At 38.3% G+C, this 60,948-nt stretch overlaps 1 pseudogene; it reads right to left on the reverse strand.

The window, feature by feature from the left end:
- Nucleotides 1-40,043: 40,043 nt before the first annotated feature.
- LOC111151915 lies at nucleotides 40,044-41,438 on the reverse strand (annotated as a pseudogene).
- Between the last annotated feature and the right edge of the window lie 19,510 nt (nucleotides 41,439-60,948).

A 60,948-nucleotide genomic window follows, 5' to 3' on the forward strand; every position in this document is an offset into this window, starting at 1 on the left:
GCGCCCCAAGACTATCTTTATTCTAACAGTATACCATCTTGAGTACTGTAGCTTTATAGTATTTATTATTACTTTTTAAAGACTGTTTTTACTATTCTAGACAAGTTTGGATTTTTATACCTCTTTGAGAATCACTTGTCATTTACAAAAACCTGCTGGAAGTACGGCTGGAACTATACTGAATTTATAAATCAGTTTAGTGAGAATTGACATATTAACAACACTGAGAATTCCAATCCATGAATATGGTTTATCTCTTTATTTGTTTTATTTTTTAAAGATGTTATTTATTTATTTACTTATTTATTTATTTGTCAGATAGAGCGAGAGACCACACAAGCAGAGGGAGTGGCAGGCAGAGGGAGAAGTAGGCTCCCTGCTGAGCAAGGAGCCCAATGTTGGACTTGATCCCAGGGCCCTGGGATCATGACCTGAGCCGAAGGCAGATGCTTACCTGACTGAGTCACCCAGGCATCCCAGTTTATCTCCTTAGTTAGAGAGTATCTAATTTCTGTGAGAAATGTTTCACAGTTCTCAGTACAGAGGTTTTACATATTTTGTTGAACTTATTCTTAAATATTTCATGTTTTCTTGGTCCTATTGTAGATTGAATTATTTCTAAATTTAACTTTCTAATTGTTTACTTTTAGCTTATAAAAGCCCAAAGGGAGTTTGTTGTTTTTTTATTTTTATTTTTATTTTTATTTATTTATTTGACAGACAGAGATCACAAGTAGGCAGAGAGGCAGGCAGAGAGAGAGAGGAGGAAGCAGGCTCCCCGCTTGAGCAGAGAGCCCGCACAGTGGAGTTTTATACATTCACCTCATATCCTGCGACCTTGGTAAATTTATCGACTTGTGTAGTTGATGAGTGGATTCCATTGAGTTTCCTGAGCAAACATTTATAATCTGCAAATAAAAATAGTTTTGCTTCTTTCATTCTTGTCCTTTTGCCTTTTATTTCTTTTCCCTTGCCTTATTGGAATGGCCAGTGCTCTTCTTCTAAATATTATAGTGTTTTTATTTGTTGCTAGAACTTTAGCAGCCACCTTGTAATATGAAGGAAGGTAACTTGGAAAGAACATGCTTAAGAGTATAATTCTGCAAGGAACCTACACCCAAATGATTTTATCAAGCTGCTGAATTAGTTAAACTATTGCAGATTTACTTCTAGAGTTCTAATGAAGGGAGGTAGAAATCATTTTTGGAGGTAGATTTAGCATAAAGCTTAAAAATCAAGGTGTTTCTCTTTCATAGGACTTTCTAAGACCTGGAGAGTGGCCTAGCAGTATTAAATTTATAATGTTACATTCTTTTGCATGAAGAGAGCCACCAAAATGGTAGAAGCTTCGATTTCCTAAAGCTCGAATCTACCTAAGATCTTCCCCTGTTGAAGTCATTTTGACTTGTGAATTCTGTTATTTGGAGCTAAAAGCATCTTAAAAAACGAGGAGGTAATGTGGCATTTGTATCCGTTAGCATCTTCTGACATAAAATAAATTCTGTCTTTTCTTTATTTTTCCCTCTTTTGTCAGAGCATAGTCTCACGATTGGGACCCACTAGCCAGATATCATCATCATCATATTTACTTTTGAATCAGAGAGTGGGGCCTCTCTCCTTAAGAAAGTGAGTGGCCCTGTGTACTAATTAGGATTTTGGAGGATAACATAAAATTGGATCTGAGTATCTGAAAAGAAAAGGGATTTGTTGAGTGGAAATTGACTTACAACTCAGTTGCTCACAGGTTGGATCACAGAGCTTTGAACTGAACTCAGAAACAAAGAGAGGCAAGGAGTAGTCAAGATTGGGCACAGGAGGGTGTCATAGGCACCATTGCCACTGGATACCTAACACCAGCACAGCCGTGGGTTCCGGTGTTAATATTGCAGAACAAAGAATCCTGGCCAGAAATACTACATTGGCCTTTCAGAGAACCATGTTTAAATATTTACTCCACTCATCCTCCTGAGCTTCCCCAGGTTATAGATCCAAGGCTCATTAAAAACTCCTCAAAAATGAGTTACAAAAGATGCTTTCTTTCTTTCTCCACGGCAACATTCTATGCAGGCTGGTAGAGTACATTGAAGAGGAGCATATAAGGGAAGACGCCTCTGATGAAATACAACTTTTTTTCCCTACTTGGTTATCTGAAATGCCTTCAGAATTTTAGGAAGGAAACATATTCTGAGAAAAGTTTCTGTAAGAGCATTAAAAGTGATTTTTTTTGTTTGTTTCAGGAGGAATGTAAAATAGATTACTAAAATATATGAATACAATAAGAAAATAAAGTCTAACGTTAACAGATGAGAAGATGAAGCCAGGAAGGGTAAAATCGAACCTGGACTGGGTTTAGGACATTAAACTGTGTAGGCAGATCTTAGTTGCTTTACGGGCAGTGAGACACAAGTTTTGTTTTATGCGTTCGAAAAGAAACATGAAAAGGGAGAAATCATCAGTGGTATGACTGACTGTCTCTATACCAAAATTTGCTGTAAAAAAGTAAACTACACTAGAAGTGAGGCAAGGTGAAGGTTGCCACAGTAGGTGTACATAGAGAGGACACAGAGTGGATGTAGTGAATTTCATCTCAAAGGGTCCCTTACAGTAAACACCCAACTCTTAAAAATCGTGTCCTACTGCTTTGCTCCGCTTGGGCCATTGGTGACATGTGAAAGTAAAACTTAACAGAACATCCACAGGAGGGCCTAGCCGTTTGATTCAGGAATTCAGTTCTTCTTCTTTTCCGCGCACCCCCCCCCCGAAAATAGAGATTCTGTGGGTATAGTTAGACTGTATTTCAGGTACTTTTTCATGAATGTTGAGTCTCCCCTAATGGAGATTGAAAAAATTTTCAGCATAACTGAAAATTAAGTTAAGGTTACATAATCTGTAATATATATTGCTAACTAAATCAATAAGTGATGTTTTAAATATCAATAGAGATGGAGGATTGCATTAAAACCCCATTATGAAAATTGAGGAATCGGACTAAGTTACACGATGGAATAGATTGCTACACTACAATGGCATAGAGGAGGTCTGAGGGATACATTTATACAGGACCAAGATTCCTGTAGGATGTTAAATTGAGACTTTGCTCTTACCTACAATGAATCATTGAAATCCAGTTTTTTTCTGTTATAGAGCAGAACTGTATTGAGTTTAGCCTGGAGAAATTTCAAAGTAATTGTAACCAAATACTCACCTCAGCCATAAAACAACATAATACAACAACAATTCACCACCCCCCCCATACACACAACAACCAACTACCCTGCCCCCATGAAACCTCAGGTTATTCTATAATATATAACATTGGGTGATATAACTTTGCTCATAGATGAACTTTCCAAGATAAACTGGTTGTAAATATATAGCCAATTAGGACAGTAAATTGGCTATACTGTTAGCTTGGGGAGCTGCCATCCTCAAATTGTAGCAAGTTATTACAGTAGAAGGGAGAGAAAAGAAATCTTTATTTTGCAAAACGCCTACCACCCAGCATGACCCGAAAGTTTGGACATGAACTTCATGGCTTTGAGAGTTGGTGGAACTTGTCTTAAAATCATTTCCTCTCCGTAAATTTAAAACATGAAACAAGATCAGGAAAAGTCCAAAGCAAGTTTTAAATCAGCTGTATTGAAGTATAATATACATATGAGAAAAAACACCCATTTAAAGTGTACAGCCTAATTTTTTAAAGTAAATCCACCAGGTTGTGCCGTCATTACTAAAATCTAGCTTTAGAACATTTTCATCCCAATATAGGTATTGATATAAGTATATGGGCATAGATGTTTAGATATTCTGGAAGTCTCAAAATAATTTTTTTTGGTCATTCTTAACAAATTTCTTCTTCAGGTCAAAGGTGGAGTAATCACCTTTAAATCTTTTGCTGTATCCTCTCTCATTTACTTTACATTCCCACACTGGCATTTTCTTAGCTTCTTCAATGTGAAGAGGAACCTGATAACACAGCAAGTCCTTCCCACCTCAGGGCTTTTGCCCATGCTGTTTGTACTGATTTAACAGTCTTTCTTCTCTGCAGGGACCCTCATTCCTCACTTCCTTTGATTCAACTTTTTGAATCTCAGGTTAAATATCAATTCCTTGAGGAATGAAGTTTCTTGATTCACTAAGTCTATGTCAGGACTCTTCTATGGTTTCATATCTTCTTATAATTTTCCTTTATAGCACTAATCACAGAGTGAAATGTTACATTTCTGTGGTTATTTGATTAATTTCTCTCTTCCCTACTACACTGCAGGCTTCTAATGGCAAGGTTAATGGGTTAGTGCTGATTATAATACCTATCACAGGGCATACAATAGAAAACTGTGTAATTAATGAGTAAGTGAATTTATTCCATATTTAATATATGTATATAAGATAATAGAACTGCTTTTCAGAGGTATTTCCCTTCATACTCTCACCAGCACCCTATTCAACATTAAGTACCATTTTCATAAGGTTGAAACTAAAATGACAGAATAAAAAGCATTTTGATGTCCTTTTATTGATAATGAACTTGAATAGTTTTTGCATATTCATTAACCACTGATAAATTTTTGTCATCAGTGCATTGTCTTCTTATGTCCATTGTCTGTTGTTTTTAAGTAGGCTCCATGTCCACAGTGGGGCTCAAACTTAGCACCCTGAGATTGAGTCACATGCTCTACTGACTGAGCCAGCCAGGTGCTCCCCTTTGTCTAAGTTTTGGAGTCTCATTTTCAGTAGAACTTCGAGCTTTTTGCTGCTGCTGAGCACTTGCTGGTCTTGCCTATGTTTCCAAGGAGTGACTCTGCTAGAGGGCAGGACTCTTGCCTCTGACCTGCCTCCCAAACCAGGGGCAATCTTCAATCTTTTGCCATAGTCCGCTTAGCCAGTCTTATTTAGGTCTGATGCTCTCCTGAGTTAATGAGGAATCAACTGAGGGTCAGCACATTCTTCCTGTCAAGCTTCTTTTTTGTGCTGCTAGCTATCTCCATCTGCCAGCATGTTTCCAGTTTCCAGCACATTCCAATTCCATCAGTCTTGCTTTCTGCATATTTGTGTGGCTTTGGAGTTTGCTGCTCTCTTGGTTTCGGTTGGAGTCTCTTGCTTCTACCTCTCCTTCACTAAGCACCGGTCTCTCCTGAGTTCTGTAGTTCTTTTACCAGGCTTCTTGCTTTTTGTTCCTTGGTTGACTGCTGCCAAGAACCCACTCAGACAATAGCATTGGAGGTCACCTGGTGGCATTCAGCCTTGGGTCTAGAGCAGAGGAAGCAGCAATGTATCATCATGGTAGGGCACTGCAATGGGCAGATTATGAAATCAAGAAACCTTGAAGAGGTATAGTCAAGGGTAATAAGATATTACGTAGTATTGGTCTTGCTAAGTAATTAATGAATATGGATAGAGTCAATTCAATTAAAATAGCCTAGTATAGGCTAAGGGACAGAAATCTCTAGCATAAATATGAAAAGGGGTTTTGGGATTCGTTGCTGGGTCAGGCCCTCTCTATAAACCCTCATTTAGTCCTCATATTTGGCATTTGGACTTGGTGATTGTGATTGAAAAATTAATGATCTGAAGCTTCCCTATCGTGAGTCTAGTCAGCATTGACTTCCCCTTTGGACTATGCTCCTTAACTAGTCTTCCTTATGATGAGCATAAGGAAACCCTCCTTCAGTGCACACTTCTCTTATTGATGAACTCTCAAATCTGCTTAGGTCTCACTTAACAGTGGTCACTTCTACAGCCTGAAAACCTCAGAAATATTTCTTCCAGATTTATACCTGGTTGGTATCAGACTTTTAAATCATACCAGGAAATTCTAGAGGAATATTATAGGACATTGATCTGCAGCTCCTGGAGAGAAGTTGGACAAGTGTGTCATTCTTTTTTTTTTTTTTTTTTTAAATGTAGGCTCTACACCCACTGTGGAGCCCAGCATGGAGCTTGAACTCACAACCCTGAGAGTGAGACCTGACCTGAGATCAAGACACTTAACTGACTGAGCTACACAGGTGTCACAGGTATGTTATTCTTAATACTTAGATTCTATAAACATTAGTCGAACATCTACTACTGTGGTAAGAGCCAAAAAAATAAAAATTAGGACCAAATGTGAGTTTTGCCTTTATAGAAATTTCAGCTCATACTTATTTATAGAATAAACTATAATTGAATATATACTGTTAGCTATTCAAAGGCTTATTTAATTCAACACATATTATTTAGTGCCAATAAGATGATGGAGATACTCTTTTGAATAAGTAAGACAAAAAATTTTTCCATGAGTTTTACAGGTAAATGAGAGGTTGCTTTGCATTTGAGGAAATAAGGGAGACATTCAGTGAAGAGATAGTATTCAAGAGGGTCCTTAAAGCACAGGTCCTTAAAGCACAGGATAAATAAACATTTATCCATGTTTATTCACCCACCCACCCATCCACACATCCATCCATCCATCCATCTATCCGCCCATCCATCCAGCACAGAACCTGGTATGAAGTGCACATCAAAGAAGCTCAGATTCCAAAATGGGAAAAGAATCAGGACTGTGGTGGAATAGACTGAGAATATTTTGGAAGATAGAGCTTGAATTTTGTTTAGGTGGGTACTGCTGGTTTCTTCAGGGACTACAATTTCCTGCCTTTGCTACATCAGCCTATGTCTTCTTTGGGGACTGGATGCACCTCAACTCTTGAAAGTGAAAGACTCAAGAAAATAATTGCTGGAAGGATGTGGAGAAAAGGAAGCCCTCATGCACTACTGGTGGCAATTTAAATTGGTATAGCCAGTATGGAGGTGCCACAAAAAATTAAAAATAGAATTAATAGAACTAATGATCCAGCAATTTCTCTTCTGGGTGTATATGCAAAGGAAATAAAATTACTATCTCAAAGAGATACCTGCACTCCCATGTTCGTTGCAACATTATTGACAATAGCCAAGATATAGAAACAACCTAAGTGTCCATCAACAGACAAATGTATTTATCTGTGTCCATCAGCAGATGAACATATATATACACAATGGAATATTATTCAGCCCCTCAAAAAAGGAAATCCTATCATTTGTAACAACATTGGTGAAACTGGAGGACAGTATACTGAGTGAAATAAGCCAGAGACAGAAAGACAAATACCGAATGGTATCCTTTATATGTAGAATCTGAAGAAAAAAGTTGAGCTCATAGTAGCAGAGAAGACAGTGATGGTTACATGTGGCAAGAGGGTGGGGAAAAAGGAGGAATGTTGGTAAGAGGGTACACACTTTCAGTTATAAGATGAATACATTCTGGGGGCACCTGGGTGGCTCAGTTGGTTAAGCGTCTGTCTTCAGCTCAGTTCATGATCCCAGGGTCCTGGAATTGAGCACTACATCGACCTCCCTGCTCAGTGGGGAGCCTACTTCTCCCTCTCCCTCTGCCAGCTGCTCCTCCTACTTGTGTGCTTTCTCTGTCAAATAAATAAATAAAATCTTTAGAAAAAAGATGAATACATTCTGGAGACTATAATCATCTGGAGATGATTATAGTTAATCATATCTATGATATATTTGAAATTTGCAAAGAGTGTAGATCTCAAGTGTTCTCACCACAGACACAAAAGGGTAACTATATGAGGTGATGGATGTGTCAATTAGCCTGATTGTGGTAATCATTTTACCACATGTAAATATACAATGTAATGTTTGCAATATATGTTGCAAAATATACAGTGTAAACATCACATTGTACAAACTAAATGTATACAACTTTGTCAATCATACTTCAATAAAGCTGGGAGACAAAAAGACTAAGACTCAAAGTCAATGAAGGACACTGCCAATGCCTTTGAGAAATAACCAGCTTCTCAGAGGTGGATAAAAAATAGGCAGTCTCCAATTTCAGCCTTTCAAAAGCAGCCAAGTAGTTACTTTCTACCCTTTCATTTGTGACATTAAACATCTGAGGTACTCTACTCGGTTAGGGACAGTATAGTCGCTGACACCCTTAAGGGCTTCCAATGAGCCTGCTTAAAATATGAGACTTAAGACCATTTAATCCTGCTGTCTTCTCATCCCTGAATCCTGTGCCACACTCAAAATGCAGGTCTCTCTGGTCAGTTTTGCTCTTATACAAAGTAATTGTCATCTTTCAAGCCATTCATCAATTCCATTGCTAACCTCTCTTCACTACATTTCTCTGAGGCCTCTTCATCCTTTTTCATTTAGGTCATTGCCACTCCATGGTCTTGCCTCCCTCCCTAATTGGCCTATGCTTCGCAGTGCACGATGTCAGCCACTTGCTCACCAGTATTTTCAGCATCCTAATCTGATTTTACTGCCCCCTCACCTTGAGCTTCAGTCTTGAATCAATTCATGTACCTGTTTTCTCTCTTACTGTACATAGGTTGCTAACATGCTGCTGGAAAAAACTACAAAACTGAATGGATTTATGCCACTAATATGACTGGTTTCAATCTCAGGTGAGGAGTTCCACCTCTCTGAAGGCAGAGCACCTACGTAAATTATTTGGAATTCTTCCGCATGAAAGATTTGCCTTTTTTTCATTTATTTGTTTAATTATCTATGTATATCAGTATGACCTCATGGATATTCACTTTATATCTTGGGTTGTAATACAATACTAGTTTACTTTTTTTTTTTTTTTTTTTTTTTTTTTTTTTTGCTCCAATTGTTCCAGCTTTGGCAGTTGGGAACTTTTTCAGTCAGCTCCCATGTCCCTTTAACATAACCCCATCATTGTCTCTCTGTGTGTGTGTGTGTATGTGTGTGTGTGTTTGAGTGTTCCCTTATATGCTGGCACAGCAAGATGTTCCAGGCTCATCTTGCAAATTTCATTCTCTAGTCATAAATGCAACCATTTTCCCAAGGGTCCCTGGTTCTTTTTTTTTTTTTGGAGAATGACATTAGAAATCAAGATTGGGTGTGAGGGTGCGGCACCTAGGTGGCTCAGTCAGTTAGGTATTTGACTCTTGGTTTCAGCTCACGTCATGATATCAGGATTGTGGATTGAGCCCCACAGTGGGCTCCACACTCAGCACAGGGTCTGCTCCAGATCCTCTCTCCCTTGTCCTCATTCTCTTTCTCTCTAAAATAAATTTTAAAATCTTAAAAAAAAAAAAAAAAAAAAAAGAAAGAAGTCAAGGTTTGGGCACTCTGCTACTGGGCTGTCATTGCTTTCAGTCCCTTAGAGCTGTCAGAACAAGGGTATATGGGTGCTACAATAACTGGCATATATATACGTACTTACAAGTATTTCTATGTGTATCTATATGAAGTGAAACATGAGTTTGTACTGATGTCTCAAACTTGAGTCAAGTAGCACAGTCCTCATTCTACACTGTCTTTATAATCTTCCATTCAAACAGTGAGAAATCTGGTTCCTTCCTTCTATTATCCACTTACTGATTTATTCAGGTATAGTTTCTGAACTGGTAGGCTGTACACCTATGGGGGAAAAAAATTTCATCAGCTAGAATATAGTGCTTATGTACAGTTAATTTTGTCTTACACTGACCACTTACTTCCAGCATTACTTAGGTCAGCACATTTTATCCTTTTCCTTTCAGTGAGGTTGTTTTATGTATTTGTAATACAGTGAGATGATCTTCTCCCAGTCTGCCTTCCTTCTTGGGATTCCAAGATCTTCTAAGTCATGTTTTTAAAAATGTGCACATATTAAAGATTACTCTTTGTGCTATAAAGTTCTGTGGGTTTTGGCAAATACATAGTATCATATATTGACCATTATTGTACCACACAGAATTATTTCAACACCCCGCAAAATCTGTGCCTCATCTGTTCAGCCCCTCTCCCCTTGAATCCCTGATTGATTTCCAATCCATGGAGATCTCTTCTCTCTCTCACCATCTCTTAATTTCTTTAGATTTTTAAAATTTCTTTCATTGATGTTTTCTAGTTTTCCACATATATATTCTGTATATATTATACTAGATTTATACCAGAGTATATATGTTTTTGGTGTTATTGGAAATAGTATTAAGAAACATTTTTAGATTATAAATATTCATTACTGGTCCATAAAAAAAAATTTCCTTTTTCACATTGACTTTGTATCCTCTGAACTTGCTGTACTAACTTACTAGTTCCAGAAGTTCTTTGTGGAATCTCTGGGGATTTGTCTATAGATAATCATGTCATCTATCACTAAAAATAGTTTTATTTCTTCTTTTCAAATCTGTATATCTTTTTATTTCTTTTTCTTGTCTAGTGCATTAGCTAGAATTTCTAGTATAATGTTGAATAGGAATGGTAAGAGAAAACATCTTTGTCTTGTTTCCAGTTTTGGGAGGAAGGCATCCAGTCACTCACCATAAACTTGATGTTAACTGTAGATATTTTGTGAGTGTTATTTTTTAAGTTTTTGTTTTAATTACACTTAGTTAACATATATAAATGTTATTTATCAAGTTGAGGAAGTTCTCCTATATTCCTAGTTTGCTGAGAGTTTTTATCACTATTGGGTGTTCCTGTTTTCTCTCTAAAGTAGAAAGTTGATGCTATTTCTGCATCAGCTGATATGCCCATATGACCTTTCTTCTTTATGCCACTGATATGGTGGATTAAACTAATTGATTTTTGAATGTTGACCAGCCTTGGACATTTGGAATAAATTCCACTTGGCTGTGGTACATCTTTCTATACATTGTTGGATTAATCAAATATGAATTTAAAAAAAATCTCCTGCCTTAAAGAATCTTGTAGTTAATTAGAGGGGACTAAAGAGATAGACACATACATAACTAGGTGGAACATAGCAAGTGTTCTAAAAAAGAGGAAAATCTTACAGGTTTTTAATGGAGGGAAAGATCATAAGTGGTTTAGAGGAATTAGGAGACATTACTATGTAAACTGTGGCTAATGTAGTATCAGAATTTGAGACCTGGAGGAAATTTTTTGATCGTCTAATTCAAATTTTCTTCCTTTCTTATGGATCAGGTAGTACACAATCTGTCTCTCCCTAAGTAAGGAGCAGGGATCTGACCTGAGTTATCCCATCCTTATGTCACCAAGCTTTCTTCTGCCTCACACACTCACCCACTAAAATAAGTAACATAAATCTTGACTTTTAAGTAACTTATTTAGAAAATGAGCATGGCTGTTCCTTTGAATTTCCTCACTCCTTCAATAAAAAGAAAACTGGAGTCACTAGGTGGGTATGGAATTGCCTAATTCTGCAGTTGTGTTCCATCGTGTTCTTGTGCCTCAGACCCATAAAGCCAAACAAAGAAAACATAATCCCCATGTGCTACAATCTGTAGCTACCCTGCTCCTCCCCGAGGGAGGTGATTCCTGGCTGATGCAGCCAATACTGTATAGTCTCTGCACAGACTTGCCTTTCACATGTGAGTTAGCTCTTTTTTTCTAGATTTGGGCCATTTTTTTTTTTCCCACAGAAAATTTACAGAGAAATTTAAGTTGAAGTTCACCTGTGTTTATTCTTTGTAATTTAAAGTGGTAAATTTCACTTTACCCATTTTAAATATGGAATTTGTAATAGCTTATTCCAAGAAAGGTACATTTTTTTAAGGCTATTCAAAATGAAAACAGTTGCTTTATATAATTGCTGATAATTGGGTTCTTTCTGCCATGCAATAGTGGATGGATATTTCTACTCATCTCATAGAATTAATTTTCCTGACATAATAATTGTAATACTGAAGATAACAATGATGGTGTCTGATATTTATACTTAATCTTCCAATGTGACCAGTACTTTCTATAGTTGTTTTTTTTTTTTTTTTTTTTTTAAAGAGTGAGAGAGTGCACACAGGGAGAAGGGGCAGAGGAGGAGAGAAAGAAAGAATCTTGAGCACGTTCCACGTTCAGAGCAGAGCCCTACATGGGGCTCAATCTCATGACCCTGACATCATCCTGAGCAGATACTTAACTGACTGAGCCGCCCGGGCACCCCTCTATACATGATTTTTTTTTTTTAAATTCTCCAATCAATCCATGAATTAGGACTTGCTAATATCATCCCCATTTTAGAAAGTAGGTAATTTTTGAGTTAGACAAGGTGAGTAACTTGCCCAAGGTGGTAGAATTAGGGAGTAGCTGAGCCAGTATTTTAGTTGTGGTTGGTCTGACACCAGTCCTTCAGTTTTCACTGTGGTGCTCTACTTACTGACACTTACCAGCTGTCCCTTGTTAGCCGAAGTCCTTGGCTAGCACTCATGCCACCCCCCCCCCACCCTCTTACTCACCCCACTGGCCTCTCTGGCTTCCAATTTCCTGACATTCAAATCCATCCACAAACAGCATCCTCCTCTACAAGCAACCACTTCCCCACATGAACCCTTCAATCCAGCTAAAGGAGTCACTTTGTTTTTTTTCCCCCTCCATGAAGTTTCACCTTTGCTCAAGCAGCTCCCTTCACCTGCAGTGCCCACTCCTACCTCCCACCACCTGTCTATATTCTAGCTGGGTCAGCTCAAAAGAAAAATTTCCAGGGATGGAGAGAAGATAGGCAGTGGGTGGCTGAGCCCAAGGTGAAATAAAATAATGTTTTCTTTTATTGATTCACCAATGTTTGTCTTTCTATTTCTGGAGAGCCTCAATTGCATGCAAAAATGTTAATAGGAGTTGAAGGTCTCTTATTCATACAGTTCCAATCTATTCTGCAAATAAAAAACAGTGAAAATGATTCATATGTGAATAATTCCCCCAAACCTTTGCTTATTGAAATGGATCAGAGATAATTACCAGGTTGGAGAATTTGCATCCACACAATTTTCTAGTCTCACAAACATAATTTTCTTTAGAATGAATAGAAAATATTTGCTCTTTTAAAAGCTGTTGTGAATGGTGGAAGTGTATTCTTTCTGTATCTGCAGAAATGTGGCTGAGCTGTCCACTGCTGCCACCCTTTCAAGCTGGGGCTTTCTCTGCGCTGCCCAGCCTCTCCAGCACTGTGGAGCTCAGGTCATTTTCAGCTCTCATCTGCATTCATCTTAATGTGGAAATCTGCATATTCTGTTGGTCATTACATCCACAAAGAAGAAGTCAGTGTAACCTTACAGCTGGGGTGTTTGTCATTTCTTCCTGCAAGATGACTTCACATTCACATGTAAGTCAGTGGGACAAGGATCACCTGTCACATCCTTGGGGCTTATTAACTTTTAGTACTGAGTGGAGAGTAGGAGGAAATTTTAATTGGACTTGCTCTGAAAAGGGGATGGGGACTAACGCTTTTTGTCTGTGATCCTTCAGAACCATCTGGAATACACATGAGATTCGTTTTCTGCCATTGTCTCTCCAAAGCATCAGGCTGTTGTTCCAGGTGTATGCAGTGCCCGTATGGCTCAGGTTTATATGTGATTTTCATTATGCCCAACAGCTTGGTCCTTTATTCTCTGAGGGATGTGTTTTCAATACCACAGGAGATTTCTTTATGCCCAACCAAATGAATCTTTATAAACAGCTCAACTGGAGTAAGGCCTCAGGTGGGCTTAAGGGACCCACAAGAACAAGGTTTATGTATAGGCACAGGGGATATTCAAGTGTGGCATTATATTAAAGGCATTTTTAATTTCTCTATTCTGAGTTTTTAAAAAACAAGCACCCTTCCTCCTGAGACTGAAGAACAGGTTCCAGGTTTCCTTGAAACTTCGTTGGAAAAAGAAAAAGCAAGGCACGTACAAGATACTGAGTAAAGTGAAATGAGAATATTGTTGAAAAGAGAGGAAGTAAAGAACAAAAATTTAATGTTTTTAAAGGAGGAGACGAGAAAAAAAGGGTGATATTTATAGATGCATTTCCAGAAATGGGTGAGGTTTTTTGTGTTGCTCTGAGTTAACAGTTTATCTTTAAAATGGAAAAGGAAGTAGGACACCTGGGTGGCTCAGTTGGTTAAGCCTCTGACTCTTTGATTTTGTCTCAAGTCATGATTTCAGGGTTGTGGGATCGAGCCCCATGTTGGGCTCTGCCCTCAGTGCAGAGTCTGTTTCTTCCTTTCTCTCAAATAAGTAAATAAATAAAATCCTTAAAAGGAAAAAAAAAAGTGGGAAAGGAAGTCAATAAACAAAATGAATAAATATTGCTGCATATGATAATAATATGGGTGAATTTTAAGAATATAATTTTAGGTGAAAAGTCCCCAGAAATTACATCCTGCATGATACCTTTAAATAACCCTTTTTATTGTGAAATATAACACACCGAAAGTGTATAGAGATACCCTTTTTAGAAATTTTAAAACAACCAAACCAAGAGTATATACTATTAATAAATACATGTATGCGTAATATAACAACATCCAAAGGAAAGCAAGGCAACAATGAACTCAAGTTTTGAGGTGAGGAATAGGGGGATAGGATGGTCAGGGATCTGATGATCAGTTATTGTCATTTTAATTTTTGTTGGGTGCTGATTTCACAATTGTTTATTATTAAAATCAACAAGCCAAATGAACAACAAATAAATAAATAAGAACCTTCTATGTATAAATGATGGAAGCCTGTTATGAATTTAGGGTTATGATTAAAGCAGTTCTTTGCACCTGATGTCCAGTTTTAAAAATACAGTAAAGGAAAGGGTTAAAGAAATATTTGTCCTTTGAGTAGCAGACTCTAAGCATGGCTGTTCCTATATGGTATGTTTCTTTCACCCAATATTGAACATTAATTATTCTTCCTGTCTTTAAATACAGATAAATATGTATAATAAGTGAATCTCTCTAGAGAACTCTCAATTCTACCAGCAAGCATTAGCCTTTTGGGAGATACTCTCCCCTTGCTGCAGAAAAATAGTGAGAAAGAAATTTGTTCACACATGTTCCAGACAAAAGCGCCCTCTGCTTTCAGAGAGTGGTGTGACAGTCCTGTTTTGAGTGTCACCAGCCTAGGCTGGAGCACAAGTTATGTGTCTCCCCTGCCAGAAACAAAAGAACTAAAAAACCTAAGTATCAAAATGGAGAACTTGGATTTCCAAGCAAAACAGCCATTCCTCCCTGACTCCCATAAACTTTCTAAATGTAGAACTTTTAATCCTGACTTATTACATTGATTCTTTGTGTTAATTGTTGCAAGTTGGGTTTCCTGGGAAACAGACTGAGTTGGAGATTACTGAGATATGCTCTTAGGAAAGACATCTGTAAGCATATGAGGGAAGCAGGATGGGGCAGAGGGAGAAGTTGAACTGTGATGCAGTTATAACAAAAGCCTTGGCCGATCCCCTGGTGTACTAAGAAGCTAGCATAGTTCTGCAGAGAGGTCCTCAAGTGAGGCAAGGGGGCTGAGCCTTTGAATCGCCTTTTCTCCAGGGGAAGTCCAGGTCCAAACCTTCCTTTCAGGAGGATGTTCTGTATGGCATGTGCCATTTTCTCTCAGACACCTTCCCTCCCCCAAGTCAGGATACAGTGCAGTATCAGCCAATTTTTGGCTTGTACAAATGTACCGAGCCAGCCCATCTGTGAACTCAGCATGGCCTTTTTCCACCTCTGGACGCTGGGTCTAAGATAATACTTGCTATAGTTGTGAACGGAGGGAGAGGCATAATTGCAGTATTAATGGATGTCGTAGGAATCTGGCTCATCTGCTCCTGCATTTACTGGTGCTCTCTGGTCTTGCTTATGATTGATTTTGAAGTACCACTTATATCTTACTATGGCCACTTCTCTCCTGCAGATGCCATGGCCTTATTCCAGAACTCTAGGTATCTAATGTTGTAATTCTTCTATGGGAACTTGCCATGAAATCCATACTTTTCTCATCACAGATTCTTCTAGGGTCTGTTGGATTATATGGCCTGACTGATAGAGCTTCTTGTACTACAGCCTAAACCTGCCACAGAGTCCTCTACATGTCTGGATGCCATTACAGGCTGTCAACTTTCCACATCACTCGGTAAATAGGTTGGAATAGTATTTTAAGTGTGAAGTGTGTTGTCTTCAGAAATTCATGTGTGATAATCCTGGCATACCTCAGACCACTGAAATCCTAAGAAACAAACAAACAAAAAACAACTTTACTGAATGTCTCTGACATACTAGCTGCTTTTGCTTAACTGGTCCAATTTTCATGATACCATTGGTGGAGTGGGTCAATGTTATGTCACACTGAATGTCAACATCCAAATGATCTAGGCCTCTTTGGATAATACTATGACAGAGAGCAGGAGAGTTAATATAGCCTTGGGGAAAGACTGTAACGGTATACTATCTTGCATGGTATGTCTTGCAACGGTATTTCTATCTTGCATGGATGCAATTGTTTCCTGTCCTCCTTGAGAGAGATGGAAAAGAAAGCATTTGCCAGACCAATAGTTACATATCATATATCTGGAATCATGTTAATCCTCTCTAGAAAGTATTTCATATCTGGGGCTGTAAGTACAATTGGGGCTACTACTGGATTGAACTGAACATATCTACATATCTTCAGGATCCATCATATTATAGGGGCCACACAAGTGAATTAAATGAAAATGGGCTATACACTGCCACCCCTACAGCCTTTAGATTTTTAAGGAGGCTGTAAATCTCTACTCTGTTTTCAAAACAGTGTATATTCAGTTACTTTGGTTGGTTGATTCTCACTGAAGTGTAATTCACATACAATAAAATCTTAAGTGTATAGTCCAGTGAATTTTGGCAGTTATGTAGAACTGTGTAACCTACCACAGTCAAGATATAAAACATCTCTACATCTAAAGAGGTTTTTTGTACACCATTTTCAGGTTAATTCTGCCTGTCCTCTCAACCCTGACCCTAGGCAATCATTGATTCACTTTCTGCCTATATATTATATTTGGCTTTTCTAGAGTTTTATGTAAATGGTATCATACAGTATGATTTTTTTTCCATTTTGTTTTTGGATTCTTTCTCTCACGGAAATGTTTTAAGATTCATTCGTATGTTCCTGGTATCAGTTGTTTGGCCCTTTTATAATTGAGTTGTATTCCAGTAAATGAATGTATCATAATTTGTTTGTCCATCCTCCTGTTAATGGACACTGGAATTATCTCCCAGTTATGACCATTATGAGTAAAGCTGCTATTAACCTTCATATCTAGTTTGTGTGTGAGTGTGTGTGTACATATGTTTTCATTTATAATGAGTAAATTTTTAAAATTTGAATTTTTGAGTCATAGAGAAGATGTTTAACTAAAAAGTTACCTTGCAAACTGTTCTCTAAAGAGACTGTACTAATTTTTCACTCCCACTGGCAATATATGAGTGTATCAGTTGCTCTACATCCTGATCAACATTCGGCACTGGGATGGTTTTTTTAGCCACTCTAAGAGGTGTGAAATGGTATTTCATTGTGGTTTTAATTTGCATTTCCATGATTAATGATTTTGAACACCTTTTCATGTAATTTGGCTATACCTAATCTTCTCTTACTAAGTGTCTGTTTAATTCTATGGTCCGTCAAAAAGATTTTGTTTAATAGTTGGTTTGTAGCCATTTTTAAAAGTACATTGCTGCTATGAGTTCTTTCTTAAGGATATGCTATATCTTCTCCAGTCTATGGGTTGATTTTCATTTTTTTAAATTGAAGTATATTTCACATGCAATGTTATATTAGTTTCAGGTGTACAACATAGTGACTTGATGATTCTATGCGTTATTCAGTGCTCACCACAGTAAGTATAATCATCATCTGTCACAATAAGATGGTATTACAGTGTTATTGACTATATTCCCTATGATGTACTTTTCATCTCCATGACGTATTTATTGTATAACTGGAAGTTTATATCTCTTAATCCCCTTTACCTATATCACCTTTATCATTCCGCTACACACCTCCCCTCTGGCAACCACTAGCTTTCTGTATTTAAGAGTCTGTTCTTTTGTTTGTTTGTTTAGGCTGTTTATTTCATTTCTTTTTTTTTAGATTTTTATTTATTTATTTGAGTGAGAGAAAGCAAGGGGGGCGGGGGGCGTGGGGGAGAGGGAGAAGGGAGGAGCAGGCTCCGCACTGAGCAGGGATCCAGACAGGGCTATATGGCTCAATCCCAGGACCTGGGATAAGCACCTGAGCCGAAGGCAGATGCATAACTGACTGAGCCACCCAGGTGCCCTTGGCTATTCATTTCTTTTTTTTTTTTTTAAAAGATTTTATTTATTTATTTGACAGACAGAGATCACAAGTAGGCAGAGAGGCAGGTAGAGAGAGAGAGGTGGAGGCAGGCTCCCTGCGGAGCAGAGAGCCCGATGCGGGGCTCGATCCCAGGACCCTGGGATCATGACCTGAGCTGAAGGCAGAGGCTTAACCCACTGAGCCACCCAGGCGCCGCTGGCTATTCATTTCTTAAGGTGACTTTGATGAGCAGAAATTCTTCTTTTATGTTAATGCTTTCCGTGATTTAAGAAACCTTTTCCTACCTCGAAGTCATGAAGATACATACCTACTTTTCTTCTAAAAGCTTTATGAATCTAGCTTTTACATTTCGGCTATGATCCATTGCAAATTAATTTTTGTGTATGATTGCATAGAGGTTGGGTCCATTTTTTCCATGTGTTTATGCAGTTACAGAATCATTTGTTAGGGAAAAAACCTTTTCTTTTCCCATTGAATTGACCATTTGTATGTTGGTCTATTTCTAGACTCTATTCTGTTTCACTGATATATTCATCTATGCTTACGCCAGTACAACATTGTCCTAATTATGTAGCTGTAAAATTATTAAGTCAGGCAGTGTAAGTGTTTTACTTTGTCCTTCTTTTTCAGTATTGCTTTGGATATTCTAATTCATTGGCACTTTCTTGTAAATTTTAGAATCAGCTCATAAATTTCTATGAAAATCCTTATTGGAATTTTGACTGGGATTGCATTGCATTTGGAAAGATGGAATAGTTACAGCATTGACTCTTTCAATCCACGATGGCATATATCTTTCCATTTGTTTATGTCTTCTTTAGTTTCTTTCAGCAGTGTTTTGTAGTTTTCAATGTAGGTGTATTACATACCCTTTGTTGGATTTATTCTTAATTATATGATGTTTTCCATGGAATTATATACTATATATTTTCAAATGTTATTTTGAAGTGTTTTGGATTACAGTCAATTTTTGCATACTGTATATACTTAATATACTCATTAGTGTATATATACTTAATATTATATATTGTATGTAGTGTATATAATATATATCCATTAATATGTATACTTATTAGTAATGTTTATATATTATACATGTATTATATGTAAGTGTACTTATTAGTATATATACTTAATGAATTCATTAGTATTAGTATTTTTATTACTAGTATCATTTATATTTTATTTTATTAGTAATTTTATTAGTATTTTTGGAGATTCAGTTGGGTTTTCTATGTATACTTACATGTTGTTGGAATATAGCAATGGTTATACTTCCTCCTTTTTAATATTTTTTAAGATTTCTTTTTCTTGCTTTATTGCATTAGCTGGAACTTACATAATAATGTTGAAGGGAAGAAGTGACAGTAGATATCCTTGTACTGCTTCCTATATTAATGAAAAAGAGCTCAGTGTTTCACCATCATGTGTAATGTTAAGCTATGGTTTTTCATGGATGCCTTTTATCAAAAAGAAGTTTCCTTATCTTCCTAGTTTGCTAAGAGGTTTTTTTTTTTTTTTTTTTTTTTTTTTAAGATTTAAAGAGAGAGAGAGATCAAGGGGAGGAGCCAAGGGAGAAGGAGAAGCAGACTCTGCTGAGCACAGAGCCTGGCGCAGGGCTCAATCCCACAACCCTGAGATCATGATCTGGGTCAAAATCAAGAGTCAGGGGGCACCTGGGCGGCTCAGTGGGTTAAGCCTCTGCCTTCGGCTCGGGTCATGGTCTCAGGGTCCTGGAATCGAGACCCACATCAGGCTCTCTGCTCGGTGGGGAGCCTGCTTCCTCCCTCTCACTCTGCCTGCCTCTCTGCTACTTGTGATCTCTCTCTGTCAAATAAATAAATAAAATATAAAAAAAAAATCAAGAGTCAGGCTGAGCCAGTGACTGAGGTACCCAGGTGCCTCTGCTAAAAGTTTTTATCATGAATAAATTTTTTTTCATCTATTAAGATGTCAAATACTTTTTTCCATCTATTAAGATAATAATATGATCCTCCCCCCCCTTGTTCTATTAATAAGGTGAATTACGTAGACTAATTTAACAATGTTAAGCCAACCTTGAATTTTTGGGTTAAAATCCCATTGAATGGGGGTGCCTGGGTGGTTCAGTGCTTTAAAGCTTCTGCCTTCGGCTCAGGTCATGATCCCAGAGTCCTGGGATCGAGCCCTGAATCAGGCTCTCTGCTTAGCAGGGAGCCTGCTTCCTCCTCTCCCTTTCTGGGCCTGCCTCTCTGCCTACTTGTGATCTCTGTCTGTCAAATAAATAAAATCTTTTTAAAAAATCCCATTTGATCATGTTGTATTACACTATATATGTATATACCATGTATATATATCTATATATACTGCCAAATTGGTTTGCTAATGTTTTGTTAAGATTATTTTGTTCCTGTATTCCTAAAGAATGTTAGTCTGTAGCCTTCATTTCTTGTTAGTATCTTTCCAGCTCTAATTTCTTAAATTGATTTGGGAAGTGTTCCCTCCTCTTACATTTTCTGAAATAGTTTGTGTGAAATTGGAATGAGTTCTTCCTTAAGTATTTAATAGAATTCACTGGTCGTGCTATCTGGGCCTACAGCTGTTTTTATTACAAGATTTTGGTTACAAATATACTTTCTTTAATAGATAGAAGGCTATTTGATTTCTAATTTGTCTTCTGTCCACTTTGGAAAACTGTATTTTTTAAGGAATTTTTTCATTTCCTTTATGTTGTCAAATTTTTTGGCATAATGTTATTCATAATATCCACTTACTGTCTTTTTAATATTTGTAGCATCTATAGTGAAGTCCCCCCTTTCATCTTGCTATTAGTAATTTGTGTCTTCTATTTTTTTAAATAAATCTTGCTAGAGGATTATAAATTCAGTTAGACTTTTAAACTTTTAAAAAATTTTGTTGATTTTTTTGTCTATTTGTGATTGTATTGATTTTTTTATTACCCTCTTTCTTCCATTATTTTGGATGTAATTTATTCTACTTAAAAAATAAGTTTTTAAAGTGGAATCTTAGCTAATTAATTTTTTACTTTTTTGTTCTAATATAACTATTTAAACCAATACATTTTTTCTCGAAGCACTACTTCTGCTGTATTTCACAAATTTTGTTATCCTAATATATTATAATCTTTTCATGATCTTTTGGTACAGAATATTTTCCAGTATTTCTTATAGTTTTTTCTTATTTGACTCATGGGTTATTTAGAAGTGTATTGCTTAATTTACAACTGTTAGGGATTTTCTAGGTGTCTTATTTTTTTTATTGATTTCTGATCTAAAACCATCATGGTTAGAGAACATACTTTGTTATATGTTTATCATTTTAAATACAGGCAAATGGTCCTTATGCATGTGAAAGGAATGTGTATTATGAAATTTTGATTGTGGTTTAGTCTTAATGTTAATTAGATGAAATTGGTTGATAGTGTTACTCAAATATTCTATATCCTTAGTGATTTTGGAGGGGTATAATTTTTCTAGCAGTTACTGCGAGAAAACTGGTAAAATCTCCGACTATAATTGTGAATTTGTCTAATTTCTTTCCCTAATTTTACCATTGGTATTTTGTTTCCTTTTACCCCCCATTGCTGCCTTATTTTCGATGAAATTATTTTTTAGAAACTTCATTTATCTCCTCTATTTTTAGCTCTATCTCTGCATTTGATTTTAGTGTCTTCTCTAGAGATTATGGTATGTATTTTGTCATAGAATATCTTTAAGTAATATCCTATTACCTCATGAAAACTACAATAATCTTAAAACAATGCAAGTACTTTTATTCCTTCTCCTGACCTCTGTTCTCTTATTCTTACATATTTTACTTCTGCATTTGCTATAAAGTTATATTACTAATGTTACTGTTTTTATTTTTCATAATTGATAATCTTTTAAATAAAAATTTAATATGTGATTATATATTAGCGCTTTTTTTCTTTCCTCATATCCAGTATTTGATAGTATTTTTCTTCAGCCTGAGAAACTTCTTTTAATGTTTCCCATACAGATCTTCTGGTGAAAAAAATCTTTTAGGTGGCCACTAATGAGAATGTCTTTATTTCATCTTCATCTTTGAAGAATGATTTTGCTGGGTATGAGATTCTAGGTTGGCCTTTTCTTTTTCTTACAGCATTTTCAAATATTTTTCCATTCTCTTTTGGTCTTTTCCACTAGCTTTCTTATTTTTTCTGATGAGAAGTGATACCAGATTTCCTTTGTATATAATGTGCTTTTTGTTCTGTCTCCTTTTTTAGATCTTCTCTTTATCTTTGTTTTTCAGGAATTTGACTATGTTGTGCATAAGTGAGTGTGTGTGTGTGTGTGTGTGTGTTTTGTTCTCCACTCGTGGTTCACTGAAACTTTTGGATCCATGGAATGATGTATTTTTATCATTTTGGGGAAAAATTGCATTATCTCTTTGAATGTCTTCTGTTCTACTTTCTTACTCCTTTACTTCTGGCACTCTGCTTATATGTATATCAGAGTCCTAGGTATTTGTCCCAGTAATTTAAGATGTTCTATTTCATTTTTCATTCTTTATTCTCTTGACATTTCAATTCAGGTAATTGTCATTGACTTATCTTCAAATTTACTTATTTTTTCTTCTGCCATATCCATTGTGCTGTTAAGTCTATTGCTTGAATTCTTAATTTTGATACCATATTTTTCTTTAATAGTAATTTTTTAAACTTTTGTTCATAGTTTCCATCTCTTCTAAAATTCTTTATTTGTTTTCACATTTTGTTTTTTCTATATCTCTTCTTAATATCATATTTATTTTTTTTAAGATTATTTATTTCAGAGAGAGAGAGCAGGCAGGGGGAGATGGAGAAGAAGAGGGATAGAATCTGTAGGAGACTCCCCACTGAGCACAGAGCCCAATGCTGGGGTTGATCTCATAATCCCGAGATCATGAACTGATCTGAAATCAAGAGTCAGATGCTTAACTGACTGAGCCACCCAAGGCCTCTATTATAAGTACTTTAAAATCACTAGCTTTTAATTGTGGGATATTTTATAGTAGGAGGTATCTCTTAATCTGTTTTGTTTGGCCGTGAATCAGATTTTCTTGTTTCTTCCTGTATCTTATGTTTTTTGGATTATATGGCCAGACATTATGTGTAAGAGAATAGCAGAGATTGAAGTAGATACTATGGTGATCCTTCTTTGGGTAGGTCATCAGTGTAAGATTGTTAGGCAATCTAATCTAGACTTTGAACTGAATCTGGACTTAGTTAAATTCAATTCACCTCTGTTTTGAATTTTTTTTTTCTTTTTTTGGGGGCAACATCAGGAGTTTTCATTCAGCCATGCTTAATATTTGAGTTCTGCCCAGATTCTAGAGTCTTTGGGTTCCATAGCCTAGTTGTCAGGTGTCAGTGCTGCTGAAGAGCACTTCAGGGAATGTTTCACTTGGTTCCGCCTCACTGTCACCATTCTTTGATTTATATTCCTTATGCACTTGGTGAAAACCTGTGGGAAAATGTTAGCCTAGGGTAGGTGCAGACTCGCTCTTGGCTGGGGACTTCTTGGGATTCCAGTCCACATGTTCTGCTATCAGAGGCTTGTTAAAGGTTTGTTTGGATTCCCCTTGCCATTATTGAGGGTATATTCCTCCTCTTCCTACTGCTCTGTCAGAAATAGAAGTAGCTCATCTCTTTCTGTTTTTTAGTTTACTTTGGTTTGTGTCCTAAGCTCTTTCATCAGTTAAATAAAGCCATAATTTAGTTTTTTAGCTTGTTGGCAATGATGTTGGAGCAGTGGTCTCATTACTGTGTGTAACTGGAAGTGAAAGTCTTTTGCTTTTCTGTTTATTATCTCAGATAGGTAAGGGCGGATTCAGAGGATTCCACCTGGTTTCCTTCAGTGTAACTGCTCTTATACAAGGAATTAATGGGTTCATTGTGCCATGCACTAAGGATATTCATTCATGGTCCAGAGAAATGACCATTTGATGAGACCATGAATTAACTGGATTCAGTGGATCTGCCATGAATCAAATCTAGGTCAGAACACCAGGTATTATTTAATTCCCATATGCTTCCATTCTAACAGTTGGACTCTAATGGCACTTCAAGTCCCTGGGTATCAGTTTCAACTTGGGCCATTTATCCCAGAGTCCTAAAACAAAGCATAACAAAAACAACAAATCAAACTGTGCATTCCCTCTCCCAAGTTTACTGTTACCTCATGTGGGCTTATGAGCCTTTGGGGAAGGATTAGAAGAATTCTTATCATATATATTTGCCAGACTTTGCATGGCTCTTTCTCACAGCACTTCTCTCTCTAGGTTACATTATTCTCTAACTCTTTAAAGTGACATTAAATGGAAAATTGCAGGACGCCAAGAGACAGAACATGCTAACGATCTTTTCAATCCATTTATACCATCAAATAGAATACTGAGCAGTACTGAGATGTTTCATTGCTGCTTCCAGTCCTTTGCCTAAAGGTAGGATTCTTCAATTTTTGAAGACTTCTGAGCCATGAATTGACATTACCCTCACCATGTTGGGAATGGGCTATGAGCAGAGAGGTTCTTGAAACTTGCAACTGAATCCTTGCTGTATTGAAGTGCTGTCTCCCAAAAGAGATATGACCCCTTTTGTTGAATTTCTCTGGGATGCCAAATTCCAGCAAATGCTTTACATAACCTGGGACCTAGTCATCACTCATTTTTTCTTGATAATTTCTACTAAACAGAACACTAGAGGGAGAGTCTCTTCCTGTTTTCCAGAAGAAACACAAAGACTGGGTTTGCATAATTTCTAAACAAAGAGGGACTTATAATAGGAAATTTATAAATATTATATGTTCTCTTTCTTTGTTGCAATATGTAGTTTGTCTTCTGGGAAAGAGCCCACAAATCTTAAAGCCATGGACCCTAATCCAGTCCCGATCTATTAATTCCATCTCCTTCCCAGAAGGGAATGGTAGTTATATATTGCTTATTAACAAACATTCAGTGAGTATCTATAGTCACCCATACATTGTTCCAAGTAGTGGAGATACTTTTGTTAAAAGAGGCAAAAGCTTTTATGGGGGTTACAGACTAGTGAGGGGAAACAGTCAATAAATAAGTTAATGTGTGAGATGGTGTTAGGTGCTATGGAGAAAAATAAAACAAGAACAGTGGATAGAGCTTCTGGATTGGAACTGGTGGTAGTTGTGATTTTAACTAAGGTAGTTAGGAAAGAGCTCACGAAAAAGGTGACATTAAAGATTCTCTGTGGGAGGGTGGCAGGGAGTCTGAAGGCCCAACGAAGGGACTTTTTCCGAACATTTCCCATTACACTTAATTTAGCAGCAAAGTGGGACCCAAATGCAGGTATTAGGATCCCTTGTCTCCTGTATTCTCCACTATGTGACACTGTTCTGAGGACCTATATGGGATTCACTGAAGCACTATATCAAGTAATGTGGTAGCTGTGAACTGTTGGCAAACAGGAGTTGCAAACAAATTAGCTAAACAAGTCCTCATTGATTACTTAGTGTTCAGAGAAGTTCACAGGTTCCCTAGGGATCTCAGAGGATCTCAGAGAAATACACACCGGATTTCCTGCCTTCAATAAGCTGACAACATGGGGTGGGGATGGGGCAAAGCACAAACAAATCAAGCAGATGTTTTGATGATACAATTTGAACAGTGCAGTTGCAGAACTACAACCAGGGATGCTCTGAGGGCAGTGTCTTTTGCCAAAATCCAAATGACGTTTTTCACAGGCTTGCTGTGAAGAGAGGCAATTCTGTTCACTCACCTTCTTTTCAGCCTTGTTCACACACATGGATTATCATACTGTCAACAGGATAATCTAATAAGAAGGATGATAATATATTGTCTTTTGTTAGCTGGCCGTAACCCAAGGACTGTGGTTGTTGAATTCAGAAGGGCAGGCAGATGGAAGTTTCACGCTGTCCTGTAATTGCAAAGTATCCTTACCTTTGAGAGTCCTTTTCAGAACAGCATCTCTTACCTGTGGCTAAGTTGGGATGGTACATCTTAAAATAATATGGAATAGACCTACTGGTGAAATTTAATTGTTACCAATTAGATCTAGCAGAAGGAGAATTCATATCAAGCACCATGACTTACCTAATTGGACTGCAGAAATGAGGCTTTCATTATGTTCAGGAGAGCAAGTACTTATTTTAGATGCTAGTTTTTATACTGCATGAAAAATAGTGGCTAGAAACCAGGCATTATATTGCCTCCCCATGTTGTGTACCCGGGTGCCAGAAGTAACAAATAGGTAATTCAAAAGGTGTTAAAACGTAGTACCAGTAAAAGAAGAGAAATTCAGAAAGTCTAAGATAGATCTACTTTGTAGCAAACCAGGCTGCTTATTTGATCAAACAATTCCATTGAGGACATATCAGCCAAACCAGTGACTGTCCTTATATTTTCATAAAAACTTAAATATCATTAAAACAATCTGGTATTTGGCTTTGGTATCCTGAAAAAGACTCAATCTCAAGTTCTGTTTTTTTGTTTTGTTTTGTTTTTAGTTTGTTTGACTTTACTTTCAACTCAGTTTTAAAGAAGAAATATATTTACAACAGTTCAAGTTCTTTGGCACATTTAAACATTTCCCCCTCCATCCTGTTATCTGTTTAATGGGAATTATCAAAAGAAAAAGAATGGTGACTGTATTTGAGGTTACAAAAAGCATTTGCTTGGAAAGTGATAAGAACTTAGCATTTGGGATCCACCTGGCTGGCTCAGTCAGGTGGGCATGGAGCCTACCTGAAATGAAAGAAAAAAAACTTAATATTTGGGGTTTTAAGCTTATTCCATCCCTGGTTTATTTTTTCAGTTAACCTAAAATGGGTCCCATGGGTCCTACTTCTTAACACACACACACACACACACACACACACACACACACACGCATAATTTTCCCCATGTTACACATTTCCTAATTGAGAGACATTTGTGGTCTACTAGGTTTCCCTATTAAAATGTTATTAAGTATCTGATTTTGGAGTTTGAATTAATGAACTACTTACAGTTAAAAGTCTTAAATACCTAGACTTGTCAATTAAAATTAGATACAGCATTACTGGAATTTATTGGAAACTTTATTTAAATTGTTTCAAGATAATCTCCAACAGGTCTAACTGCATCCAGATCCCCTGGGGGAAAGGATTTGTCTGTGTTCCATGGAATCAGGCACCATCCAAAGATTAGGTTTATTCTAATTTTCTATAGGCTTAGAATTTGTAGGTAAGCAGAAAGGTCATTCCATCACTCCTCAGGTTGTCTTTATGAACCACCACCATGAATTATAATAAAAGATTCTTTGGCTTCTCCCCTTGAGTCATTCTCTCTCAAGGGCGTAGCAGGAGATGGCCTGCCTACCAAGCCAGGGCCATGTTAGAAACAGAATTAGGCTGGATTGTAATTAACAGCTTGTAAACAACAAGTTCATATGTGGCATGTCACTGGTTGATAATGTGGTATGAGTTGGAAAAAATTATTCTTACGGTGGTGTTGGTGTGGGATCTGCAAGTTGCAGAACTCCTGCCAAGGGTGATTGGTGATTGCCTTTCAACTTTTTTCTCTGCCCCTGCATCACCCCTCCCCAACCAGAGACCTACAATGGGGAAGTGTGGTGAGCGCAGGACAGGGCATATGGCATCACAGCAAAGAAAGAAACTTTTTTAAGGCTCTGGAGAATAAGTGATGGGTTTCAAGTAATCTAAGGAAACAAGCATCCAGCTGAAGGCTTGGAAGGAATGGGGCTGTAGCTGCCAGGAGCAAATGCGGGTAGGCCTAGAGCACGCTGGCTGCGAAAGACATCCAGGAGAGGGATAGACTAGCAACATGGGGAGTTTTAGTTTCTGATGGCAGTAACTCAGGTTCATGCTGTTATTTGTATTTTCTCTTACGAAAGAAACCTTTCCCTTGTTGTTCCTAATAAACTTGTGATCATGATGATAGCAGTTGAACAGGGCAGTCTCTTCCTATCCTTTATTTTAGATCTTTCAGGAATGGCGGGGTAAAGGTGGGGATAGAAATGGGTTTGTAAAGGCTAGCAAAGTAATTATTACACAAGGCTGATTGATTTGGGGGCTTGTGGTCTACATGTCATTGGTTGGTTTAAAAGGTTGCTGGTACAGTAAGCCACTGGAGAAATGTTATCACCAGCAGCATGAATGAAAAGGTGACATTTGGCAGAGAGAGAGAGAGAGAGCTGAAGATGGTTTTCATCTCTACTTCTCCTGTAGAATGTTATTTTATCAGTGCTGTGACATGATTTAGTTCAGGGAATGGGCCTTTGGAGACTATTTTTACTATTACTATTTTTATAAGATGCAGTAGGGGAAATTGTCCAGATGGAAGAATAACCGGGAACAAGCTTCACCATAGTGTGCGTCTCTTCCCTATACTCACAACCATTCCTGGAAGCACCTTAGTTAAGGTTATGGGTGCACATACTGTGGGGGGAAGAGGAATAAAAAGCACAAGGAGTTGTGGAAAACATGAAACCTAGTACAGAGAAGGAAGTGTATGTAAGGTGGTATTTGCTAACAGTTACTTTGCATTTACCTGGCAGGTGCTATTCTGAGTGTTTTACATGTATTAGCACATTTAATCTTTAATTATTTAAAATACTGACTTAGGTATTATCTCCACACCTGATGTGGGGCTTGAACTCACAACCCTAACATCAAGAGTTGCACCCTCTTCCACTGAGCCAGCCAGGTGCCCCAACACATTCAGTCTTTATAATAGTACTGTAATGTAGGTACTACTATAATTTCTCTTTTCCGTATGAAAGAACAGACACAGGGAAGTTATACAATTTGCTCATAGTCATATAGCTAGGAACGGGCAGAGTCAGGATTAGATGCAGGGAGGTTCCAAAAGCCAGGCTCTCAGTCATTTCACTGCATTGCCTCAAAGCACAGGACACAGATGTGGGCTGACAGGGCTAAGGTAGTGGGGATGTTTCAGGGAAGGACAATGGGGACTGCATCAAATGGAAGCCCAGTTGGGGTGCGACGTATGCTACCTCTCAGGAGTGTCAAATTCAGGATTTCTGCCAGGGTGACAAATTGCATCAAGGGGTCTTCCAGGTTCTTTTTGAGTCCACGATTCTGTGACCCTTTAATTGGCCTGGAAGAATGAAATACAAAGTGAAAAGGGGCTGATGAACGGGTGGGCATTATGCACTGAGGTGTTGGACAGACCTTTTGACCAGGAATGGAGAAATCACAAAACTTAGGTTCACAGAAGGCATGTTCTCTATCCGATGCATCTGTCTTTTCTCTGCTGTGCCTGGGAAGTGGGTATGACTCTGCTGGATCTAATTGCAGAGAGCTCACTGCTCTGTTTCTGTTTCCCCGCATAGCTCTCATGGTTCCCAAGTTCCTCTTTAACTAACAGTGGTTAGTGTCTCTGAAACCTCTCCTTCTTAGGACCAGTTAGAGCAAGCTTAATCTTTTCTTTTTTTTTTTTAATTAACATATAATGTATTATTTGCTTCAAGGGTACAGGTGTGTGAATCGTCAGTTTCACACAATTCACAGCACTCACCGTAGCACATACTCTCCCCAATGTCCATAACCCAGCCACCCTATCCCTCCTCCCCCACCCCCCAGCAACCCTTAGTTTGTTTCCTGAGATTAAGAATCTCTTATGGTTTGTCTTCCTCTCTGATCCCATCTTGTTTCATTTTTTTCTCAAGTTTAATCTCTTGTCTACAGTAGGCTTTTAATCTTTGTTTCCCACTTTTTTTCTCCTGGTGAATTCTTCCCAGTTCCTTCAGTTTTCTTCTGAATGTGAAATGACAGGAGGTCATTCATCTCATGCTAATTTCTTCTGAGTAGTCTTTAGTTTGGCAGGAGCCCTGGGGAAGGTGGTACTTGAATTTAACACCTAGGTGTGGTCTGACTGCCTTAGGAAACACTGGACAGTCACTGCCTTCCTTGTGGGCTTCCTTGACAAAGACTGCTATCTCCTCAGTCTCTTTAGAGTTGACTTGGCGTGAGCTTATGGTCCATGGAAACCTATGATCATTTTTAATCATGTATTTCTCATCCTATATTTAAACTTATTTTTAACTAAGGACATTATATTACATATTTCTGTGACATATTTCATCATTTAGGTTTATTCTATTGTTTAGTCTTTTTGGATATTGGTTCTGTCACATGCAAGTAACTACATCCAAGGTCTGTTTTCTTCAAGGTTTGGTTAACATTGTAAGGACCTATTTAGCCAGAGCACTTCCATCAGTTAAACGATAACTTTGTTGTCTAAAACTTAAACTGTCCCTGCTCCTCTTCCCCCAGGGGACTTACTTAAAAACTATCATTTGGGGGCTTGTCCAAGATTAAACGACAAGAACTGAGCCAGCACCAGAATTTCTGGGAAAAGCCTCTGGAGGTAAGATCTCCAGATTTTACTCTGTGAGATCGATCTGTCTGTCTGGGTGCGGAGCTCTAAGGTATAGCCCACCGGGAAGAAGCTGGACCCAGCCATGCTCCCCAGGGCTGGAGAAGATGCAGGGACGCCCCTTCCCTCCACTGGTAGAAATGATAGGTCCCCCAATAATGGGTCCGTGATTAAAGGAGCGAGACTGATACAAAGCGAAGGTCAAGCAAAGCTTTATTTCATGCCAAGCATCAAGAATCAAACCGAGCATTCGGGGCCGCACCTCTTACAAGAGAAGGCAACCTTTCTCTGTTTCACAGACTAGCTTTTAAGGGCAAAGGCCATGTGGTTGGGCCTGGCCACGCACAGGTGGCCAATGAGATTGTAACACACAGAGGAAACTCCACAGTCATGTTAGGCCACACATAAGTGACCAATTGAATTACAGTTTACCCTATAGTAGACATTTGACCTAGCCTATCACCTTGGTTAGAATTGGCACCCAAAAGTTGCCCAAAGGGCGGGGCCCATACTCCTTGGTAACTAGGGAGACAGTATGCATCCCCCCACTGATCGGATGTCTCTACCTGGCCTGACCCACCCTTGTATCTGGGCTTTGTTATCTGGGGCTGGTTTCCGGGACTTGTTTTTAAGTAAGTCCCCTGGGGGAAGGGGAGCAGGGACAGTTTAATTTTTAGACAACAAAATTATCATTTAACTGATGGAAGCGCTCTGGCTAAATAGGTCCTTACAACATGATATCAGTGTCTTACCTAAATTATTAAAACAAATGGTGAAAAGGCAGGTCGGAGCCTTATGTACTTACTTCTAGGAGCTCTCATCAGAAGCAGTTTTTGTCCTCTTCGGAAAGCTAAAGCATTCTAAAAGTCAGGACAGCAATTATTCTGAATTTTAGCTAAAAAGAATCCCAGAAGATGTCTGGAAAAGCCCCTTTATGACTTCTACATCTTTTTTAAAAAATATTTTATATATTTGAGAGAGAGACAGAGAGAGCACAAGCAGGAGATAAAAGCTGAAGGAGAGAGAGAGATAGAAGTGGACTCCTGCTGAGCAGGGAGCTTGACCTGGGGCTCAATCCCAGAACCCTGAGATCAGGACCTGAGCTGAAGTCAGCTGCTTAGCCAACTGAGCCACCCAGGCACCCCTATACCTTCTATATCTTATCTATGCACCTGTGTATAGGTCTATATCTGGGATGAATCACTGAATTATACATGGGTTTGTGGGTCTTGAGTGAGAACTTGTTCTCCCAGTGTGTGTGTCTCCAAATTCCCTCTTGTAAGGACACCAGTCATATTGAATTAAAGTCCCTCTTTACTCCACTATGACCTCATCTCAACTAACTACCTTTGCAGTGACCCTATTTCCAAATAAGGTCACATTCTGAGGTCCTAGGGAATAGGGGTTCAACATAAATGGGGAATCACAATTCAACCGATAATGTATGATGAACATGTGATGGGCTGCCCTGACCCCTTTCAGCTGCTGAAGATACTGCTGGAAGAGGGTATGCAGCCATCACACCTTCCTGGCATTGCCATCAGCTGAAGAAAACGACCTCTCCCGAGATCTGGGTCCTTCTAGGGCAGTCTGGATCAAAAAACCGAGCAATGAGTGGGTATAGTTTCTCAGCACCTTTATCCCAGCTTGGATATTTCTGAATGGGCATCCCAGCTGCTGAGCTCCCTGTGGGGTCAGATGGAGCCTTTGTTGGAACCATCCCATCCCACCTTATCGCCTTACCCCATCTTGGTTCTTACCCCTGTCTTACACAAGGGTGATCCCAAGACCACGCCCCAGTAACTTTCTGTAGGCTAATCACTGTTTCAGAGTCGGCTTCCAATCTACGTCAGAAGGTAGTATTTATCAAAAACTTCTAAAATTTCAAAGAATCTTGCTCTTGAGCCACTATCTAAGCTGATGTATAAAGCTGGCCTATGCCACAGATAATTTTTTTTTATCACTTTTCAAATTGCCGAATATATCAGTCTCTTATCTTGCTTTCTGGGTCATCCCTTGAAAAGTGTGTGGATAGGTGGATTTAAAGTGTTGTGTGCAGAGAGGGAAGGAAGACCAATGGAGAGCACAGTGGTAAGAAATAAAAATGCCAGCTTATTACAAATTGATCAGCTGCCTCAATTGTTAAAAATGCCAGCTGGTTGGAAAGTATCATTTTCTCTGTAAATTGTTATAAAATTATTATTAAAAATTACAGTGTAGGCTGATTTTCAACCCAGATGAAAAACTGGTTTATATACAGAAACATGTGAGGATGTATAGGTCATTAAAGAGAGACTTTTGAGGTGGTTGGGCTCAGGCTACTAGCCAGTGCTGCCATTTTCCAGCAGTGGGACCTTGGGACACCTTTCATTTCCTCATGAGAGAATTGTAGAGTTGTGTGGGTTAGAGAAACTGTATATAAGGCCCCTAGTAGGTTCTTGACATCTACTAGAACATAAATAAATTGTGTTCAGAAAACAGTAATGATAATATAAATAGTAACAGTAATAACTATTTGGGAGCAGAGTGATAAATTATTTCAAGTGACTCCTATGTGTATTTAATATGTATTCTAAAGTGAACATAACAGTGTATAGATTATTCTAGAAACATGGCTTGTGTTGGCTCATACTTTTAAGATCCTTCTACTGAAATCATCTCTGCACTAGCAATGCCAAGATTATTCTGAAGGATATGTTTTTTGTGTGTGTAGTGTTTCAAATAGCATCTTCACATCCAATTTCCTGAATTGTCATTTTAACACTTTGCAGTGAAAGAAGTAAACTATCACTTGAAAAGAATGTATTATATAAAATGTGTTTCTAAGAAACTTGAATTTATTTGAAAAATTTTGCTGGGTCTCAATTTGCTAATGAAAAAAAAACATTTCGTATAAGTAGCTTTCTCAAGAATTGAAACTTCTCCATTAAGTGCTAAAGATTTCATACGGCACCAGGTTTTTAAAGGTTTTTCAAAGAACACCTAAAAGCACCGGTGAACAGTTTATTCTGCCTGTGTGTTCAGAATTAGAATAAAGCTTTTGACAGTATCATCAATGCACTGACATTATTAAAGGTCCTTAACCTTATTATGGAACAGTTGAACAATACTTGTTTGTTCATCCTAGAATCACATAAGAAAGATCTTTGGGTTTCAAGGTTTTCAGTTGCTTTTTTCTTCTTCTTTTTTTTTTAAACCAAAAGTGATGTTGGCAATGACAATGAGTAGAGTGACAAAAGCAGATAGTAGCTGTGGAGATAAGTTCTCACGTTATCATTAATAGTGATAACAATCTTTAAACATGGGCAATTTTTTTCATATACGTATTTTTTTAAAAAGCAAAGTCCTTGCATAAAAGTGCTTTTTTCCCTTTGGAACTAACTTACCCTTTGAGAGGTTGTAGAATAACCTGTTATATGAACTTTATGGTAGATATTTCAGTAGTGTTTCACATTGCATCAGGTGAGGAATATAGGTTTTTTAAAAATTTAATTGAAAAAATTTATTTGGCAGAGATAGAGCAAAAGCAGGTGGAGCTGCAGGCATAGGGAGAGGGAGAAGCAGGCTCCCCACTGAGAAGGAGCCTGATGTGGGGCTCGATGCCAGGACCCTGGGATCATGACCTGAGCCAAAGGCAGCTGCTTGACCACCCGAGCCACCTAGGCGCCTGAAGGAATATACGGGTTTAATCAGGGCATTGCTAGGTTTAATATGCTCTCACATACGATGTGACTGGGGTGCACAGCTATTACGTTTTTGAGAATGTCACATTCTAATCTACCTCTCCACTTTACTTTTTAGTTTCTTAAATATTTGGACAAGTATAAAGAAGACAAAAGTGAGGCAGTTGTGCCATCCACGTATCTCCAGTCGAACTTTTTAATAAAAAAGAAAAAGTGCTACAGTGATATGATTAGAAAGTTACAATAGGGCTCTTGGTGTATTGGTAACGTATAGTATTGGTAATGTTTGACAATGTGTGATTCACAGGAATTCATTTTATTATTATGCTGCAAAATATATGTAAATTTTTCATATATGGTTTTGTATGCATCCAGTGTTACATGGAGGCCAATCTTTAACTCTCCCTCAAATGAATGATTAAGAAATGGGGTGCCTGGGTGACTTAGCTGGTTAAGCATCTGAGTGTTGATTTCTGCTCAGGTTATGATGGTAAGATTGAGCTCATGTCAGGCTCCGTGCTGGGCATGAAGTCTGCTTCAGATTCTCTCTCTCCCTCTTCCTCTACCCTTCTGCTCCACATCTCCTGTCCATGCACTCTTTCTACAACAACAATAATAATAAAATAAAAATAAATGAACAACAAAAAACTGACTGAAATGAAAAGTAAAAACTTCTATCCCTGGGCACTCTCTTTAAAGGAAACTACTATTTTGCCAATTTCTAGTATATTTTTCTTGAAAATGTTCTAAGCATTTAAAATATATATTATAAATATTCCTTTTATTGGACTGTAAAAACAGCACAAGGCTGCCAGGCAGTCAGGTTCTGGAACTAGAAAATCTGGGCTGGAATCTTGTCTCCTCCAATGACGTTGTGGGACTTTGAATAAGTTATTTAGTCTTTCTATAGCTTCAGTACTTTCATCTGTCAAATGGAGTTAATAAGCCTTAGAGGGTTACTTTTAGGATTGAATGTGTTATGTTAAACACACTTCTGGTGTATTGCATTCAGGAAATATGAACTACAATTACTGCTTATGCCAAACAGATTGTTTTTCAGTTTTATTGAGGTATAAGTGACAAATAAAATTATAAGATAGTTAAGTGTACAAAACAAAGTTGATATATGTATACATTGTGAAAGGATTAGTTAACACATCCATCACATCACATAATTACCTTTTCTTGGTGAGAACGTTTAAGTTCTACTCTTTTAGCAAATTTCAGTTGTACAATACAGTGTCACCAACCTATGGTTATCGTGTCATACATTAGATCCTTAGTCCTTATTTATCTTATAACTTGAAGTTTGTACCCCTTTATCAACCTGTACTTATTTGTCTCACCCTGAAGCCCCTGGCAACCACTTTTTTACTGTTTTTTGTTTGATTGTTTGTTCTGGATTTCATACATAAGTAATGCCGTGCAGCATTTGTTTTCCCCGTAGGGCTTATTTCACACAGCAGTGTGCACTCCAGTTTCATCCATGTTGTTGCAAATGAAAAGATTTCCTTCTTTTTAAAGGTTGAATAGTATTCCATTATATATGTATATACCATGTTTTCTTTTTTAAAAAAATTTTAATTTTTTTATTAACATATAATGTATTATTAGCCCCAGGGGTACAGGTCTGTGAATCACCAGGTTTACACTTTACAGCACTCACCATAGCACATACCCTCCCCAGTGTCCATAACCCTCCCCCCCCCCCCCCCCCCCTCCCCCCAGCAACCCTCAGTTTGTTTTGTGAGATTATGGTTTGTCTCCCTCCCAGTCCCATCTTGTTTAATTTATTCCTTTCCTACCCCCCAAGCTCCCCACGTTGCCTCTCAACTTCTTCATATCTGGGAGATCATATGATAATTGTCTTTCTCTGATTGACTTATTTCACTCAGCATAATACCCTCTAGTTCCATTCACATCATCGCAAATGGCAAGATTTCATTTCTTTTGATGGCTGCATAGTATTCCATTGTGTATATATATATACCAGTCTTCTTTATCCATTCATCTGTTGCTGGACATCTAGGTTCTTTCCATAGTTTGGCTATTGTGGACATTGCTGCTATAAACATTCAGGTGCACGTGCCCCTTTGGATCACTATGTTTGTATCTTTAGGGTTAATACCCAGTAGTGTGATTGCTGGGTCATAGGTAGCTCTATTTTCAGCTTTTTGAGGAACCTCCATGCTGTTTTCCAGAGTGGTTGCACCAGCTTGCATTCCCACCAACAGTAGGGGGGTTCCCCTTTCTCTGCATCCTCACCAGCATCTGTCATTCCCTGACTTGTTAATTTTAGCCATTCTGACTGGTGTGAGGTGGTATCTCATTGTGGTTTTGATTTGTATTTCCCTGATGCCGAGTGATATGGAGCACTTTTTCATGTGTCTGTTGGCCATCTGGATGTCTTCTTTGCAGAAATGTCTGTTTATGTCCTCTGCCCATTTATTTTTTCTTTTTTTTTTTTTTAAAGATTTTATTTATTTATTTGACAGACAGAGATCACAAGTAGGCAGAGAGGCAGGCAGAGAGAGAGAGGAAGAAGCAGGCTCTCCATGGAGCAGACAGCCCGACACGGGGCTTGATCCCAGGACACTGGGATCATGACCTGAGCCAAAGGCAGAGGCTTTAACCCACTGAGCCACCCAGGTGCCCCCCTCTGCCCATTTCTTGATTGGATTATTTGTTCTTTATAGATTTTGGATACTAGCCCTTTATCTGATATGTTGTTTGCAAATATCTTCTCCCATTCTGTCAGTTGTCTTTTGGTTTTGTTGACTGTTTCCTTTGCTGTGCAAAAGCTTTTGATCTTGATGAAATCCCAATAGTTCATTTTTGCCCTTGCTTCCCTTGCCTTTGGTGATGTTTTTAGGAAGAAGTTGCTGCGGCTGAGATAGAAGAGGTTGCTGCCTGTGTTCTCCTCAAGGATTTTGATAGATTCTTGTCTCACATTGAAGTCTTTCATCCATTTTGAGTCTGTTTTTGTGTGTGATGTAAGGAAATGGTCCAGTTTCATTTTTCTGCATGTGACTGTCCAGTTTTCCCAGCACCATTTGTTGAAGAGACTGTCTTTTCCATTGGACATTCTTTCCTGCTTTGTTGAAGATTAGTTGACCATAGAGTTGAGGGTCTATTTCTGGGTTCTCTCTTCTGTTCCATTGATCTATGTGTCTGTTTTTGTGCCAGTACTATACTGTCTTAATAATGACAACTGTGTAATAGAGCTTGAAGTCCGGAATTGTGATGCCACCAACTTTGGCTTTCTTTTTCAATATTCCTCTGGCTATTCGAGGTCTTTTCTGGTTCCATATAAATTTAAGGATTATTTATTCCAGTTCTTTGAAAAAAAAAAAGGATGGTATTTTGATAGGAATTGCATTAAATGTGTAGATTCCTTTAGGTAGCATAGACATTTTCATAATATTTGTTCTTCCAATCTATGAGCATGGAACACCTTTCCATTTCTTTGTGTCTTCCTCAATTGCTTTCATGAGTACTTTATAGTTGTCTGAGTACAGATTCTTTGCCTCTTTGGTTAGGTTTATTCCTAGGTATCTTATGGTTTTGGGTGCAATTGTAAATGGGATCAACTCCTTAATTTCTCTTTCTTCTGTCTTGTTGTTGGTTTATGGAAATGCAACTGATTTCTGTGCATTGATTTTATATCCTTAATTCCTGTACTGGATTTATATTACTGAATTCCTGTACAAGTTTTGGCAGTTTTGGAGTGGAGTCTTTTGGATTTTCCACATAAAATATCATATCATCTGCAAAGAGTGAGAGTTTGACTTCTTCTTTGGTGGTTTGGATGCCTTTAATTTCGTTTTGTTGTCTATTTCCTGAGGGTAGGACTTCTAGTACTATGTTGAATAGCAGTGGTCATAGTGAACATCCCTGCCGTGTTCCTGATCATAGTGGAAAAGCTCTCCATTTTTCTCCATTGAGAATGATATTCACTGTGGGTTTTTCATAGATGGCTTTGATGACATTGAGGAATGTGCCCTCTATCCCTACACTTTGAAGAGTTTTGATCAAGAAAGGATGCTGTACTTTGTCAAATGCTTTTTCAGCATCTATTGAGAGTATCATATGGTTCTTGTTCTTTCTTTTATTAATGTATTGTATCACATTGATTGATTTGTGGATGTTGAACCAACCTTGCAGCCCAGGAATAAATCCCATTTGGTCGTATACCACATTTTCTTGATCCATTCATCTGTTAATAAGCACTTAGGTTGTTTCCGTATCTTTCCATATCTTGGCTATTGTGAATAATGATGCAATGACCATGAAAGTACAGTTATCTCTTTGAGAAAATAGATTTGTGTGCTTTGGATATATACCCAGAAGTGGGGTTGCTGTATCACATGGTAGTTCTATTTTTCATTTCTTGAGGAAATGCCATACTATATTCCATAGTGACTGTACCAATTTGCATTTCCACCAACAAAGCACAAAGTCTCCATTTTCTCCACATCCACACCAGCATTTGTTATCTGTCTTTTTGATAAGAGCCACCCTAACAAGCAAGAAGTGATAGCTCATTGTGGTTTTGATTTGCATTTCTCTGATAATTAGTGACGGTGAACATTTTTTTGATGTACCTGTCAGTCATTTGTATGTCCTCTTTGGAAAAATTTTGAGTTGATTTTGTGTGTGGTATAGGATAGGAGTCCAGTTTCATTTTATTGTAGGTGAGCATCCAGTTTTCCCAACAGTATTTGGTGAAGAGCTTGTCCTTCCCTACTGTTTATTTTTGGCTCCTTTGTTGAAAATGAACTGACCATATAAGCACAGGTTCATTTCTGTGCTCTATACTGTTCCATTGATCTGTGTTCCTTTATGCCAGTACCATACTTTTTTTTTTAAGATACTGGGACTTGGGTAAATTTATTTCTTTGACAATTTACTTAATAATATAAAAGTATGAACTTGATGGAAGAATTTTTGCAAAAATTAATGATAATATCTAATGCACGAAATTTCTCATTTCTTTTTTTTTTAAAGGTTTAAAATGTATTTTAATAAGTAGACACTGCATTACCACTCCATTTCTCAGAAGAACTCCAAAGATAGCAGGGACAAATCAAACATGGTACACCAGTAAAAAATAATGCACAGCATAACTACCTAAGATAGGCAAGGCTAAGAATGACTGTCTGACCTTCAGCACATAGTAACATTGTTTCCAAGATTGTACTAGGCCTATCAAGAAAATATGTGAACAGCAACATCACAGACACAAAAGAGCCATTCCTGGGTTGTCCTTACCAAGAAAAAAGATGGAAGAAACTTAACACAAGATTTTTTAAAGATACACTAAAATGAAAATCTCTTAGAGAAAATGTCTTCCTTAGGACACGAAGGGGTGATGTATGGGATATAATAGAACTATATGTTTGTTGTCTGTGATCTCTCTGGACATTTGCCTGAATTCCCACCTGCAAGTGAATGGGACAGTAGGACTAAGGTCCTTGGGATGGGATTTTTTTTTTTTGTGATGTATGTGGCAGTGCCCCTGGGTTTAGAGAGTGTAAGAATGAGAAAGCAAATACAACAGGATGAGTAAAGAATGGAATGATCAAGATTAATGGGAGCTCTAACTGGATCCATTTTGCCATAGTTCCTCCCACCCACACCCCCAGGCCCTCAATAATCAAGGGAGACTTCAGGAATGCACCATACAGAATCAACTTATTAAATGATATACCACACAAAACTGATTTGTTAAATATCACCCCTCCTTTACCCTCAGCTTCCATCAAACTCCCTCAGAGTAGTCCAGGCAAGGAAGACCCAACTATTGGGAGAAACCCCTAACACTTTCCCAAAGCAGAATTCAGGCTAGGCTAGGGTCCTTCTTTTAAGGGTTTATGGGAAAATAGACATTGAGATTTTGTTAGTATCAGAGATGTTCTTTTGGAGCAAATGCAGCTCCAGGAGCTGCATGGTTGAACGCAGGTGGGGGTGAGGTGGGGTTCCACTAATTGTCCCAATTTCTTCCATTGTAGCAGCTTGGCCAAAGCATTCAGTTGTTGGTGGGGTCAATCGCAAGGTTCCATCTGGCATAATGGTGACAGGTCCTCGAGGAGCTGTGCCAGCTGGCACTGGAGCAGGGGCACGGTGACTCTGTTGTTGATGCCCACAGCACCTTCCATTGCCACCTGGCCCATCTGTATCTCCTGTTCTCTTGCATCAGGGCACGTTCCCTTGAATCCTTCCCGCTGTAGCTGCCTCATTTCTTGCTGTTGCTGCCACATCTCCTCCTCACAGCGCCTGCACTCCTCCTCCTGTCTGAGCTCCAGTTGCTTCCATTTTTGCCTTTCTTGGTTGTGCAGCACTTCCATCCTCCAAAGTTCTTCTTGATGCTTCATCAAATCCTGTCTCATTAACATGAGCTGGTGTCACAGCGGGCAGCCTCCGTCTCCAGCTTCTCACAAGTTCCTTGATGCTGCGGTCCACTTGGCCCCGCTGCTGCTTCTCCGTCTCAGTGAGTGCCTTCCAGCACGTGGCACACTCATACTCTGAGGAGCCAGGCTGTGCAGATTTGGGTGGCTGCTCTCACTCCGTGTGAAATGGCTGGTTCTTTATCACCAGCTTCTCGGGAAGTCCGTCTTCATCTTCCAGCTGGTCCATGGGCTCCACAGTCACAGGCTGAGTAAATACGGTCAGCAGGAAGGAGCCTTCGCTGCACCTGTCCAGAGCTTTCCGAGCCACTGGCTTCCCTGAGGATTCAAGTTCCTTCCCCTGGGGGCCTTTTTCGATCATCCACAGTGACAACAGCCCTTTCCACCTGGCCAAACATGGAAAAGGCTTCCTCCAGCAGTTTGTTGGAAACACACGAAGGAAGGTTTCAGACCGTACTGGGTGTGCTGCGGCAGGCAGAGCACACACTCAGCCACTTTCCACAGAGAGCACACACTCAGCTGCTTTCCACGGAGCGGCACATTGTCCAGCTCTGCTTTTGCAATCTCCCCTAGTGTTCCTGTTTGCCAGCGGATAGAGCCAAAGCTCTTCTTATGAATGAAGACTCCACCTGCCATCCCATATTTCTCAAAGAGTTTCCTCATCTCATCCTCAGTGAGGTCAGGAGGAAGACTGCCCACAAAGAGCTGTGTTGGGTGAAGGTCTTCTCTCCTGGTTTCCTAAAATTCTTCAGGTTAATAGTCAAGCGTTCATTTTGGCGGCTGGTTTGTTGTCCATTTTCAGGTGCTGGTGGTGGTGGCTGCTGCTGTCGCTGCTGGTGGTGATGCTGATGATGCTTCCTTGAAGTATGGTTTTGGTTCTCTGAGTTAAAGGTTTTGTTGCATTTTTGCACTCCTCTACTGACTGTTCTCTCTGCAGAGTAACAGCAATGCTACATGACCTCTACCATCTTAAGCTGAATTTTCTCATTTCCATGTTTACTAAAAATAGATCATGTGGTTTGTAACCAGAATGTAATTTTTAAAATTTTAATTCCAGTGTAGTTGACACACAGTGTTATATTAGTCTCAGGTGTACAATATAGTGATTCAGTAATTCCATATATTACACAGTGCTCCTCAAGATAAGTGTACTCTTAATCTCTGTCACCTACTTGACTCATCTCCCCACCCACCTCCTCTCTGGTAACCATTTGTTTGTTCTCTACAGTTAAAAGTCTGTTTTTTTGGTTCGTCTCTTTTTGGTTGCTGTTCATTTGTTTTGTTTAATTCCGCTTATGAGTGAAGTCAAATGGTATTTGTCTTTCTCTGACTGGCTTATTTCACTTAGCATTATGCTCCCTAGCTTCATCCATATTGTTGCAAATGGCAAGACTTCATTCTTTTTTATGGCTGAAGACTATTTCATCATATATATGTATATTTCTATATACCATATCTTTTTAAAAAAGATTTTATTTATTTATTTGTTAGAGAGAGAGAGAGATAAAATGAAGGAACACAACCCAGAGGAGAGGGAGAGGGAGAAGCAGGCTTCCTGCTGAGCATGGAGCCTGATGTGGAGCTTGATCCCAGGATCCTAGGATCATGACCTCAGTCAAAGGCAGACACTTAGCTGACTGAGCCACTCAGGTATCCTGAGTTTTTATATTCTTTGTGTAAATACCCAGTAGTGAAATTATTGGGGGGGGGGGGTTGGGGGTTGAGTTGTATCAGGTTTTGTTTTTTTTTTCAAACAATTTTATTTATTTACTTGAGAGAGAGTGAGAGAGAGCACAAGTGGGGAGGGAGGGACGGGGGAAAGGGAGAAGTAGACTTCCTGTTGAGTAGGGAACCCACCTCCGGGCTCAATCCCAGGATCCTGGGATCACAACCTAAGCAGAAGGCAGACTCTTAATGACTGAATCACCCAGGCACCCCTATCAGTTCTTTATATGTTTTGGATGCTAATGCGTTATTGGATATATCATTTGCAAATATGTTCTCCCATTCAGTAGGTTGTCTTTTAGTTTTGTTGGTTGTTCCCCTTGCTATGCCGAAGTTTTTTATTTTGATGTATTCCCAGTAGTTTATTTTTACTTTTGTTTGTTTCCCTTGCCTCAGAAGACATATCTAGAAAAATGTTATGGCCAGTGTCAGAAAATTACTGCCTGTGCTCTTTTCTAGGATTTTTCTGGTTCTTAATCCATTTTTTAGCTTATTTTTGTCTATGGTGTAAGAAAGTGGTCCAGTTTATTCTGTGGCACATAGCTATGCAGTTTTCCCAACATCACTTGTTGAAGAGACTATCGTTTTCTTACTGCATATTCTTGTGATTATTGGATTATGGGGTAGTTCTATTTTTAACTTTTTGAGGAGCCTCCATATTGTTTTCCACACTGGCTGCACCAGTTTATATTTCCACCAACAGTGCAAGAGGGTTCCTTTTTATCCACATCCTCATTAACACTTGTTTCTTGTGTTTTTGATTTTAGCCACTCTGATAGGTGTGAGGTGAAATCTCATTGTGGTTTTGATTTGTATTTCCCTGATAATGAGTGATGTTGAGCCTATTTTTATATGTCTATTGGCCATCTGTATGTCTTTTTTTTTGGGAGAAATGTCTGTTCATGTCTTCTGCCCATTTTGTAATTGGTTTGTTCTTTGGGTGTTAAGTTATATAGCTGAGATCTACTCCCAAAATTTCACATTAGGTTGGTCAGTGATGAAATTCCCAGATCAATTTTTTTCTTTAATTTTTTTCAGTGTTCCAAAATTCATTGTTTATGCACCACACCCAGTGCTCCATGCAATACGTGCCCTCCATTATACCCACCACCAGGCTCACCCTACTCCCCCAAAACCCCTCAGTTTGTTTCTCAGAGTCCACAGTCTCTCATGGTTTGTCTCCCCCTCCAATTTCCCCCAACTCACTTCTCTTCTCCATATCCCAATGTCTTCCATGTTATTCCTTATGCTAAGAAGTATTGAAAAAGAAAAACAAAACTGGGAGAATCACATTGCCTGATTTCAAGCTTTACTACAAAGCTGTGATCACCAAGATAGCATGGTACTGGGACAAAAACAGGCAGATAGACCAGTGGAACAGAATAGAGAGCACAGATATGGACCCTCAACTCTATGGTCAAATAATCTTCGACAAAGCAGGAAAAAATATACACTGGACAAAAGACAGTCTCTTCAATAAATTGTGCTGGGAAAATTGGGCAGCTATGTGTAGAAGAATGAAACTTGACCATTCTCTTACACCATACACAAAGATAAACTTGAAATTGATAAAAGACCTCAACATGAGGCAGGAATCTATCAAAATCCTAGAGGAGAACATAGGCAATAACCTCTTCGACGTTGGCCAAAGCCACTTCTTTCAAGACATGTCTCCAAAGGCAAAGGAAACAAAAGCGAAAGAGATTTTGGGACTTCATCAAGATCAAAAGCTTCTGCACAGCAAGGAAACAGTCAACAAAACAAAGAGACAACCCACGGAATGGGAGAAGATATACCATACTGTTTTGATTACTCTAGATTTGTGATATAGTTTGAAATCAGGAAATGTGATACCTACAGGTTTATTCTTCTTTCTCAAGATTGCTTTGGCTGTTTGGAGTCTTGTGGTTCCACACAAATTTTAGGATTTTTTTTCTATATCTGTGGAAAATGCCATTGGAATTTTGATAGAGATTTCATTGAATCTATAGATTGCTTTGGATAATGTAGGCATTTATCAATCCATAAACCTAGAATCTCATTCTATTTATTTGTGTCTTCAATTTCTTTCATTAGTGTCATAGTTTTGAGTGTATACGTCTTTCAGTTCCTTGTTTAAGTTTATTCCTGTTTTATTATTGTTGATGCTTTGTAAATGGAATTGTTAATTTCTCTTTCTTTTTTTAATTTAATTTTATTTTTTATAAACCTATATTTTTATCCCCAGGGGTACAGATCTGTGAATCACCAGGTTCACACACTTCACAGCACTCACCATAGCACATACCCTCCCCAATGTCCATAACCCCACCCCCCTTCTCCCAACCCCCCTCCCCCCAGCAACCCTCAGTTTGTTTTGTGAGATTAAGAGTCACTTATGGTTTGTTTCCCTCCCAATCCCATCTTGATTCATTTATTTTTCTCCTACCCCCTTAACCCCCCATGTTGCATCTCCACTTCCTCATATCAGGGAGATCATATGATAGTTGTCTTTCTCCAATTGACTTATTTCGCTAAGCATGATACCCTCTAGTTCCATCCACGTCGTCGCAAATGGCAAGATTTCATTTCTTTTAATGGTTGCATAGTATTCCATTGTATATATATACCACATCTTCTTTATTCATTCATCTGTTGATGGACATCTAGGTTCTTTCCATAGTTTGGCTATTATAGACATTCGGGTGCACGTGCCCCTTTGGATCACTACATTTGTATCTTTAGGGTAAATACCCAGTAGTGCAATTGCTGGGTCATAGGGTAGCTCTATTTTCAACATTTTGAGGAACCTCCATGCTGTTTTCCAGAGTGGTTGCACCAGCTTGCATTCCCACCAACAGTGTAGGAGGGTTCCCCTTTCTCCGCATCCTCGCCAGCATCTGTCATTTCCTGACTTGTTAATTTTAGCCATTCTGACTGGTGTGAGGTGATATCTCATTGTGGTTTTGATTTGTATTTCCCTGATGCCGAGTGATGTGGAGCACTTTTTCATGTGTCTGTTGGCCATCTGGATGTCTTCTTTGCAGAAATGTCTGTTCATGTCTTCTGCCCATTTCTTGATGGGATTCTTTGTTCTTTGGGTGTTGAGTTTGCTAAGTTCTTTATAGATTTTGGACACTAGCCCTTTATCTGATATGTCGTTTGCAAATATCTTCTCCCATTCTGTCAGTTGTCTTTTGGTTTTGTTAACTGTTTCCTTTGCTGTGCAAAAGCTTTTGATCTTGATAAAATCCCAATAGTTCATTTTTGCCCTTGCTTCCCTTGCCTTTGGCGATGTTCCTAGGAAGAAGTTGCTGCGACGAAGAGGTTGCTGCCTGTGTTCTCCTCAAGGATTTTGATGGATTCCTTTCTCACATTGAGGTCCTTCATCCATTTTGAGTCTATTTTCGTGTGTGGGGTAAGGAAATGATCCAATTTCATTTTTCTGCATGTGGCTGTCCAATTTTCCCAACACTATTTATTGAAGAGGCTGTCTTTTTTCCATTGGACATTCTTTACTGCTTTGTCAAAGATTAGTTGACCATAGAGTTGAGGGTCTATTTCTGGGCTCTCTATTCTGTTCCATTGATCTATGTGTCTGTTTTTGTGCCAGTACCATGCTGTCTTAATGATGACAGCTTTGTAATAGAGCTTGAAGTCCGGAATTGTGATGCCACCAACTTTGGCTTTCTTTTTCAATATTGCTTTGGCTATTCGAGGTCTTTTCTGGTTCCATATAAATTTTAGGATTATTTGTTCCATTTCTTTGAAAAAAATGGATGGTACTTTGATAGGAATTGCATTAAATGTGTAGATTGCTTTAGGTAGCATAGACATTTTCACAATATTTTTTCTTCCAATCCATGAGCATGGAACACTTTTCCATTTCTTTGTGTCTTCCTCAATATCTTTCATGAGTACTTATAGTTTTCTGAGTATAGATTCTTAGCCTCTTTGGTTAGGTTTATTCCTAGGTATCTTATAGTTTTGGGTGCAATTGTAAATGGGATTGACTCCTTAATTTCTCTTTCTTCTGTCTTGTTGTTGGTGTAGAGAAATGCAACTGATTTCTGGGCATTGATTTTATATCCTGACACTTTACTGAATTCCTGTACAAGTTCTAGCAGTTTTGGAGTGGAGTCTTTTGGGTTTTCCACATAAGTATCATATCATCTGCGAAGAATGATAGTTTGACTTCTTCTTTGCCGATTTGGATGGCTTTAATTTCCTTTTGTTGTCTGATTGCTGAGGCTAGGACTTCTAGTACTATGTTGAATAGCAGTGGTGATAACGGACATCCCTGCCATGTTCCTGACCTTAGCGGAAAATCTTTCAGTTTTTCTCCATTGAGAATGATATTTGCGGTGGGTTTTTCATAGATGGCTTTGATAATATTGAGGTATGTGCCCTCTATCCCTACACTTTGAAGAGTTTTGATCAGGAAGGGATGCTGTACTTTGTCAAATGCTTTTTCAGCATCTATGGAGAGTATCATATGGTTCTTGTTCTTTCTTTTATTAATGTGTTGTATCACATTGATTGATTTGTGGATGTTGAACCAACCTTGCAGCCCTGGAATAAATCCCACTTGGTCGTGGTGAATAATCCTTTTAATGTACTGTTGAATCCTATTGGCTAGTATTTTGGTGAGAATTTTTGCATCTGTGTTCATCAAGGACATTGGTCTGTAGTTCTCTTTTTTGATGGGATCCTTGTCTGGTTTTGGGATCAAGGTGATGCTGGCCTCATAAAATGAGTTTGGAAGTTTTCCTTCCATTTCTATTTTTTGGAACAGTTTCAGGAGAATAGGAATTAGTTCTTCTTTAAATGTTTGGTAGAATTCCCCCGGGAAGCCGTCTGGCCCTGGGCTTTTGTGTGTTTGGAGATTCTTGATGACTGTTTCAATCTCCTTACTGGTTATGGGTCTGTTCAGGTTTTCTATTTCTTCCTGGTTCAGTTGTGGTAGTTTATATGTCTCTAGGAATGCATCCATTTCTTCCAGATTGTCAAATTTGTTGGCATAGAGTTGCTCATAGTATGTTCTTATAATTGTCTGTATTTCTTTGGTGTTAGTTGTGATCTCTCCTCTTTCATTCATGATTTTATTTATTTGGGTCCTTTCTCTTTTCTTTTTGATAAGTCTGACCAGGGGTTTATCAATCTTATTAATTCTTTCAAAGAACCAGCTTCTAGTTTCGTTGATTTGTTCTATTGTTTTTTTGGGTTCTGTTTCATTGATTTCTGTTCTGATATTTATGATTTCTCTTCTCCTGCTGGGTTTAGGGTTTCTTTCTTGTTCTTTCTCCAGCTCCTTTAGGTGTAGGGTTAGGTTGTGTACCTGCGACCTTTCTTGTTTCTTGAGAAAGGCTTATACCGCTATATATTTTCCTCTTAGGACTGCCTTTGTTGTGTCCTACAGATTTTGAACCGTTGTGTTTTCATTATCATTTGTTTCCATGAATTTTTTCAATTCTTCTTTAATTTCCTGGTTGACCCATTCATTCTTTAGAAGGATGCTGTTTAGTCTCCATGTATTTGGGTTCTTTCCAAATTTCCTCTTGTGATTGAGTTCTAGCTTCAGAGCATTGTGGTCTGAAAATAAGCAGGGAATGATCCCAATCTTTTGATACTGGTTGAGACCTGATTTAGTACCGAGGATGTGATCTATTCTGGAGAATGTTCCATGTGCACTAGAGAAGAATGTGTATTCTGTTGCTTTAGGATGGAATGTTCTGAATATATTTGTGATGTCCATCTGGTCCAGTGTGTTATTTAAGGCCTTTATTTCCTTGTTGATCTTTTGCTTGGATGATCTGTCCCTTTCAGTGAGGGGAGTGTTAAAGTCCCCTACTATTATTGTATTATTGTTGATGTGTTTCTTTGATTTTGTTATAAATTGCTTTATATATTTGGCTGCTCCCACATTAGGGGCATAGATATTTAAAATAGTTAGATCTTCTTGTTGGACAGATCCTTTGAGTATGATATAGTGTCCTTCCTCATCTCTTATTATAGTATTTGGCTTAAAATCTAATTGATCTGATATAAGGATTGCCACCCCTGCTTTCTTCTGATGTCCATTAGCATGGTAAATTGTTTTTCACCCCCTCACTTTAAATCTGGAAGTGTCTTCGGTTTTAAAATGAGTTTCTTGTAGGCAACATATAGATGGGTTTTGTTTTTTTATCCATTCTGATACCCTGTGTCTTTTGATTAGGGCATTTAGCCCATTAACATTCAGGGTAACTATTGAGAGATATGAATTTAGTGCCATTGTATTGCCTGTAATGTGACTGTTATTGTATATTGTCTCTGTTCCTTTCTGATCTACTACTTTTAGGCTCTCTCTTTGCTTAGAGGACCCCTTTCAATATTTCCTGTAGAGCTGGTTTGGTGTTTGCAAATTCTTTCAGTTTTTGTTTGTCCTGGAAGCTTTTAATCTCTCCTATTTTCAATGATAGCCTAGCTGGATATAGTATTCTTGACTGCATGTTTTTCTTGTTTAGTGCTCTGAATATATCATGCCAGCTCTTTCTGGCCTGCCAGGCCTCTGTGGATAAGTCTGCTGCCAATCTAATATTTTTACCATTGTATGTTACAGACTTCTTTTCCCGGGCTGCTTTCAGGATTTTCTCTTTGTCACTAAGACTTGTAAATTTTACTATTAGGTGACGGGGTGTGGACCTATTCTTATTGATTTTGAGGGGGATTCTCTGCACCTCCTGGATTTTGATGCTTGTTCCCTTTGCCATATTAGGGAAATTCTCTCCAATAATTCTCTCCAATATACCTTCTGCTCCCCTCTCTCTTTCTTCTTCTTCTGGAATCCCAATTATTCTAATGTTGTTTCGTCTTATGGTGTCACTTATCTCTTGAATTCTCTCCTCGTGGTCCAGTAGCTGTTTGTCCCTCTTTTGCTCAGCTTCTTTATTCTCTGTCATTCGGTCCTCTATATCGCTAATTCTTTCTTCTGCCTCATTTATCCTAGCAGTGAGAGCCTCCATTTTTGATTGCACCTCATTAATAGCTTTTTTTTTTAAGATTTTTTATTTATTTATTAGACAGAGAGAGAGAACACAAGTAGGCAGAGAGGCAGGCAGAGAGAGAGGGGGGAAGCAGGCTCCCCGCTGAGCAGAGAGCCTGAGGCAGGGCTTGATCCCAGGATTCCGGGATCGTGACCTGAGCCGAAGGCAGAGACTTAACCCACTGAGCCACCCAGGTGCCCCTCATTAATAGCTTTTTTGATTTCAACTTAGTTAGATTTTAGTTCTTTTATTTCTCCAGAAAGGGCTTTTATATCTCTCGAGAGGGTTTCTCTAATATCTTCCTTGCCTTTTTCGAGCCTGGCTAGAACCTTGAGAATCGTCATTCTGAACTCTAGATCTGACATATACCAATATCTGTATTGATTAGGTCGCTATCCTTCGGTACTGCCTCTTGTTTTTTATTTGTGGTGAATTTTTCCGCCTTGTCATTTTGTCCAGATAAGAGAATATGAAGGAGCAAGTAAAATACTAAAAGGGTGGCAAAGACCCCAGGAAAATATGCTTTAACCAAATCAGAAGAGATCCCAAATCGTGGGGCAGAGAAAGGGGATAAAAAGAGGTTCAGGAAAAAAAAAAAAAAAACAATTAAAAAAAATGAATAAAGAAAAAATATAAAAAAGAAAAGTATATATATATATATATATATATATATATATATATGTATATATATATATATATATGTATATTAGATAAACTAGTTAAAAACGTTAAAAAAGAGAAGGGTAAAAGTTAAAAAAATTTAGCAGAAGAAGAGAGAAAAAAAAATTGAAAAAGAAAAAAAAAAAAACAAATTAACTGCAAGACTAAAGAATCATGGGGAGAAAGCCATGAGTTCTGTGCTTTGCTTTCTCCTCCTCTGGAATTCCGCCACTCTCCTTGGTATTGAAAGTGCACTCCTTGGTAGGTGAACTTGGTCCTGGCTGGATTTCTTGTTGATCTTCTGGGGGAGGGGCCTGTTGTAGTGATTCTCAAGTGTCTTTGCCCCGGGCGGAGTTGCACCGCCCTTACCAGGGGCCGGGTTGAGTAATCTGCTTGGGTTTGCTTTCGGGAGCTTTTGTTCCCTGAGCGCTTTCCGTAGAGTTCCGGAGGACGAGAATGAAGATGGCGGCCTCCCGGTCTCCGGCCCAGAGGAGCTGAGAGCTCGGGGCTCCACTCCTCAGTGCGCCCTCAGAGAATAGTGCCCAATTACTCCCGTCTCCCCAGCTTAAGCTGTGTTCTGAGCTGACCGAGCCTGCGACCGGTTCAAGGTAACCCTGAGCTGAGAGCTCCCTCCTTGGCTCTGTCTCTGTAGCCGGCTTCCCTGTTCTAATACCTGTAAGCTCTGCGACACTCAGACACCCCCGATCCTTCTGTGACCCTGTGGGTCCTGAGGCCACGCTGACCCCACGTGGTCTTCACCCCGGTTAAGCCTCTGGAGTGATGTCCCTCAGCAGAACAGACTTTTAGAAGTCCTGATTTTGTGCTCCGTTGCTCCGCCGCTTGCCGGGAGCCAGCCTCTCCCCCTGCGGTCTATCTTCCCGTCGCTTTGGATTCACTTCTCCGCCAGTCCTACCTTTCAGAAAGTGGTTGATTTTCTGTTTCTAGAATTGCTGTTCTTCTTCTCTTCAATCTCCCGTTGGATTTGTAGGTGTTTGCAATCTTTAAATAAGATATCTAGCTGATCTCCTGCTACCTGAAGTAGTCTCAGCCTGCTACTTCTCTGCCATCTTGACTCCTATTACTCTTAATTTCTCTTTCTAATAGTTTATTATCAAAACATTACATTTTCTTTTTTTTATTTTTAAAATTTATATTTTATTAACATATACTGTAATATTAGTTTCAGTGGTAGAAATTAGTGATTCATCAGTTGCATACAACACTCCGTGCTCATTACTTCAAGTACCCTCCTTAATGCCCATCTCCCAATTACCTCATCCCCCCCCCCTCCCCTCCAGCAACTCTCAAGTCTTTTTCCTAGAGTTCGGTGTCTGTTATGGTTTGCCTCCCTCTCTATTTTTGTCTTATTTTATTTTTCCTTCCCTTTATCTATGTTTGTCTGTTTTATTTCTTAAATTCCACATATAAGTGAAATCATATGGTATTTGTTTCTCTGACTGACTTATTTTGCTTAGCATAATATCCTCTAGTTCCATCCATGTCATTGCAAATGGCAAGATTTCATTCTTTTTGGTGACTGAGTAATATTCCATTATATATATGCCACATCTTCTTTATTCATCTGTCAACAGACATCTGGGCTCTTTCCATATTTTGGCTACTTGGACATTCTGCTATAAACATTAGGGTGCATGTACCACTTCAAATTACAATGACAAAACAGATTACATTTTAATTCCTATTTTATTTTATTTACCTTTTGTAACCATTTTTTATATATTCTCATTTTTAAAACCTCTTCTGAATCACATTGTTTTAAATGTCTTCTTATAATAATACATAATTTTAAAAACTATCAAATATGAATTTTTCATTTTAGCCAATGAATTTGTATGATATTTGTTTTTTCATTGTCTTCTTCTTTTCTTCCAAAGTTTAATTTAAATTCTAGTTAGTTAACATTTGGTGTAATATTGGCTTCAGGAGTAGAATTTAGTTATTCATCTCTTATACATTGTATTTATTGATATAACAAATATATTGTGTTTTATTTATTGTTATTTTATGTTAAGTTGTTAATGCTTTCTCCATAGTCTTTGTTTTGCTGCATGGATTTTTTTTTTTTTTTGACGTGTGCGTGTTTTTCTTTTTATAATTTGGACAATTATTATTTATTTTTAAAACTCTATTTACATTTATAACTTTATATATTACATTTAATCTTTTATTTTTAAATTTAGCAACTTTAGACAATAGTATTCTTTGTAGTAGGAAATAAGAAAACCAGGAGTTTACACATTCTTTTAGCTCTTTTCTTACCTCCCACTTTCCAAATGTTATTATTTACATTCTTATTTTCAGTCACTTTTGGTAGTTTGGTAGTATTTTAAAATATAAATCTTCATTTATCACAATAAGAATATTTTTATTCACTAAGAAAAGTGCTAAAAGTATAAAATTTGTATTTATTCCCATGTACCTTCCAAATTGTTACTTACTATTTTATAAGTGCCCAAATTTAAAGCCTTCATTTTCTGCAATCATATTTCCATAGTTGTTTGTCTTAGTTCTATATTTGAGTAGATTCAGTACTTATAACAAAATATTTGACCCCAGAAGTTATTTAGAATTGTTTTAAGTTTGCCTTATGGCTGTAGCTTTTTGTTGTTATTAATTTCTAATATATTTGCATTGTGGTTAGAAAACATGGTCTTAATGTTTTATTAATTTCCAACATATTGGTACTGTGGTTAGAAATCATGGTCTGAATGATAATAAAGTTTCTTGAGCCTTATTTTATGGCTTGGGGTCAATTTTTTGTTTCTTGTGTACTGGACAGAATATGTGTCCTTTATTTTTTAGGTGGAGGGTTCTAGTTTTTTTCTTCAGTGGACTCTGAATATATTATTTTACTGTTCTTTAGCAACTATGGATACTAGCATAGTGACTGTTGGTCTGTCCATCAGTCCTTGCTTTCCAGCTGTTGTACAAATGTAAGGTCTTAAATTGGGAATGTTTCCTTCAAACTTTTCCAGTTTCATTACAATATTTCTAGGTGTGAATTTTATAGTCTGCTTGGTTTTGATATTTTTAAAATATGAGACTTGGTATTTTTTATTAGTTCTGAAAATTGCTAGCCATTACCTCTTCATAGTTCCTTTTCTCCATCTTCCCTCTTATCTTTTCTTAGACTCCAATTAGACCATCTTATTTGAACTTTCTTATCTCTTACATTTTTTTCATATTTTTCATATTCCTGTCTTTTCGTGTTGCATTATGGTAACTTTAAAGCTCTCTTTTTTGGTTCTTCAGTTTGCTTTCAACTGTACTTAACGTGCGTTTAACCTATCCACTGAGGTAGTATTAGTAGTAGTAGTAGCAGCAAAATGTAAGTTAATAGTTCTTCGATTAGGTGGTGAATTTCCAAGGGTTCATTATATTTTTAACATAGACCAAAATTTAAAAAGGCCATTCTTGGCAAATGATTCTAATGTGTCATGATTTAAGGGTTATGATTAAGCCAACTTTGTACACCTAATTTCCATTAAAAATAATAAAAGTTCCCAAATTACCTCAGATGTTTTATTTTTGGGGCTATTTTATTCTTATTATTTTCTATTGTAGTTGACATACAGTGTTATGTTAGTTTCAGGTGTACAACATACTGATTTGATAATTCTGTATATTACTCAGAGTTCATCATGATAAGTATAGTTATCATCTGTCACTATACAAAGTTATTACAGTGTTATTAAGTATACTTGTATGCTGTACTTTTCATCCTTGTGACTCATTTATTTTATAACTGGAAGTTTGTACATCTTAATCCCCTTCACCTATTCTGCCCATCTGCCCACCCTTTCTCTTCTGTCAGTTGGAAGTTTTAAATAATTATTTTTCTCATTCAAAAAACATTTGTTTTCTATTTTAAAATATTCTCCACCTAGTAATTTGACATTATATATCTTAATTTCAATATTGGAAACCTTTAGTTTCCTGAATCTTTTTTTTTTTTTTTTTGAGATTTATTTATTTTTATTGGGGGGGAGGGGCAGAGGACAAGGAAGGGAGAATCTCAAGCAGACTCCCCACTGCATGTGGAGCCCCATGTGGGGTGGGGCTCAATCTCAGAACCCTGAGTTCATGACCCGAGCCAAAACTAAGATTTGGATGCTTAATTGACTAAGCCATCCAGGCACCCCTCTGTTGTTTGTTTTTAATGCAACTTGTTACTCATGTGTCTTGTAACTAAAAAGGAAAATATAGATGAGTTGGATCATATTAAAATCAAGAACTTTAATTTATCGAGAAAAGCCATTAAGAGGCATCTGGGTAGCTCAGTCAGTTTAGTGTCTGCCTTCGGCTCAGGTTATGATCTGGGGGTCCTGGAATAGAAACCCACATTGGGCTCCCTAATCAGTGAGGAGTCTGCTTCTCCCTCTCCCCAGCCCCCTGCCATTTTCTCTCTCTCTCTCAAATAAATAAATCAATAATCTAAAACAAATCCATTAATAAATTAAAAGTAAATATTTAGAAAGATTTTTGTACCCATATATCTGTTTAAAGACATATCTAGAGTAAGGGGGAGAAAGCACCTCTAAATCAGTAAGAAAATTACAAACCATTAGATAATTAGATAATTGGGCAAAGACCTTGAACAGGTACTTCACAAAAGAGGGTTTCCAAATGGTCAATAAGCCTATAATAAGATGCTCAACATCACTACGATGCCAGGAAATTAAAATTTAAATTAAATAATTAAGTATCAGTATACATTTGACACAATGGCTAAAATAAAAAAGACTGGCAATCCCAACTGTTTGTGAACATGTGGAATTCCTATATGCTGCAGCTGGAAGTGTAAACTGATGCAACATTTTTGGAAAACAGTTTGGAAATATCTACTGAAAATAAACATATGCATACCCTATGACCCAAAACTTCCACTCCCAACAGAAAAGTGTACATATATGCACTAAAAAGGACATACAGAGAATCTTCATAGTAGCATTATTCAGTGATAGCTCCAGTAATCCATCAACTCTGAAATGGAGAGAGAAATTGTAGTATAGTCATACATGGAGCTATGAAAATGAAGAACTGTGACACCACAGCAACATAGATTAATCTCATGACATAATGCTGAAGGCGGAGAAGCCCGGCACTACAGTACATACTGTATATTCCATTTCTTTCTTTCTTTCTTTCTTTCTTTTTTAAGATTTTATTTATTTATTTGACAGAGACAGAGATCATAAGTAGGCAGAGAGGCAGGCAGAGAGAGAGGAGGAAGTAGGCTCCTAGCTGAGCAGAGAGCCCGATGTGGGGCTTGATCCCAAGACCCTGAGATCATGACCTGAGCCGAAGGCAGAGGCTCTAACCCACTTATCCACCCAGGCACCCCTGTATATTCCATTTCAATAAAGTTTAAGAATGGGCAAAACTAAACTGTGGTGTTAGAAGTCAGAACACTGATTACCTTTGAGAAGGAATCGGTGACAGGGAAGAAAAAACAAAAGAACAGGCTTTTGAAATATTGGTAAAGTTCTTTTTCTCAGTTTGGGTCCATGTATATTTTAAATACTTATTGAGTAATTCACTTATTACTTGTGTATGTTGTTTTTCATATTTATATTTCAGTAGGAAGCTAAGTTGAAAAAAACAACCTGTATATATATATTTTTTAAAGATTTTTAATTTTATTTATTTGACGGAGAGAGAGAGAGAGAGATCACAAGTAGGCAGAGAGGCAGGCGGGGGGAGGGGGGAAGCAGGCTCCCTGCTGAGCAAAAAGCCCAATGTGGGGCTCGATCCCAGGACCCTGAGATCACGACCTGAGCCGAAGGCAGAGGCTTAACCCACTGAGCTACCCAGGCGCCCCCAACCTGTATATTCTTGATAACTGATACTAACATATTTAATATTTGTGTTCAGTTTTTAAAATGGTTTAAATTGGCCTTTTTGAGCTATTTTCTGTATAACATCTACTGTTTCCTAGGAAGTGTACTAAATATTATGCATTCATTATTTTAAATCTTCACAATAATCCTATAAATTAGAAATTAGGTCCTTTTTTTGTTTTTTAAAGATTTCATTTATTTATTTGACAGAGAGATCACAAGTAGGCAGAGAGGCAGGCAGAGAGGGTGGGGGGAAGTAGGCTCCCTGCTGAGCAGAGAGCCTAATGCGGGGCTCTGAGGTCATGACCTGAGCTGAAGGCAGAGTCTTAACCCACTGAGCCACCCAGGCGCCCCAAATTAGGTCCGTTTTGTATATGAAGAATTGAACTCAGATAAACTAAGTTTTTGACCAAGATCACACAACTAGTAGTATATGCTGTCCTACCCTGACAATATTTAATTCTTGGGATACTTCTATCTTCAGGGCTGTGTGAGTTCCTAGTTCTAGGTTGCTTTCTGCTTAAAGACAGAGCTGTCCAATCTTTACTAGGTATCTTAGTGTTCTGGTTTCCTCACTTGTGTAAAGCTACAGATTAATGTTTAGAACAGAAGCAGTTTTCAAATTGGAGTCCTGGGCTTTGGAGACACATAAATCATTTAACCTGGGTGTCTTCACTTACTACCTCTCATATAAATTACATTTGACAAACAGAGCAGTGCTGATTTTTGTTTTTGTTTTTTAATTTCCTGAGCTTTTGGGCTCCTGTGAACAGAGGGAAAAATCATAAACAGCCAGTATTAATACTGTTTAACTGAACAGGTTTGCCTGAAGTGCTTTACAAATAAAATGCTTGGAAAGTCGATATTAATACCTCTGTATCTGTCCTTGACCAAAAAATACTCTCCAATCACTAGTCTTCTGAAGCTGTGATAAACACTCGCTACTGTTTGTCTTTTGATGCCTTGTACAAGGAGGCAAACTGCATAACACTCCAAAGGGATTCTCTTTCTGCTATGAAACATATTGTCTGACATTATATTAAATAGCTTGAAAATACTGTAACCATTGATGCTCTGTTGTTGTTAAAGTATCTTAGAATCAATGAAAGAAATTAATAAACAGAAAACCCAGTCTTAAGAGAGATCTTCTCCTGGTTTTCTAGTTAAGAAAAAATAAATTAGCACTCTCAGCAGGGGGGAAAGCAGTAGATTGTGTGGGATTCTTTTGAAAAAGAAGAACTTCACTCCCAATGTTAATTTAATTTGCATGCATTTCTGGAGAAGTCATTTATCACCTTACTATGCATGTATCTTGGATAATAATTATGCTTCTATATAAGCTTTTAATAAAATATACTACCATCACTGGAATACCAATTCAGAATTGGTTAATGAAGGAAACAGTTGAAGGAAAGTTTCAATAAGAATTTAGTATAATCCCTTCACATATCATTTAGGGACTATTTCATTGTTATGATCAAAGACTGAGAACAAGGGACTTCTGGTTGTATTTATTCTCTTCTAGTACTGTTTATGCTACTCTGAGCTCTTTGATTCACACAAGGCAAGGTGACATCAGTATGCTGATTGCATTTTTAGTAGGCATGAATTTGGGGAGCTCAGATAGCTTTAAAAGAAGACTGAAGCTGATTTGTCTTGCAGATTCTGAGCAGCATTACTGACATCAGTTAAACTAGGGTGTAAGTGTTCTTATCCTCCTGAATGGAAGTGCTGGGCAAATAGTTATATCAGAAGGTGAAAACCAGGGGCGCCTGGGTGACTCAGTGGGTTAAAGCCTCTGCTTTCGGCTCAGGTCACGATCCCAGGGTCCTGGGATCGAGCCCCGCATCGGGCTCTCTGCTCAGCGGGGAGCCTGCTTCCTCCTCTCTCTCTGCCTGCCTCTCTGCCTACTTGTGATCTCTGTCTGTCAAATAAATAAAATCTTTAAAAAAAAAAAAAAAGAAAGTGAAAACCACTCCACCATCTTACCTTTGACTGTCTCATCTTTAACTGGGACTTGCTGTTGGGATACTTCTGTCTTCAGGGCTATGTGAGCTCCTAGTTCTAGGTTGCTTTCTGCTTAAAGACAGAGCTGTCCAATCTTTTTTTTTTTTTTAAAGATTTTATTTATTTATTTGACAGAGAGAGATCACCAGTAGGCAGAGAGGCAGGCAGAGAGAGAGAGGAGGAAGCAGGCTTCCTGCTGAGCAGAGAGCCGGATGTGGGGCTCGATCCCAGGACCCTGGGATCATGACCTGAGCCGAAAGCAGAGGTTTTAACCCACTGAGCCACCCAGGCGCCCCCCCCTTTTTTTAAAGGTTTTATTCATTTGTTTGACAGAGATCACAAGTAGGCAGAGAGGCAGGTAGAGAGAGAGGGAGTGGGGAAGCAGGCTCCCCGCTGAGCAGAGAACCCGATGCGGGGCTCGATCCCAGGACCCTGAGATCATAACCTGAGCCAAAGCAGAGGTTTAACCCACTGAGCCACTCAGGCGCCCCGAGCTGTCCAATCTTTACTAGGTATCTTAGTATTCTGGTTTCCTCACTTGTGTAAATTGAGCCCCCTCTCCTTGCCGTGATATCCTGAATAATAGATCAGACTGTCAAAATTACTTAATATTTTTTTTAAATTAATTAATTTTATTAATATATAATATATTATTTGCCTCAGGGGTACAGGTCTGTGAATCGTCAGGCTTACACACTTGACAGCACTCAACCATATCATATACCCTCCCCAATGTCCATAACCTAACCACCCTCTCCATACCCCTCCTCCTCCTAGCAACCCTCAGTTTGTTTTGTGAGATTAAGAGTCTCTTATGGTTTGTCTCCCTCCTGATCCCATCTTGTTTCATTTTTTCCTTCCCTACCCCCCAAACCCCCCACTCTGCCTCTCAGATTCCTCATATCAGGGAAATCATATAATAATTGTCTTTCTCTGATTGATTTATTTTGCTCAGCATAATACCCTCTAGTTCCATCTACATCATCACAAATGGCAAGATTTCATTTCTTTTGATGGCTGCATAGTATTCCTATATATATATACCACATCTTCTTTATCCGGTCATCTGTTGATGGACATCTAGGTTCTTTCCATACTTTGGCTATTGTGGACATTTCTGCTATAAACATTGGGGTCCCCATGCCCCTTCAGATCACTACATTTGTATCGTTAGGGTAAATATCCAGTACTGTGATAGCTGGGTAGTGGGGTAGCTCTATTTTCAACTTTTTGAGGAACCTCCATGCTGTTTTCCAGAGTGGCTGCATCAGCATGCACCCACCAACACTGTAGGAGGGTTCCCCTTTCTCTGCATCCTCTCCAACATCTGTTGTTTCCCGACTTCTTAATTTTAGCCATTCTGACTGGTATGAGGTGGTATCTCTTTGTGGTTTGGTTTGTATTTCCCTGATGCCAAGTGATGTCGAGCACTTTTTCATGTGTCTGTTGGCCATCTGGATGTCTTCTTTGCAAGAAATGTCTGTTCGTGTCCTCTGCCCATTTCTTGATTGGATTATTTGTTCTTTGGGTGTTGAGTTTGATAAATTCTTTATAGATTTTGGATACTAGTCCTTTATCTGATACATTGTTTGCAAATATCTTCTCCCATTCTGTCAGCTGTCTTTTGGTTTTGTTGACTGTTTCCTTTGCTGTGCAAAAGCTTTTGATCTTGTTGAAGTCTCAATAGTTCATTTTTGCCCTTGCTTCCCTTACCTTTGGTGATGTTCCTAGGAAGAAGTTGCTGTGGCTGAGATCGAAGAGGTTGCTGTCTGTGTTCTCAAGGATTTTGATGGATTCTTGTCTCACATTGAAGTCTTTCATCCATTTTGAGTCTATTTTTGTGTGTGCTGTAAGGAAATGGTCCAGTTTCATTCTTCTGCATGTGGCTTTCCAATTTTTCCAACACTATTTGTTGAAGAGACTATCTTTTTTTCCACTGGACATTCTTCCTGCTTTGTTGAAGATTGGTTAACCAGAGTTGAGGGTCTATTTCTGGGCTTTCTATTCTGTTCCATTGACCTATGTGTCTGTTTATGTGCCAGTATCATATTGTCTTTATGATTACAGCTTTGTAATAGAGCTTGAAGTCTGGAATTGTGATGCCACGAACTTTGGCTTTCTTTTTCAACATTCCTCTGGCTATTTGTGATCTTTTCTGGTTCCATATAAATTTTAGGATTATTTGTTCTGTTTCTTCGAAACAAAAAAAAAAAGGAAGGTATTTTATTTTTAAAGATTTTTATTTATTTATTTGACAGAGATCACAAGTAGGCAGAGAGGCAGGCAGAGAGAGAAGGGGAAGCAGGCTCCCTGCTGAGCAGAGAACCGGATGCAGGGCTCAATCCCAGGACCCTGAGATCATGACGTGAGCTGAAGGCAGAGGCTTAACCCACTGAGCCACCTAGGTGCCCCAAGGAAGGTTTTTTTTTTTTTTTTTAAGATTTTATTTATTTATCAGAGAGAGAGAGGAAGAGAGAGCGAGCACAAGCATACAGAATGGCAGGCAGAGGCAGAGGGAGAAGCAGGCTCCCTGCCGAGCAAGGAGCCCGATGTGGGACTCGATCCCAGGACTCTGGGATCATGACCTGAGCCGAAGGCAGCTGCTTAACCAACTGAGCCACCCAGGCGTCCCAAGGAAGGTATTTTTATAGGGATTGCATTAAACGTGTAGGTTGCTTTAGGTAGCATAGACATTTCATAATATTTGTTCTTCCAATCCATGAGCATGGAACACTTTTCCATTTCTTTGTGTCTTCCTCAATTTCTTTCATGAGTATTTTATAGTTTTCTGAGTACAGATTCTTTGCCACTTTGATTAGGTTTATTCCTAGGTATCTTATGGTTTTGGGTGCAACTGTAAATGGGATTGACTCCTTAATTTCTCTGTCTTCTGTCTTGTTGTTAGTGTATAGAAATGCAACTGATTTCTGTGCATTGATTTTATATCCTGACACTTTACTGAATTCCTGTACAAGTTCTAGCAGCTTTGGAGTAGAGTCTTTTGTCTTTTCCACATAAAGTATCATATCATCTGCAAAGAGTGAAGAGTTTGACTTCTTCTTTGGTGGTTTGGATGCCTTTAATTTCGTTTTGTTGTCTATTTCCTGAGGGTAGGACTTCTAGTACTATGTTGAATAGCAGTGATG

The sequence above is a fragment of the Enhydra lutris genome, unplaced genomic scaffold, assembly GCF_002288905.1.
Source record: "Enhydra lutris kenyoni isolate GAN:26980312 unplaced genomic scaffold, ASM228890v2 scaffoldscaffold27, whole genome shotgun sequence".
Taxonomy (NCBI): Eukaryota; Metazoa; Chordata; class Mammalia; order Carnivora; family Mustelidae; genus Enhydra; species Enhydra lutris.